This window comes from Passer domesticus, chromosome 9, assembly GCF_036417665.1.
Source record: "Passer domesticus isolate bPasDom1 chromosome 9, bPasDom1.hap1, whole genome shotgun sequence".
NCBI lineage: Eukaryota > Metazoa > Chordata > Aves > Passeriformes > Passeridae > Passer > Passer domesticus.
In genome coordinates, this window is record NC_087482.1 from 24,724,542 (window position 1) to 24,791,906 (window position 67,365).

At 56.5% G+C, this 67,365-nt stretch overlaps 3 protein-coding genes and 1 long non-coding RNA gene across 5 annotated transcripts in view; all 4 read left to right on the forward strand.

The window, feature by feature from the left end:
- The first annotated feature begins 20,543 nt into the window (after positions 1–20,543).
- Positions 20,544–23,323, forward strand: LOC135307273 (uncharacterized). Its single transcript, XR_010367978.1, has 6 exons — positions 20,544–20,602; positions 20,804–20,875; positions 20,963–21,061; positions 21,506–21,619; positions 22,248–22,413; positions 22,944–23,323. It is a non-coding gene; the product is annotated as an uncharacterized LOC135307273 (long non-coding RNA).
- Positions 23,324–30,128: 6,805 nt separating this feature from the next.
- On the forward strand, positions 30,129–39,398 carry LOC135307720 (fibrous sheath CABYR-binding protein-like). The gene is made up of 22 exons (XM_064432136.1): positions 30,129–30,239; positions 30,441–30,512; positions 30,600–30,701; positions 30,862–30,969; positions 31,626–31,697; positions 31,786–31,857; positions 31,945–32,046; positions 32,476–32,592; positions 32,912–32,983; positions 33,072–33,143; positions 33,231–33,332; positions 33,791–33,898; positions 34,554–34,625; positions 34,714–34,785; positions 34,873–34,974; positions 35,416–35,523; positions 36,622–36,678; positions 36,880–36,951; positions 37,051–37,137; positions 37,582–37,695; positions 38,324–38,489; positions 39,020–39,398. Exons 3-22 carry the CDS (start codon positions 30,617–30,619, stop codon positions 39,075–39,077), a joined length of 1,818 nt encoding a protein of 605 aa, XP_064288206.1. The 5' UTR covers positions 30,129–30,239; positions 30,441–30,512; positions 30,600–30,616; the 3' UTR covers positions 39,078–39,398.
- A 9,573-nt stretch (positions 39,399–48,971) lies between these two features.
- On the forward strand, positions 48,972–55,456 carry LOC135307721 (uncharacterized). The gene is made up of 14 exons (XM_064432137.1): positions 48,972–49,041; positions 49,130–49,201; positions 49,289–49,390; positions 49,849–49,956; positions 50,612–50,683; positions 50,772–50,843; positions 50,931–51,032; positions 51,474–51,581; positions 52,680–52,736; positions 52,938–53,009; positions 53,097–53,195; positions 53,640–53,753; positions 54,382–54,547; positions 55,078–55,456. Exons 3-14 carry the CDS (start codon positions 49,315–49,317, stop codon positions 55,133–55,135), a joined length of 1,104 nt encoding a protein of 367 aa, XP_064288207.1. The 5' UTR covers positions 48,972–49,041; positions 49,130–49,201; positions 49,289–49,314; the 3' UTR covers positions 55,136–55,456.
- Positions 55,457–66,838: 11,382 nt separating this feature from the next.
- Positions 66,839–67,365, forward strand: part of LOC135307718 (proteoglycan 4-like) — a 24,239-nt gene continuing 23,712 nt past the window's right edge. For both annotated transcript variants that reach the window (XM_064432131.1, XM_064432130.1), the window contains exons 1-2: positions 66,839–66,907; positions 66,995–67,096. In XM_064432131.1, coding sequence (XP_064288201.1) covers positions 67,057–67,096 — 40 coding nt within the window. In that variant the 5' untranslated portion in view covers positions 66,839–66,907; positions 66,995–67,056. The remainder of the gene's footprint in view (positions 66,908–66,994; positions 67,097–67,365) is intronic.

The window sequence follows — 67,365 nt, forward strand, 5'->3', positions numbered from 1 at the left end:
CAGCGGGAAGGGATCCATGGCAGCCTCGCTGCCCCGCTGCTGCTTTCACGCCCTGCAGGGCTGTTTCCCAGCCTGGCCTGGCTGCAGCTTCTGCCCAGCCTCTGTAGGAAGGCGTTTGGCATCAGCTGACAGGCAGCCCAAACTGTAACACACCCTGAGATCCCCCACTATATCCAGCCCTGCAGATTAGGAAAAGGGTGTCTGTTTGGAGCTGGAAGTGCTCTCATCATGCCACTGTAATCTGGCCATTTTCCTGCACCATAAATTTCACAAATATTACCTCTGATGCCACCGCCCAAGTGGGAAACAGCCCCATCTGATGCAGCTGTCTCCCTTCCTTTGTCAAGAGATGGACATAGTGCTTCAGTGGAAGGTGGCATTTCTTGAAGGAAGCACTCCATCTTCGGTGCAAGCCCCTGTTGCAGGAAGGAAGGCGATTCCAGACACGGGCACAGGCACAGCAGGTAATTGCTGTGCCGGGCTCAGGCCCGGCCGGGGCTGTGTGGCAGCAGCTCTTCCCCCAGGGCCTGCCCTTGCCCGGCCTGGCAGCAGCCAAAGCTGGAGGCGCCTCAGCTTCCAGGCCTCTGGAGCTGGTTCAGAGCCCCAGGGAAACGCGACTGGTGCAGCAACGTCCCTGGCGCTGCAGCTGCTGCGGAGCTGGCCCTGAGTGCCCAGAGGCCCAAGGCACAGGATCAGCCCCGAGCGGGAGCCCTGCCGCCAGCCCAGGGCCAGAGCCAGCCCTAGCACACAATGGAAACAGTTCTCATCTTGGTTTGCTTCCAGACTGGGATGCTGGGAAGGATTCTCCATTAGCCTGGCGCTCTGAAGTTGTGAAGCACTCTGAGCATTCTGCAGGTATGTTCTCACTGTCCCACCAAGGCGTAATGTTTGACTGACTGGTCAGGACCAGTTGACAGAAGCTTCTGTGGCTGTTTTGTTACAGATGTGTCTGCAGGGACGACCTCACCAACTCCTACCTTGGATGCTGCACAAAAGCCCAGCTCCCATCACAGGGGTGAGCAGTGTATCCCTGCTGACCCCACAAGCTGAGCTCTGCTTTTGTGGGATCCATTCCTGGGAAATGGAACTACTTTCTCTTAAGGTCCTACGACAGGAGAGACCAAAGGCATGGCAGGCAAGAAATTCCAGGACCCATTAGAAGTCATGTGGCAAATGCTGAAGGAATGTCTGCAGAGAAGGCAAGGTGGGTGCATTTCCCTCATGCTGCCCCTGGGTCTCAGCAGCCGGGGGCTTTGGCTGCACATCTAGACACGCCGTGCCCGGCACAGCGGGAAGGGATTCCTGGCAGCCTCGCTGCCCCGCTGCTGCTTTCACGCCCTGCAGGGCTGTTTCCCAACCTGGCCTGGCTGCAGCTTCTGCCCAGCCTCTGCAGGAAGGCATTTGGCATCAGCTGGCAGACAGCCCCAATTGCACCACAGTCCATGCCCACCCTCAGATCCCCTGCAATTTCCTGGTGTCCAGGCAGATCAGATGTTGGGGCTGTTTGGGGAAGGAAGCAGCCTTGGGTTGTCCCAAAATCCTGGGTGTTTTCTGATCCTTATCCATTCCTTTCACAAGTGATGCCTCCTGAAATTGTCCCCATCCCCATTGCCAGTCAGGAATGTTTCCATCTGATCCAGCTGTCTCTTTTTCATTCTCCAGAAATGAAAGGAGAGCCTGTGCAGAAGGAAGCACTTCCAGGAGGAAGCAGTGGTTCTGTGCCAGCCTCTGCTGCAGGAAGGGAGGCCATGCCAGGCACAGGCACAGGAGGTAATTGCTGTGCCTCTGGGCCTGAGCCCTGCTGAGGCTTGAGCTGCCCTCTCTGCTGCTTGGCAGTGCGGGCACAGCCTGGACTAGAGCGGCACAGCCCAGGGGAATTATCCCGAGCAGGCTCAGGGCACTCGGGTACTGAGCAGTCCTGCTGGGGTCCCTCCATGGGAGACATGTCCTGAAACCTGGCAGTGACTGCACGGGGTGCCCACGGTGGGGAAAGGACAGAGGGGGAGAGCAAGGCTCCAGTGTGTCCTGAGAGGGCCTGGCTGTTTGCCCTTGGGATCTGGGAGCTGTCGCCGCAGAAGGAGGGCAGGAGGGACAGAGGGAGGGATGGAGGGATAGCTGTGGCACTGCCTGCTCAAGGTTTCCCCTTGGGTTTAGGGAGGATTTCTTTTGTATGTGAAGAGAGAGCCACAGGGCCCTGTGCTGCTCCAGCCACCCCTCCCAAGGATGTTGCTGAGGGCAGGGAAAGAGTGTGGAGAGTGGCCAGCAGCCAGCCCAGAGCTCCCCAGGCCCCTGGGCAGCTTTGGCCATGTTTATTCACATCTGGCTCCCATGGCCTTACCCGGCCCCCTGGCACTGCACAGTTCCCTGTGGCAGAAGTGGATCCCAGCACACCCTGGAAAATGTTCTCATCTGTGCTCCGTTCTAGATGAGGTTGCTGGGAAGGCTTCTCCATCAGCTTGGATGAATAAAGTTTTGAAGCCCTTGGAGCCTCCTGCAGGTATGTTCTCAGCGTGCCACCAAGGAAGAATTGTAGACAAGCGGGCAGGAACCAGGTGACAGAAGCTTCTGTGGCTGTTGTGTTACAGATATGTCTCCAGGGAGGACTTCTCCAGCTCCTACCTTGGATGCTGCACCCAAGCCCAGCTCCTATGACAGGGGTGTGTAGTGTGTCCCTGCTGACCCCACAGGCTGAGCCCTGCTTTTGTGGGATCCATTCCTGGGAAATGGAACTACTTTCTCTTAAGGTCCTCCACCAGAAGAGACCAAAGGCATGGCAGACAAGAAATTCCAGAACCCATTTGAATTCATGTGGCAAATGCTGAAGGAAATGCTGCAGAGAAGACAAGGTGGGTGCATTTCCCGCATGCTTCCCCTGGGAGTCAGCAGCCGGGGGCTTTGGCAGCACATCTGGACACACCGTGCCCGGCACAGCAGGAAGGGATCCATGGCAGCCTCGCTACCCCGCTGCTGCTTTCACGCCCTGCAGGGCTGTTTCCCAGCCTGGCCTGGTTGCAGCTTCTGCCCAGCCTCTGTAGGAAGGCATTTGGCATCAGCTGACAGGCAGCCCAAACTGCACCATGGGCCTGAGATCTCCTGCCATTTCCCAGTCTCTGAGCAGATCAGGAGACACAGCTATTTGGAGGAGGAAGTGCTCTGGCCCAGACCCAAGACCGTGGACCTTTCCTGATCCTTATAAATTTTTTTGATAATTATTGCCTCCTGAGGATGTCACCTCCCCAATGGGAAACAACTCCACCTGATCCAGCTGTGCCTTTTCCTTTCTCCAGAAGTGGATTTTGAGCCTGTGCAGAGGGAAGCATTTCCCGGAGGAAGCAGTGGTTCTGTGCCAGCCTCTGCTGCAGGAAGAGAGGCCATGCCAGGCACAGGCACAGGAGGTAATTGCTGTGGCGCTGGGCCTGAGCCCTGCTGAGGCTTGAGCTGCCCTCTCTGCTGCTTGGCAGTGCGGGCACAGCCTGGACTAGAGCGGCACAGCCCAGGGGAATTATCCCGAGCAGGCTCAGGGCACTCGGGTACTGAGCAGTCCTGCTGGGGTCCCTCTGTGGGAGACATGTCCTGAAACCTGGCAGTGACTGCACGGGGTGCCCACGGTGGGGAAAGGACAGAGGGGGAGAGCAAGGCTCCAGTGTGTCCTGAGAGGGCCTGGCTGTTTGCCCTTGGGATCTGGGAGCTGTCGCCGCAGAAGGAGGGCAGGAGGGACAGAGGGAGGGAGGGATGGATACCTGTGTCACTGCCTGCTGCAGTTTTCCCCCGTGCTTTAGGGAGGATTTCCTCTGTGTGTGAGGGAGAGAGCCCCGGGGCCCTGGGCTACTCCAGCCACCCCTCCCAGGGATGTTGCTGAGGGCAGGGAAAGAGTGTGGAGAGTGACCAGGAGCCAGCCCAGAGCTCCCCAGGCCCCTGTGCAACTATGGGCATGTCAATTCGCATCTGGCTCCCACGGCCTTAGCCGACCCCCTGGCAGTGCCCAGTTCTCTGTGGCAGAAGGGGATCCCAGAATGCCACTGAGATCATTCTGATCTCTGCTCCCTTCTAGACTGGAATCATGACTTGGATTTTTTTGAAGCCCTGCTGGAAAATGGCTTGAAATTCCTGGAGGATGCTGGAGGCTATTCCTCCGTGTGCCTTTCTTGACAGAATAATCAGTGTCAATGTGACAAGAGCTCACTCATAAGCCATTTCCCTTAACATTATTTAAGGGCTGAAGGATTCTGAAAATCTTGCCCTGCTCCCTTCTGGAGCCCTGAGGGATCCCACAGGATCGCTGTCATTGGGAGGAAGGAGCATTTAGCTTTCAATCTTCCTCCCGTGTGCAATGCCAGTGTGTCCTTCCGTGTGCTCTGTGCAGTCACAGAGAAGAGAAGAGAAGAGAGGGAAGGGGCCGGGCCCAGGGCTGCGCCCCGGGGCTGAGCCTTGTGGGCAGCCTGAGGATCTCCTGCAGTGCCACAGGAGCTCTTCTGTCCTGCCTTTCTTTGCAGCTGAACCTGCCGGTGAAGGCCCCACATCCAAGACTGAGCCTCTGGGAGATGCTGAGGGTAGGTCAAGGCCTTTCCCCTGGGAGAGCTGCTAGCTCAGAGCCCAAAGCTGGGCCAGGGAGGCAGCGCTGCAGGTGCCAGCACAGAACCATGCACGTGTGTGCCCGCGCCCTGCACGATCCCCTCACCACTCCTGCGGCTCAGTGGTGCCCGTGCAGATCAGCAGAGATGGCAGAAGCTTCTGTGGCTGTTGAGTTACAGGTGTGTCTGCAGGGAGGACTTCTCCAGCTCCAGGGCTGGATGCTTGGCCCCAACCCAGCTCCCATGGCAGGGGTGAGTAGTGTGTCCCTGCTGACCCCACAGGCTGAGCCCTGCTTTTGTGGGATGCATTCCTGGGAAATGGAACTACTTTCTCTTAAGGTCCTCCAAAAGGAAAGACCCAAGATACTGCAGCCAAAATGTCTCATGAGTCAGATGAATTCCTGACACAAACACAGAAGGAAGCACCCGGAGGACAAGGTGGGTGCATTTCCCTCATGCTTCCCCTGGGACTCAGCAGCCAGGGGCTTTGGCTGCACATCTGGACACGCCGTGCCCGGCACAGTGGGAAGGGATCCATGGCAGCCTCGCTGCCCCGCTGCTGCTTTCACGCCCTGCAGGGCTGTTTCCCAACCAGGCCTGGCTGCAGCTTCTGCCCAGCCTCTGCAGGATGGAATTTGGCATTAGCTGATAGGGTGCCCCAACTGTACTGTGGGCCTGAGATCCCCTGCCATTTCCCAGTCTCTGAGAAGATCAGGAGGTGCAGCTGTTTTCTCAAGGGAGTGCACTGGCCCAGCCCCAATTACCTGGGATTTTTCCTGATCTTTACCTGAGACTTTGACAAGCATTGCCTCATGAAGATGACACATCCCCAGTGGGGAATATTTCCATTTGATCCAGTTGTCCCTTTTTTCCTTTTTCAAGTGATGGACCAAAAGGCTGTGCAGAAGGAGGAGCACCCAGGGAGAAGCAGTGGCTCATTGGCAGCCCCTGCAGCAGAAAGGAAGGCGATGCCAGACACGGGCACAGGCACAGCAGGTAATTGCTGTGCCAGGCTCAGCCCTGGCCGGGGCTGTGTGGCAGCAGCTCTTCCCCCAGGGCCTGCCCTTGCCCGGCCCGGCAGCAGCCAAAGCTGGAGGCGCCTCAGCTTCCAGGCCTCTGGAGCTGGTTCAGAGCCCCAGGGAAACGCGACTGGTGCAGCAACATCCCTGGCGCTGCAGCTGCTGTGGAGCTGGCCCTGAGTGCCCAGAGGCCCAAGGCACAGGAGCAGCCCCGAGCGGGAGCCCTGCCGCCAGCCCAGGGCCAGAGCCAGCCCTGGCTCCCGACTGGGCAGGGGCTGCGCTGGGTCCTGACAGGGCCTGAGCCTGTCCCCTGGGGCTGGGGGAGCTGTCACGGGGCAGGGAGGGCCAGGGCTGGCAGTGGCTGCTCAGGGATGGCTTTGGCCCGTGTCCCTGGCAGCAGCCACTGCCCAAGCAGCTGCGCTGCCCCCGGGCTCTCCTCCCGGCCTGCTGGGCTTTGTTGGCTGGCACAGCCTGTGCCAAGGGCCAGCAAGGTGCCTGCAGGCCCCAGCTCTGGGGGAAACAGAGAACGTCCTGCCCGTATCCACCGTGCTGCCAGCTCAGCAGTGCAGCACAGCACGGGCTCACGCTCCCCATCGCTCCCACAGATGCAGCCGGCACCACAAGACCTGTTCCCAATGCCCAGGATGGCCTTGGAAGGGATTTCTGTCAGGGAACAGGCTGCTGGCTAGGGTTACTGGCCGGCGTGCTTTGTTTGGAGCTTGTTTTCATGTTGTGCTGCTTTGGAATCGGGTATTCCTGGAACAGAAAACAGTGAGTGTTTTGTTGCTCTCCCCCTCCAACAGCTTCTTTTGAAAGTCTAACGTGGACAGGGAACATTCCTATTGAGACTGCAGTGGAGTTGTGGCCAGTCCATGATTGTCCAAATAACTCTGCTGAGGCTTCTGCTGCTGCCCAGTGCTTCCACTGGCCTCTCAATTGCTGGGCCTTGTCCTGGGGGCCCCGCTGGGGCTGCAGCCAGTGCTGGCTCCCACTGAGGCTGCCTGGCCAAGAGCAGCTCCAGGGGCACGGGGCAGAGGCAGAGGCAGGTGGGGAGGAGAAAGAGCAGGGCCGAGGTTGCCCTTGAAAGGCAGAGGCGCTCTGGGGCCTGCTCCTGGCCAGGGACCCTGCCCAGAGCCGTGCCCTGCTGGCCGGGGCCTTGAGGGGCAGCTGTCCAGCTGGGCCCAGCTGTGCCAGCAGCTCCAGCCGTGCTGGGGAGCCTTGCCAGCTCTGGGCCCTGCTGTGCACGAGGGTCCCTGTGTGCCACTGGCAGCTGGGGCCTCAGCCACCTCCTCTCTGCACAGGAGCACCTCGGGACAGGAGTTGGAAGACGGTGGCTGCACCTCACACCAGACAGCGTGAGCAGCTCCTCCAGCAGCAGGAACGGCCTGGACAGCCCTCTCAAGTCTTCTGTGAAGAGGACCCCAGAACAACCGTCTACGAGGAAGCCTCTTATTGCCCCGTAGATCCCACTGCCACCTGCTCTCCCCATGGGCCTCCCCAAGCTGCCTTCATCCCTTTTTTCTCTCCATCTGTCCCATCCCAGCCAACTCGAGTTCCTCTAGAGACCCCAGGACCAGCCCAGCACCTTCCAGCCCCTCCTGAGACCAACACATCCCTTCCTCTGCCCCTGAGCCCCCTGGCCTTGCCCTCTAAGCAGCACTGAAGGTGACACCCCACCCTCCCCCCCCCCCCCGCTTGCAGAGTAGGCAATGGCCCATTCCTCTGTTGAAATAAAGAGAAGGATCTGTGTTGTGGTTTGAAAGCAAAACCAGTGAGAGACTCCAAGTTAGAAATACAATTTATTAGGAAAAGGGAAAAAAAACCCAAAATACATGCAATAATACAAAAGAAAAACCACTGACAGGCTCAGAATACAGCCTGCTGACACCCTGCTAGTTAGGGTGGTGGTAGCAGTCCAGCTGAAATGGCCTTGTGGAAGTGGTGATCCTGTAGAAACAATCTGGTAGCTCTCATCCTCTGGAAAAGCAGTGGGTAAGGGCGGCGGTTCCTCTGGGAATCCAGTGGAAAGACTGCTTGTTGTGTCCCAAAACCCAGATTATATCCAGCTGGGGATGCTTAGCTCCTCCCCCATGGGCAGAGCATCTCACAGTGGGCTGATATCATTCTGCCTCATGCTGTGGGTCCTTGATTAGCCATGAAACAGAAATGGCTCTGGGAGGGAGTTATCTCTGAGTCATGTGGCAAGACATTGATGGGCCCATTAACAGGAGATGAGGAAGAAACAATGCCCCTCCTGGTTTCAGTAGCTCTTGAGGATGGCATTAGAATACATCAGTGTCCAGGTGGCAGCAGCAGCAAAGCCCACCCAGCACCAGCACTGACTGAGCTCCATGCCCAGGAGGAGCTGTGGATGCCCACGGTGTGGGCAGGCAGAAGCCAGGCCGGGGCTGCTGTTGAAATGGAGGTTTTGGGCCGCTCACAGGCTCAACACAGTTGGCTGTGATTGGTCACCAAGTGAAAACAATCCACATGGACCAATGGAAGATGCACCTGTTGCATTCCACAGCAGCAGACAGTTATTGTTTCCATTTCTTTCCTGAGGCCCTCAGCTCCTCATGAGGGGAAAAATCCCAGGAAAGGATTTTTAATAAAATATCATAGCTACAGATAACTGTTTTACTCATAACACCAGGAGAAGACCAGGGAATGCAGGTAGCCTAGACTAAGGAGCTCCTCTGTCTCCAAGCTGATCCAAACCAACAGACCTACTCAGATAAGCACCAGGGGACCACAGTGCATGCACAAAGGAGAAAAGTTCAAAAGTTCAGTCATGAGGAAGACCACAGCCTTCGACCTCAGAGACCACCAAAGACCCCAGTGTGACCACCACAGGAAACAACGCGTGCCCAGAAGGCCGTGGATCTAATCGCCATGTGAGGGGAGGACAGGCGGGGCCAGGGGTTGAATGTGCATGGCGAGATTGTGTAAGGTATTGCATATGGAACATGTTTGTGAACAAAGATGTGGCTCAGTCCAGGGCTCGGGGCACAAGTTTTCACGAGAGCCATCTCGCTTGTGCCAGGCCCTGACACGCATACCCACTTCACAACTACATCAGGTTGTGGAGTGCCGCTATAGGACATGAAATAAAACAACGCAGACACGCATCTCTCCAAGGTAAAAAAGAAGGCAGTTGAATTTCTGACTCCAACATTTACAGATTTCCAAAAGTGAGAGTGGATTGGAGGGTGAAAGTGCCACCTCTCCAATGACACTGGACAAACCAACAGTCCATCAAATTTCTCCTCTGCAGAAAAGAATGCAAAACAATAAGTTATTTACATAAAGTGTTTGGGAAAGTTTGCTACAAGAATGTAAACATCAGAAGGCTTAGAAGAACATTAAAAACCAGGGCGACAGTGGAGTCTATTTATTCTGCAGATGGCTTCACTGTGACCAGCGGTGGGGCCCCGAGGGGATGGGGCAGCCCATGCTGAGCGTCCCTGGGCTGAGGGACATTTCCTTCCGTGGGATCATCTGGGCCCACACCTCCTCCAGTGCCATGCCCAGGAAAAGAGGGAAGCCATCAAGAGTATCTCCAGGGACACAGCCTGACCAGCAATGTCAGCAGGCAAAACAAAGCTCCTCCCTAATTAACACACACTTGATAGGACCTAATTGATGGGCCATCACCAATGCAGGGTGCTGCACAGGGTCTGCTGCTCTCAGCCAGGGCCAGAAGGAAGGGAAGGGAAGGGAAGGGAAGGGAAGGGAAGGGAAGGGAAGGGAAGGGAAGGGAAGGGAAGGGAAGGGAAGGGAAGGGAAGGGAAGGGAAGGGAAGGGAAGGGAAGGGAAGGGAAGGGAAGGGAAGGGAAGGGAAGGGAAGGGAAGGGAAGGGAAGGGAAGGGAAGGGAAGGGAAGGGAAGGGAAGGGAAGGGAAGGGAAGGGAAGGGCTGTGTGGCCTTGGGGTTCAACAGGGCTGGTGAGCAGCCCCAGAGACACAACAACCCAGGTGCAACCAGGCTTGATTTCCAGGTCAAAACACTCGGCGTAGCTGGCCTGGACTTCCCTGTAAGGCACGTGGGGGCTTTGGAGTCCCCCTAAGGTGCACGAGGGGCTGGGGTCCCTTGCGGCACACCCAGGGATATTTTAGGTTTCCTCTGAGTCATGGAGGACACTGGGGTCCACTTCAAGTCATGCAAGGGATTTGGAATCCTGTGTGAGGCATGCAGAGGGTTTGGGATCTCTCCCAAGGTGTGCAGGGTGCTGGGATCTCTCCTGAGGCACATGTCGGGGTTCTGGGGTCTCATTTCACATGTAGAAAGGGCTGTGGACTCTCGTAAGCGTGCAGGTGCTTTGTGTCCCTCCTGCTGCACGCAGTGGGGCTGGAGTGTCTGCTGAGGCACGCAGGGGACGGGGAGCTCCGGCAGTCCCTCCCGGGCCCATGCGGCTCGGGGCTGCCGCGGCCCAGGGCCAGCCGCCGTGCCGGGATGGCGGTGGCGAGGCGCCAAGGCGGAGCTGCCCCGCCGGGTCACGCTGCATCGGCACGGCACGGGCGGTGCTGAGCACCGGGCAGGCGGCACCGCCAGCCCAGGGGCCACAGCCTTGGCCCTGCCTCTTTTGGGGCCGGGCACAGACAGCCCCGCGGGACGGGCACCGCTCAGCGCCCGAAAGGACGGAACAGGTGCCAGAGGAGCCCCAGGAGCCTGGACAGGGCCCTGGCGTTGCCTGCCCGGCTCCCCCGGGCCTGTGGCCATCCCGGGCAGCAGGGGCTCGCTCTGGGCCGTGCTCTCCCCAGCCAGTGGGGCTCCGGGCCAGCACCCGGCTCCTGCCACTGCCCTGAGAATGCTGAGGGGATTTCGGGGCAGAACTGAACTTGACAGGGACAGAATTCATAGGAGACTTGTTTTGGCCTTTTACAAGGTTAACTGAGAAACAACTTAAAATCCCCGGCTAAATCGTCTGCTTTAACGCGTGGGGATTCCTTCAAGACCCTTCCTAACTCCCGTGGTGCCGGGCCGGGCCGCGTCCCAGCGAGCTCCAACACCCAGCAGCTCGATGGATGCAGCACGGCTGGCACCAGGGAAACGAGTCAGTATCCCTACAGCTGCCCGCTCTGCCTGCACGGCTGTCACACAACAGCAATGTTCCAGAAGGAACAGGCATTTTTACATCCTCAGGACCGTGTGATCTTTGGTCCTGGTGGTGGATCAGAGAGAAAAGCCAAATGTGACAGACTAAACTTGACTGTAGGAGAGGGATGCCTCAGCAGAGGGTCTGGGGACCTGTGGTGCCAGCCAGTGGCCCGGCACTCGGACACAGCAGGAAGACCTGAGATTATCACACTTCACCTGGGAGGGTAGAAAAGCTCAGGGGTTCTTTGTTCAAGGTCCCCCAGAGGCACCAGCTGAAGCCGCCACAGCTCCACCTTGATAAAAGTGTTTAAAAAGATCCAGAGGTCTGACACTCTGCTGTGGAGGACATTCCACATGTTATATTTGCCCAATTATCCAATCAAAAAAACCGAAAGAACAAACCCAAACAAAATGAAATGTAACAGCAATTTTAATTATGTAGCTTAATATATATACAATTGAATACACTCAAAATATTGACAATATAATTTGCTTTAAATGATGAATAATTTGTTTCTGATAATAGCGTATAAGCAAAAATAACCTCGCGGGGTATGCGTGGGGTAGGGGTGCAGGGCTTTTGGACCCCCGTCACCTCACGTACTAGCGTGTCAAGCCCAAATTCCCCTTTTTATGCTGTATGTCATTACCATCTCCTCCCATTTTCGATTCGTCACACTTGTATCACTGCCCTCATCATCACCTTCCCCACGCATGCTCCACACTTCTTTAAGTAAGTTGTACCACTCTTTGGGGATCTTCTTTGAGGAAGGCCTCTCCTCTTCCTCCATGTCCTGTAGTTCATCTTTTGGATTACACATGCGCACCAAGCTGCTACAGTATAAGCCAATACTGTGTTCTAACATTAAAGCAGTGAATCTCATATAATCAACATTTGCCTGGTGTGCAACCAAATTCTCCTCTCTTCCAACGAAATTTAGTCATAGTTATCTCTTGCTTCCTCCTGTTCTGAACATCTGCAGGAGAAGGTTGGGGGTGGACCCCTCCTCTCCCTTTCTTGCTTGGCATGACTCCTTTAACTGGTTTTTTATTTCCAAATATTAATTATCAATATTGATTACTGTTTCAATTTTGTCAGCATGAATCATATCTATTTACCACACACAGTTCTCATCTTTTGGGCATTCAGAAGCTTTTGATTTTGCTTTGCACCCAAGGAAAATATACCCCCAAATGTGCACAAATAACTCCTTTAGCATGTCCTCCTTTTCAGCTGGTGTTTCCATTGGTCTCTGCTATCTTGTCCTCATCTTTCCACAATTCCTGTGCCTATTCAAGTCCAGCCTGGGACAGTGCACACATTTGCTTTAGTTCTGTAGTGATTTATGCCCAGCCATCCTGCCAACCACACCCATTTCAATGTTGCAACAACCTAACTCTGGGCTGCAGTATGTGAATCTCACTCTGCTGTGTGAGCTGGCAGAGCACCAGAGCAGGCACTGAAGAAGGGGCATTCGGTACATTAGTGAAGTGAGTGCTGGAACCTGGGCTAGCTCTTACAACTCCGGCACTACGGCAGGAGTCGGGAACTGCCTCGCTATGGGCATTTACCAGAGGCAGAACCTTTAGTGCCACTTGCTCTCCAGTGCCAGACACAAGTCACGACAGGGACGAGGCACAGGAGAAAGGAGGAGGCGTCCCGTCTTCAGGTTCCGCAAGGAACAGCTTAGTCCAGGTGAAGAGAACAGAATGAAAAGCCCCTAGCTGTACTGCCCAAGGGGTTTTGTACACATACAAGTCATGGCGTGGATGCAAACAATGAACCAATAGGGAATGCTCAGGAGAGGAGTGAGGGGATTACATCAAGTGTCTGGGGCCAATTGGGGTAGGAGGGTGGAGAGGATGGGTCACAAGGGCCAGTGGGGCTTCCAGGAGTAGGGGAATTCCAAAGGGGAGTTGCAGTCAGGGATTGCCCAAAGGTTGGGGAACCAAGGGGCTGGGTTGCCTTGAGAGGCAGGGAAAGAGCTGGAACAAGGGGTGGGGAAGGACACGAGGGACAGTTTGGAGGGAGGGTAAAACCCACAGGTGAACCAACTCAGGAAAAAAACGGGGGCACAACAGAGCCCTTAAACAAGACTTGAAATGGAATCAATAAAATAAATTTGAACTGCAACAATCAAGAGCATCTTGAGGGACGCAGCCTGACCAGCAATGTCAGCAGGCAAAAGAAAGGTTTTGCTGAGCAATGGCCCTTTGATGAAGCAAAACATTTACAATCAGGGCAGTCCATTCATGCAGACGGGCGCACACTCTGGGGGTACAGCTGAGGCCATGAGGTCACAGCAGGGCTCTGGGGTCACAGCTGGCTGAGCTCTCAGCAGGCCCTGAGGTCACAGAGGTGCCAGAGCCCCGTGGTTGCACAGCAGCACAAGGAGCCAGCAGTCAGTCCCTGAGCACAACTGTTGCGGCAGCAGCGGCGGTGGCAGCAGCGGTGCTGACGTTGGGACAGCGGTGTCGGGACAGCGGTGGCAGCAAGAGCTGCGGGACTGGCGGAGGACAAGGCACCATGGCCCTTGCTCTGCGCCTCCTACTCCTGCTGCTCCTGGCCGTGGCCCTGCCTGCCAGGGCTGCCCAGGCTGCTCCGCTGCAAGCGCGGCGAGCAGGTGAGCCGGCAGCCTGGCTGCCCTTTCCTGGGACAGCGCTCCCTGCTCCCTGGGAAGCGCTGGGGATGGTTTTGCCCAGGGCTTTAGGGAGGGTTTCCTCTGTGGGAGGGAGAGAGACCCCACGGGCCCTGGGCTGCTACTCCAGCCACCCCTCCAGAGATGTTGCAAAGGGCCTGCAAAGAGGTTGGAGAGTGACCAGGAGCCAGGCCAGAGCTCCCCAGGCCCCTGTGCATCTTTGGCCATCTCCATTCACTTCTGGCTCCCACAGCCTTACCCAACCCCTGCAGTGACCAGTTCCCTAAGTCAGAAGGGGATCCCAGCACACCATGGAAATGGTTCTGATCTCTGCTCCCTTCTAGACTGGAATCATGACATGGGTTTTCAGGAAGTCCTCATGAAGCATGGTTTGAAGTTCCTGGAGGATGCTGGAGGCAAGTTTTCACTCTGCCTTTCCTGAGTAAATAATCAGGATCAATTCAACAAAAGCTCACTTATTAACCAGTTCCCTTAACATAATCTTAAGGTTGAAAGAATCTGGAAACCTTGCCCTGCTCCCTTCTGGAGGCCTGAGGGCTCCCACAGAATCACTGTCAGTGGGAGGAAGGAGCATTTAGCTTTCAATCTTCCTCCTGTGTGCAATGCCAGTGTGTCCTTCTGTGTGCTCTGTGCAGTCACCGAGAAGAGCAGAGAGGGAAGGGGCCGGGCCCAGGGCTGTGCCCCGGGGCTGAGCCTTGTGGGCAGCCTGAGGATCTCCTGCAGTGCCACAGGAACTCTTCTGTCCTGCCTTTCTTTGCAGCTGAACCTGCCGGTGAAGGTCCCACATCCAGGACTGAGGCTCTGGGAGATGGTGAGGGTAGGTCAAGGCCTTTCCCCTGGGAGAGCTGCCAGCTCAGAGCCCAAAGCTGGGCCAGGGAGGCAGCGCTGCAGGTGCCAGCACAGAACCATGCACGTGTGTGCCCGTGCCCTGCACGATCCCCTCACCGCTCCTGCGGCTCAGTGGTGCCCGTGCAGATCAGCAGAGATGGCAGAAGCTTCTGTGGCTGTTGAGTTACAGGTGTGTCTGCAGGGAGGAGATTCATACGTCCTTTGGTGGTTATTGCCAACAAGACCAGCCCCCATGGCAGGGGTGAGTAGTGTGTCCCTGCTGACCCCACAAGTTGAGCCCTGCTTTTGTGGGATGCATTCCTGGGAAATGGAAATATTTTTCTCTAAGTTCCTCCAAAGAGGAAGATGCAAGACACAACAGAGAAGATATCCCTGGAACCATCCAAACAGACGAGGCAAGTGCTGAAGAAAATGCTGCAGGGAGGACAAGGTGGGTGCATTTGCTTCATGCTTCCCCTGGGATTCAGCAGCCGGGGGCTTTGGCTGCACATCTGAACGCATGGTTCCCGGCACAGCGGGATGGGATCCATGGCCCATTCCCAATGAGGAATGTTTCCATCTGATCCAGCTGTCTCTTTTTCATTCTCCAGAAATGAAAGGAGAGCCTGTGCAGATGGAAGCACTTCCAGGAGGAAGCAGTGGTTCCGTGCCAGCCTCTGCTGAAGGAAGGGAGGCCATGCCAGGCACAGGCACAGGAGGTAATTGCTGTGCCTCTGGGCCTGAGCCCTGCTGAGGCTTGAGCTGCCCTCTCTGCTGCTTGGCAGTGCGGGCACAGCCTGGACTAGAGCGGCACAGCCCAGGGGAATTATCCCGAGCAGGCTCAGGGCACTCGGGTACTGAGCAGTCCTGCTGGGGTCCCTCTGTGGGAGACATGTCCTGAAACCTGGCAGTGACTGCACGGGGTGCCCACGGTGGGGAAAGGACAGAGGGGGAGAGCAAGGCTCCAGTGTGTCCTGAGAGGGCCTGGCTGTTTGCCCTTGGGATCTGGGAGCTGTCGCCGCAGAAGGAGGGCAGGAGGGACAGAGGGAGGGAGGGATGGATACCTGTGTCACTGCCTGCTGCAGTTTTCCCCGGGGTTTTAGAGAGGATTTCCTCTGTGTCTGAGGGAGAGAACCCCGGGGCCCTGCACTGCTCCAGCCACCTCTCCCTGGGATGTTGCTGAGGGCAGGGAAAGAGTGTGGAGAGTGATCAGGAGACAGCCCAGAGCTCCCCAGGCCCCTGGGCAGCTTTGGCCATGTCTATTCACATCTGGCTCCCACGGCCTTAGCCGACCCCCTTGCAGTGCCCAGTTCTCTGTGGCAGAAGGGGATCCCAGCACACCCTGGAAAATGTTCTCATCTGTGCTCCATTCTAGATGAGGTGTCTGGGAGGGCTTCTCCATCAGCTTGGATGAATAAAGTTTTGAAGCCCTTGGAGCCTCCTGCAGGTATGTTCTCAGCGTGCCACCAAGGAAGAATTGTAGACAAGCGGGCAGGAACCAGGTGACAGAAGCTTCTGTGGCTGTTGTGTTACAGATGTGTCTACAGGGAAGACTTCTCCAGCTCCTACCTTGGATGTTGCACTCAAGCCCAGCTCCCATCACAGGAGTGAGTAGTGTGTCCCTGCTGACCCCACAGGCTGAGCCTTGCTTTTCTGGGATCCATTCCAGGGAAATGGAAATATTTTTCTCTAAGGTACTCCAACAGGGAAAATCCAAGATACAACAGATAAGATATCCCTGGAACCATCCAAACACATGAGGCGAGAGCTTAAGGAACCCCTGCAGACAAGAGAAGGTGGGTGCATTTCCCTCATGCTTCCCCTGGGACTCAGCAGCCGGGGGCTTTGGCTGCACATCTGGACACGCCGTGCCCGGCACAGCGGGAAGGGATCCATGGCAGCCTCGCTGCCCCGCTGCTGCTTTCACGCCCTGCAGGGCTGTTTCCCAGCCTGGCCTGGCTGCAGCTTCTGCCCAGCCTCTGTAGGAAGGCGTTTGGCATCAGCTGACAGGCAGCCCAAACTGTAACACACCCTGAGATCCCCCACTATATCCAGCCCTGCAGATTAGGAAAAGGGTGTCTGTTTGGAGCTGGAAGTGCTCTCATCATGCCACTGTAATCTGGCCATTTTCCTGCACCATAAATTTCACAAATATTACCTCTGATGCCACCGCCCAAGTGGGAAACAGCCCCATCTGATGCAGCTGTCTCCCTTCCTTTGTCAAGAGATGGACATAGTGCTTCAGTGGAAGGTGGCATTTCTTGAAGGAAGCACTCCATCTTCGGTGCCAGCCCCTGTTGCAGGAAGGAAGGCGATTCCAGACACGGGCACAGGCACAGCAGGTAATTGCTGTGCCGGGCTCAGGCCCGGCCGGGGCTGTGTGGCAGCAGCTCTTCCCCCAGGGCCTGCCCTTGCCCGGCCTGGCAGCAGCCAAAGCTGGAGGCGCCTCGGCTTCCAGGCCTCTGGAGCTGGTTCAGAGCCCCAGGGAAACGCGACTGGTGCAGCAACGTCCCTGGCGCTGCAGCTGCTGCGGAGCTGGCCCTGAGTGCCCAGAGGCCCAAGGCACAGGATCAGCCCCGAGCGGGAGCCCTGCCGCCAGCCCAGGGCCAGAGCCAGCCCTAGCACACAATGGAAACAGTTCTCATCTTGGTTTGCTTCCAGACTGGGATGCTGGGAAGGATTCTCCATTAGCCTGGCGCTCTGAAGTTGTGAAGCACTCTGAGCATTCTGCAGGTATGTTCTCACTGTCCCACCAAGGCGTAATGTTTGACTGACTGGTCAGGACCAGTTGACAGAAGCTTCTGTGGCTGTTTTGTTACAGATGTGTCTGCAGGGACGACCTCACCAACTCCTACCTTGGATGCTGCACAAAAGCCCAGCTCCCATCACAGGGGTGAGCAGTGTATCCCTGCTGACCCCACAAGCTGAGCTCTGCTTTTGTGGGATCCATTCCTGGGAAATGGAACTACTTTCTCTTAAGGTCCTACGACAGGAGAGACCAAAGGCATGGCAGGCAAGAAATTCCAGGACCCATTAGAAGTCATGTGGCAAATGCTGAAGGAATGTCTGCAGAGAAGGCAAGGTGGGTGCATTTCCCTCATGCTGCCCCTGGGTCTCAGCAGCCGGGGGCTTTGGCTGCACATCTAGACACGCCGTGCCCGGCACAGCGGGAAGGGATTCCTGGCAGCCTCGCTGCCCCGCTGCTGCTTTCACGCCCTGCAGGGCTGTTTCCCAACCTGGCCTGGCTGCAGCTTCTGCCCAGCCTCTGCAGGAAGGCATTTGGCATCAGCTGGCAGACAGCCCCAATTGCACCACAGTCCATGCCCACCCTCAGATCCCCTGCAATTTCCTGGTGTCCAGGCAGATCAGATGTTGGGGCTGTTTGGGGAAGGAAGCAGCCTTGGGTTGTCCCAAAATCCTGGGTGTTTTCTGATCCTTATCCATTCCTTTCACAAGTGATGCCTCCTGAAATTCTCCCCTTCCCCATTGCCAGTCAGGAATGTTTCCATCTGATCCAGCTGTCTCTTTTTCATTCTCCAGAAATGAAAGGAGAGCCTGTGCAGAAGGAAGCACTTCCAGGAGGAAGCAGTGGTTCTGTGCCAGCCTCTGCTGCAGGAAGGGAGGCCATGCCAGGCACAGGCACAGGAGGTAATTGCTGTGCCTCTGGGCCTGAGCCCTGCTGAGGCTTGAGCTGCCCTCTCTGCTGCTTGGCAGTGCGGGCACAGCCTGGACTAGAGCGGCACAGCCCAGGGGAATTATCCCGAGCAGGCTCAGGGCACTCGGGTACTGAGCAGTCCTGCTGGGGTCCCTCCATGGGAGACATGTCCTGAAACCTGGCAGTGACTGCACGGGGTGCCCACGGTGGGGAAAGGACAGAGGGGGAGAGCAAGGCTCCAGTGTGTCCTGAGAGGGCCTGGCTGTTTGCCCTTGGGATCTGGGAGCTGTCGCCGCAGAAGGAGGGCAGGAGGGACAGAGGGAGGGATGGAGGGATAGCTGTGGCACTGCCTGCTCAAGGTTTCCCCTTGGGTTTAGGGAGGATTTCTTTTGTATGTGAAGAGAGAGCCACAGGGCCCTGTGCTGCTCCAGCCACCCCTCCCAAGGATGTTGCTGAGGGCAGGGAAAGAGTGTGGAGAGTGGCCAGCAGCCAGCCCAGAGCTCCCCAGGCCCCTGTGCACCTTTGGCCATGTCTATTCACATCTGGCTCCCATGGCCTTACCCGGCCCCCTGGCACTGCACAGTTCCCTGTGGCAGAAGTGGATCCCAGCACACCCTGGAAAATGTTCTCATCTGTGCTCCGTTCTAGATGAGGTTGCTGGGAAGGTTTCTCCATCAGCTTGGATGAATAAAGTTTTGAAGCCCTTGGAGCCTCCTGCAGGTATGTTCTCAGCGTGCCACCAAGGAAGAATTGTAGACAAGCGGGCAGGAACCAGGTGACAGAAGCTTCTGTGGCTGTTGTGTTACAGATATGTCTCCAGGGAGGACTTCTCCAGCTCCTACCTTGGATGCTGCACCCAAGCCCAGCTCCTATGACAGGGGTGTGTAGTGTGTCCCTGCTGACCCCACAGGCTGAGCCCTGCTTTTGTGGGATCCATTCCTGGGAAATGGAACTACTTTCTCTTAAGGTCCTCCACCAGAAGAGACCAAAGGCATGGCAGACAAGAAATTCCAGAACCCATTTGAATTCATGTGGCAAATGCTGAAGGAAATGCTGCAGAGAAGACAAGGTGGGGGGATTTCCCGCATGCTTCCCCTGGGAGTCAGCAGCCGGGGGCTTTGGCAGCACATCTGGACACACCGTGCCCGGCACAGCAGGAAGGGATCCATGGCAGCCTCGCTACCCCACTGCTGCTTTCACGCCCTGCAGGGCTGTTTCCCAGCCTGGCCTGGTTGCAGCTTCTGCCCAGCCTCTGTAGGAAGGCATTTGGCATCAGCTGACAGGCAGCCCAAACTGCACCATGGGCCTGAGATCTCCTGCCATTTCCCAGTCTCTGAGCAGATCAGGAGACACAGCTATTTGGAGGAGGAAGTGCTCTGGCCCAGACCCAAGACCGTGGACCTTTCCTGATCCTTATAAATTTTTTTGATAATTATTGCCTCCTGAGGATGTCACCTCCCCAATGGGAAACAACTCCACCTGATCCAGCTGTGCCTTTTCCTTTCTCCAGAAGTGGATTTTGAGCCTGTGCAGAGGGAAGCATTTCCCGGAGGAAGCAGTGGTTCTGTGCTAGCCTCTGCTGCAGGAAGAGAGGCCATGCCAGGCACAGGCACAGGAGGTAATTGCTGTGGCGCTGGGCCTGAGCCCTGCTGAGGCTTGAGCTGCCCTCTCTGCTGCTTGGCAGTGCGGGCACAGCCTGGACTAGAGCGGCACAGCCCAGGGGAATTATCCCGAGCAGGCTCAGGGCACTCGGGTACTGAGCAGTCCTGCTGGGGTCCCTCTGTGGGAGACATGTCCTGAAACCTGGCAGTGACTGCACGGGGTGCCCACGGTGGGGAAAGGACAGAGGGGGAGAGCAAGGCTCCAGTGTGTCCTGAGAGGGCCTGGCTGTTTGCCCTTGGGATCTGGGAGCTGTCGCCGCAGAAGGAGGGCAGGAGGGACAGAGGGAGGGAGGGATGGATACCTGTGTCACTGCCTGCTGCAGTTTTCCCCCGTGCTTTAGGGAGGATTTCCTCTGTGTGTGAGGGAGAGAGCCCCGGGGCCCTGGGCTACTCCAGCCACCCCTCCCAGGGATGTTGCTGAGGGCAGGGAAAGAGTGTGGAGAGTGACCAGGAGCCAGCCCAGAGCTCCCCAGGCCCCTGTGCAACTATGGGCATGTCAATTCGCATCTGGCTCCCACGGCCTTAGCCGACCCCCTGGCAGTGCCCAGTTCTCTGTGGCAGAAGGGGATCCCAGAATGCCACTGAGATCATTCTGATCTCTGCTCCCTTCTAGACTGGAATCATGACTTGGATTTTTTTGAAGCCCTGCTGGAAAATGGCTTGAAATTCCTGGAGGATGCTGGAGGCTATTCCTCCGTGTGCCTTTCTTGACAGAATAATCAGTGTCAATGTGACAAGAGCTCACTCATAAGCCATTTCCCTTAACATTATTTAAGGGCTGAAGTATTCTGAAAATCTTGCCCTGCTCCCTTCTGGAGCCCTGAGGGATCCCACAGGATCGCTGTCATTGGGAGGAAGGAGCATTTAGCTTTCAATCTTCCTCCCGTGTGCAATGCCAGTGTGTCCTTCCGTGTGCTCTGTGCAGTCACAGAGAAGAGAAGAGAAGAGAGGGAAGGGGCCGGGCCCAGGGCTGCGCCCCGGGGCTGAGCCTTGTGGGCAGCCTGAGGATCTCCTGCAGTGCCACAGGAGCTCTTCTGTCCTGCCTTTCTTTGCAGCTGAACCTGCCGGTGAAGGCCCCACATCCAAGACTGAGCCTCTGGGAGATGCTGAGGGTAGGTCAAGGCCTTTCCCCTGGGAGAGCTGCTAGCTCAGAGCCCAAAGCTGGGCCAGGGAGGCAGCGCTGCAGGTGCCAGCACAGAACCATGCACGTGTGTGCCCGCGCCCTGCACGATCCCCTCACCACTCCTGCGGCTCAGTGGTGCCCGTGCAGATCAGCAGAGATGGCAGAAGCTTCTGTGGCTGTTGAGTTACAGGTGTGTCTGCAGGGAGGACTTCTCCAGCTCCAGGGCTGGATGCTTGGCCCCAACCCAGCTCCCATGGCAGGGGTGAGTAGTGTGTCCCTGCTGACCCCACAGGCTGAGCCCTGATTTTGTGGGATGCATTCCTGGGAAATGGAACTACTTTCTCTTAAGGTCCTCCAAAAGGAAAGACCCAAGATACTGCAGCCAAAATGTCTCATGAGTCAGATGAATTCCTGACACAAACACAGAAGGAAGCACCCGGAGGACAAGGTGGGTGCATTTCCCTCATGCTTCCCCTGGGACTCAGCAGCCAGGGGCTTTGGCTGCACATCTGGACACGCCGTGCCCGGCACAGTGGGAAGGGATCCATGGCAGCCTCGCTGCCCCGCTGCTGCTTTCACGCCCTGCAGGGCTGTTTCCCAACCAGGCCTGGCTGCAGCTTCTGCCCAGCCTCTGCAGGATGGAATTTGGCATTAGCTGATAGGGTGCCCCAACTGTACTGTGGGCCTGAGATCCCCTGCCATTTCCCAGTCTCTGAGAAGATCAGGAGGTGCAGCTGTTTTCTCAAGGGAGTGCACTGGCCCAGCCCCAATTACCTGGGATTTTTCCTGATCTTTACCTGTGACTTTGACAAGCATTGCCTCATGAAGATGACACATCCCCAGTGGGGAATATTTCCATTTGATCCAGTTGTCCCTTTTTTCCTTTTTCAAGTGATGGACCAAAAGGCTGTGCAGAAGGAGGAGCACCCAGGGAGAAGCAGTGGCTCATTGGCAGCCCCTGCAGCAGAAAGGAAGGCGATGCCAGACACGGGCACAGGCACAGCAGGTAATTGCTGTGCCAGGCTCAGCCCTGGCCGGGGCTGTGTGGCAGCAGCTCTTCCCCCAGGGCCTGCCCTTGCCCGGCCCGGCAGCAGCCAAAGCTGGAGGCGCCTCAGCTTCCAGGCCTCTGGAGCTGGTTCAGAGCCCCAGGGAAACGCGACTGGTGCAGCAACATCCCTGGCGCTGCAGCTGCTGCGGAGCTGGCCCTGAGTGCCCAGAGGCCCAAGGCACAGGAGCAGCCCCGAGCGGGAGCCCTGCCGCCAGCCCAGGGCCAGAGCCAGCCCTGGCTCCCGACTGGGCAGGGGCTGCGCTGGCTCCTGACAGGGCCTGAGCCTGTCCCCTGGGGCTGGGGGAGCTGTCACGGGGCAGGGAGGGCCAGGGCTGGCAGTGGCTGCTCAGGGATGGCTTTGGCCCGTGTCCCTGGCAGCAGCCACTGCCCAAGCAGCTGCGCTGCCCCCGGGCTCTCCTCCCGGCCTGCTGGGCTTTGTTGGCTGGCACAGCCTGTGCCAAGGGCCGGCAAGGTGCCTGCAGGCCCCAGCTCTGGGGGAAACAGAGAACGTCCTGCCCGTATTCACCATGCTGCCAGCTCAGCAGTGCAGCACAGCACGGGCTCACGCTCCCCATCGCTCCCACAGATGCAGCCGGCACCACAAGACCTGTTCCCAATGCCCAGGATGGCCTTGGAAGGGATTTCTGTCAGGGAACAGGCTGCTGGCTAGGGTTACTGGCCGGCGTGCTTTGTTTGGAGCTTGTTTTCATGTTGTGCTGCTTTGGAATCGGGTATTCCTGGAACAGAAAACAGTGAGTGTTTTGTTGCTCTCCCCCTCCAACAGCTTCTTTTGAAAGTCTAACGTGGACAGGGAACATTCCTATTGAGACTGCAGTGGAGTTGTGGCCAGTCCATGATTGTCCAAATAACTCTGCTGAGGCTTCTGCTGCTGCCCAGTGCTTCCATTGGCCTCTCAATTGCTGGGCCTTGTCCTGGGGGCCCGGCTGGGGCTGCAGCCAGAGCTGGCTCCCACTGAGGCTGCCTGGCCAAGAGCAGCTCCAGGGGCACGGGGCAGAGGCAGAGGCAGGTGGGGAGGAGAAAGAGCAGGGCCGAGGTTGCCCTTGAAAGGCAGAGGCGCTCTGGGGCCTGCTCCTGGCCAGGGACCCTGCCCAGAGCCGTGCCCTGCTGGCCGGGGCCTTGAGGGGCAGCTGTCCAGCTGGGCCCAGCTGTGCCAGCAGCTCCAGCCGTGCTGGGGAGCCTTGCCAGCTCTGGGCCCTGCTGTGCACGAGGGTCCCTGTGTGCCACTGGCAGCTGGGGCCTCAGCCACCTCCTCTCTGCACAGGAGCACCTCGGGACAGGAGTTGGAAGACGGTGGCTGCACCTCACACCAGACAGCGTGAGCAGCTCCTCCAGCAGCAGGAACGGCCTGGACAGCCCTCTCAAGTCTTCTGTGAAGAGGACCCCAGAACAACCGTCTACGAGGAAGCCTCTTATTGCCCCGTAGATCCCACTGCCACCTGCTCTCCCCATGGGCCTCCCCAAGCTGCCTTCATCCCTTTTTTCTCTCCATCTGTCCCATCCCAGCCAACTCGAGTTCCTCTAGAGACCCCAGGACCAGCCCAGCACCTTCCAGCCCCTCCTGAGACCAACACATCCCTTCCTCTGCCCCTGAGCCCCCTGGCCTTGCCCTCTAAGCAGCACTGAAGGTGACACCCCACCCTCCCCCCCCCCCGCTTGCAGAGTAGGCAATGGCCCATTCCTCTGTTGAAATAAAGAGAAGGATCTGTGTTGTGGTTTGAAAGCAAAACCAGTGAGAGACTCCAAGTTAGAAATACAATTTATTAGGAAAAGGGAAAAAAAACCCAAAATACATGCAATAATACAAAAGAAAAACCACTGACAGGCTCAGAATACAGCCTGCTGACACCCTGCTAGTTAGGGTGGTGGTAGCAGTCCAGCTGAAATGGCCTTGTGGAAGTGGTGATCCTGTAGAAACAATCTGGTAGCTCTCATCCTCTGGAAAAGCAGTGGGTAAGGGCGGCGGTTCCTCTGGGAATCCAGTGGAAAGACTGCTTGTTGTGTCCCAAAACCCAGATTATATCCAGCTGGGGATGCTTAGCTCCTCCCCCATGGGCAGAGCATCTCACAGTGGGCTGATATCATTCTGCCTCATGCTGTGGGTCCTTGATTAGCCATGAAACAGAAATGGCTCTGGGAGGGAGTTATCTCTGAGTCATGTGGCAAGACATTGATGGGCCCATTAACAGGAGATGAGGAAGAAACAATGCCCCTCCTGGTTTCAGTAGCTCTTGAGGATGGCATTAGAATACATCAGTGTCCAGGTGGCAGCAGCAGCAAAGCCTACCCAGCACCAGCACTGACTGAGCTCCATGCCCAGGAGGAGCTGTGGATGCCCACGGTGTGGGCAGGCAGAAGCCAGGCCGGGGCTGCTGTTGAAATGGAGGTTTTGGGCCGCTCACAGGCTCAACACAGTTGGCTGTGATTGGTCACCAAGTGAAAACAATCCACATGGACCAATGGAAGATGCACCTGTTGCATTCCACAGCAGCAGACAGTTATTGTTTCCATTTCTTTCCTGAGGCCCTCAGCTCCTCATGAGGGGAAAAATCCCAGGAAAGGATTTTTAATAAAATATCATAGCTACAGATAACTGTTTTACTCATAACACCAGGAGAAGACCAGGGAATGCAGGTAGCCTAGACTAAGGAGCTCCTCTGTCTCCAAGCTGATCCAAACCAACAGACCTACTCAGATAAGCACCAGGGGACCACAGTGCATGCACAAAGGAGAAAAGTTCAAAAGTTCAGTCATGAGGAAGACCACAGCCTTCGACCTCAGAGACCACCAAAGACCCCAGTGTGACCACCACAGGAAACAACGCGTGCCCAGAAGGCCGTGGATCTAATCGCCATGTGAGGGGAGGACAGGCGGGGCCAGGGGTTGAATGTGCATGGCGAGATTGTGTAAGGTATTGCATATGGAACATGTTTGTGAACAAAGATGTGGCTCAGTCCAGGGCTCGGGGCACAAGTTTTCACGAGAGCCATCTCGCTTGTGCCAGGCCCTGACACGCATACCCACTTCACAACTACATCAGGTTGTGGAGTGCCGCTATAGGACATGAAATAAAACAACGCAGACACGCATCTCTCCAAGGTAAAAAAGAAGGCAGTTGAATTTCTGACTCCAACATTTACAGATTTCCAAAAGTGAGAGTGGATTGGAGGGTGAAAGTGCCACCTCTCCAATGACACTGGACAAACCAACAGTCCATCAAATTTCTCCTCTGCAGAAAAGAATGCAAAACAATAAGTTATTTACATAAAGTGTTTGGGAAAGTTTGCTACAAGAATGTAAACATCAGAAGGCTTAGAAGAACATTAAAAACCAGGGCGACAGTGGAGTCTATTTATTCTGCAGATGGCTTCACTGTGACCAGCGGTGGGGCCCCGAGGGGATGGGGCAGCCCATGCTGAGCGTCCCTGGGCTGAGGGACATTTCCTTCCGTGGGATCATCTGGGCCCACACCTCCTCCAGTGCCATGCCCAGGAAAAGAGGGAAGCCATCAAGAGTATCTCCAGGGACACAGCCTGACCAGCAATGTCAGCAGGCAAAACAAAGCTCCTCCCTAATTAACACACACTTGATAGGACCTAATTGATGGGCCATCACCAATGCAGGGTGCTGCACAGGGTCTGCTGCTCTCAGCCAGGGCCAGAAGGAAGGGAAGGGAAGGGAAGGGAAGGGAAGGGAAGGGAAGGGAAGGGAAGGGAAGGGAAGGGAAGGGAAGGGAAGGGAAGGGAAGGGAAGGGAAGGGAAGGGAAGGGAAGGGAAGGGAAGGGAAGGGAAGGGAAGGGAAGGGAAGGGAAGGGAAGGGAAGGGAAGGGAAGGGAAGGGAAGGGAAGGGAAGGGAAGGGAAGGGAAGGGAAGGGAAGGGAAGGGAAGGGAAGGGCTGTGTGGCCTTGGGGTTCAACAGGGCTGGTGAGCAGCCCCAGAGACACAACAACCCAGGTGCAACCAGGCTTGATTTCCAGGTCAAAACACTCGGCGTAGCTGGCCTGGACTTCCCTGTAAGGCACGTGGGGGCTTTGGAGTCCCCCTAAGGTGCACGAGGGGCTGGGGTCCCTTGCGGCACACCCAGGGATATTTTAGGTTTCCTCTGAGTCATGGAGGACACTGGGGTCCACTTCAAGTCATGCAAGGGATTTGGAATCCTGTGTGAGGCATGCAGAGGGTTTGGGATCTCTCCCAAGGTGTGCAGGGTGCTGGGATCTCTCCTGAGGCACATGTCGGGGTTCTGGGGTCTCATTTCACATGTAGAAAGGGCTGTGGACTCTCGTAAGCGTGCAGGTGCTTTGTGTCCCTCCTGCTGCACGCAGTGGGGCTGGAGTGTCTGCTGAGGCACGCAGGGGACGGGGAGCTCCGGCAGTCCCTCCCGGGCCCATGCGGCTCGGGGCTGCCGCGGCCCAGGGCCAGCCGCCGTGCCGGGATGGCGGTGGCGAGGCGCCAAGGCGGAGCTGCCCCGCCGGGTCACGCTGCATCGGCACGGCACGGGCGGTGCTGAGCGCCGGGCAGGCGGCACCGCCAGCCCAGGGGCCACAGCCTTGGCCCTGCCTCTTTTGGGGCCGGGCACAGACAGCCCCGCGGGACGGGCACCGCTCAGCGCCCGAAAGGACGGAACAGGTGCCAGAGGAGCCCCAGGAGCCTGGACAGGGCCCTGGCGTTGCCTGCCCGGCTCCCCCGGGCCTGTGGCCATCCCGGGCAGCAGGGGCTCGCTCTGGGCCGTGCTCTCCCCAGCCAGTGGGGCTCCGGGCCAGCACCCGGCTCCTGCCACTGCCCTGAGAATGCTGAGGGGATTTCGGGGCAGAACTGAACTTGACAGGGACAGAATTCATAGGAGACTTGTTTTGGCCTTTTACAAGGTTAACTGAGAAACAACTTAAAATCCCCGGCTAAATCGTCTGCTTTAACGCGTGGGGATTCCTTCAAGACCCTTCCTAACTCCCGTGGTGCCGGGCCGGGCCGCGTCCCAGCGAGCTCCAACACCCAGCAGCTCGATGGATGCAGCACGGCTGGCACCAGGGAAACGAGTCAGTATCCCTACAGCTGCCCGCTCTGCCTGCACGGCTGTCACACAACAGCAATGTTCCAGAAGGAACAGGCATTTTTACATCCTCAGGACCGTGTGATCTTTGGTCCTGGTGGTGGATCAGAGAGAAAAGCCAAATGTGACAGACTAAACTTGACTGTAGGAGAGGGATGCCTCAGCAGAGGGTCTGGGGACCTGTGGTGCCAGCCAGTGGCCCGGCACTCGGACACAGCAGGAAGACCTGAGATTATCACACTTCACCTGGGAGGGTAGAAAAGCTCAGGGGTTCTTTGTTCAAGGTCCCCCAGAGGCACCAGCTGAAGCCGCCACAGCTCCACCTTGATAAAAGTGTTTAAAAAGATCCAGAGGTCTGACACTCTGCTGTGGAGGACATTCCACATGTTATATTTGCCCAATTATCCAATCAAAAAAACCGAAAGAACAAACCCAAACAAAATGAAATGTAACAGCAATTTTAATTATGTAGCTTAATATATATACAATTGAATACACTCAAAATATTGACAATATAATTTGCTTTAAATGATGAATAATTTGTTTCTGATAATAGCGTATAAGCAAAAATAACCTCGCGGGGTATGCGTGGGGTAGGGGTGCAGGGCTTTTGGACCCCCGTCACCTCACGTACTAGCGTGTCAAGCCCAAATTCCCCTTTTTATGCTGTATGTCATTACCATCTCCTCCCATTTTCGATTCGTCACACTTGTATCACTGCCCTCATCATCACCTTCCCCACGCATGCTCCACACTTCTTTAAGTAAGTTGTACCACTCTTTGGGGATCTTCTTTGAGGAAGGCCTCTCCTCTTCCTCCATGTCCTGTAGTTCATCTTTTGGATTACACATGCGCACCAAGCTGCTACAGTATAAGCCAATACTGTGTTCTAACATTAAAGCAGTCATATAATCTCATATAATCAACATTTGCCTGGTGTGCAACCAAATTCTCCTCTCTTCCAACGAAATTTAGTCATAGTTATCTCTTGCTTCCTCCTGTTCTGAACATCTGCAGGAGAAGGTTGGGGGTGGACCCCTCCTCTCCCTTTCTTGCTTGGCATGACTCCTTTAACTGTTTTTTTATTTCCAAATATTAATTATCAATATTGATTACTGTTTCAATTTTGTCAGCATGAATCATATCTATTTACCACACACAGTTCTCTCATCTTTTGGGCATTCAGAAGCTTTTGATTTTGCTTTGCACCCAAGGAAAATATACCCCCAAATGTGCACAAATAACTCCTTTAGCATGTCCTCCTTTTCAGCTGGTGTTTCCATTGGTCTCTGCTATCTTGTCCTCATCTTTCCACAATTCCTGTGCCTATTCAAGTCCAGCCTGGGACAGTGCACACATTTGCTTTAGTTCTGTAGTGATTTATGCCCAGCCATCCTGCCAACCACACCCATTTCAATGTTGCAACAACCTAACTCTGGGCTGCAGTATGTGAATCTCACTCTGCTGTGTGAGCTGGCAGAGCACCAGAGCAGGCACTGAAGAAGGGGCATTCGGTACATTAGTGAAGTGAGTGCTGGAACCTGGGCTAGCTCTTACAACTCCGGCACTACGGCAGGAGTCGGGAACTGCCTCGCTATGGGCATTTACCAGAGGCAGAACCTTTAGTGCCACTTGCTCTCCAGTGCCAGACACAAGTCACGACAGGGACGAGGCACAGGAGAAAGGAGGAGGCGTCCCGTCTTCAGGTTCCGCAAGGAACAGCTTAGTCCAGGTGAAGAGAACAGAATGAAAAGCCCCTAGCTGTACTGCCCAAGGGGTTTTGTACACATACAAGTCATGGCGTGGATGCAAACAATGAACCAATAGGGAATGCTCAGGAGAGGAGTGAGGGGATTACATCAAGTGTCTGGGGCCAATTGGGGTAGGAGGGTGGAGAGGATGGGTCACAAGGGCCAGTGGGGCTTCCAGGAGTAGGGGAATTCCAAAGGGGAGTTGCAGTCAGGGATTGCCCAAAGGTTGGGGAACCAAGGGGCTGGGTTGCCTTGAGAGGCAGGGAAAGAGCTGGAACAAGGGGTGGGGAAGGACACGAGGGACAGTTTGGAGGGAGGGTAAAACCCACAGGTGAACCAACTCAGGAAAAAAACGGGGGCACAACAGAGCCCTTAAACAAGACTTGAAATGGAATCAATAAAATAAATTTGAACTGCAACAATCAAGAGCATCTTGAGGGACGCAGCCTGACCAGCAATGTCAGCAGGCAAAAGAAAGGTTTTGCTGAGCAATGGCCCTTTGATGAAGCAAAACATTTACAATCAGGGCAGTCCATTCATGCAGACGGGCGCACACTCTGGGGGTACAGCTGAGGCCATGAGGTCACAGCAGGGCTCTGGGGTCACAGCTGGCTGAGCTCTCAGCAGGCCCTGAGGTCACAGAGGTGCCAGAGCCCCGTGGTTGCACAGCAGCACAAGGAGCCAGCAGTCAGTCCCTGAGCACAACTGTTGCGGCAGCAGCGGCGGTGGCAGCAGCGGTGCTGACGTTGGGACAGCGGTGTCGGGACAGCGGTGGCAGCAAGAGCTGCGGGACTGGCGGAGGACAAGGCACCATGGCCCTTGCTCTGCGCCTCCTACTCCTGCTGCTCCTGGCCGTGGCCCTGCCTGCCAGGGCTGCCCAGGCTGCTCCGCTGCAAGCGCGGCGAGCAGGTGAGCCGGCAGCCTGGCTGCCCTTTCCTGGGACAGCGCTCCCTGCTCCCTGGGAAGCGCTGGGGATGGTTTTGCCCAGGGCTTTAGGGAGGGTTTCCTCTGTGGGAGGGAGAGAGACCCCACGGGCCCTGGGCTGCTACTCCAGCCACCCTTCCAGAGATGTTGCAAAGGGCCTGCAAAGAGGTTGGAGAGTGACCAGGAGCCAGGCCAGAGCTCCCCAGGCCCCTGTGCAGCTTTGGCCATCTCCATTCGCTTCTGGCTCCCACAGCCTTACCCAACCCCTGCAGTGACCAGTTCCCTAAGTCAGAAGGGGATCCCAGCACACCATGGAAATGGTTCTGATCTCTGCTCCCTTCTAGACTGGAATCATGACATGGGTTTTCAGGAAGTCCTCATGAAGCATGGTTTGAAGTTCCTGGAGGATGCTGGAGGCAAGTTTTCACTCTGCCTTTCCTGAGTAAATAATCAGGATCAATTCAACAAAAGCTCACTTATTAACCAGTTCCCTTAACATAATCTTAAGGTTGAAAGAATCTGGAAACCTTGCCCTGCTCCCTTCTGGAGGCCTGAGGGCTCCCACAGAATCACTGCCAGTGGGAGGAAGGAGCATTTAGCTTTCAATCTTCCTCCTGTGTGCAATGCCAGTGTGTCCTTCTGTGTGCTCTGTGCAGTCACCGAGAAGAGCAGAGAGGGAAGGGGCCGGGCCCAGGGCTGTGCCCCGGGGCTGAGCCTTGTGGGCAGCCTGAGGATCTCCTGCAGTGCCACAGGAACTCTTCTGTCCTGCCTTTCTTTGCAGCTGAACCTGCCGGTGAAGGTCCCACATCCAGGACTGAGGCTCTGGGAGATGGTGAGGGTAGGTCAAGGCCTTTCCCCTGGGAGAGCTGCCAGCTCAGAGCCCAAAGCTGGGCCAGGGAGGCAGCGCTGCAGGTGCCAGCACAGAACCATGCACGTGTGTGCCCGTGCCCTGCACGATCCCCTCACCGCTCCTGCGGCTCAGTGGTGCCCGTGCAGATCAGCAGAGATGGCAGAAGCTTCTGTGGCTGTTGAGTTACAGGTGTGTCTGCAGGGAGGAGATTCATACGTCCTTTGGTGGTTATTGCCAACAAGACCAGCCCCCATGGCAGGGGTGAGTAGTGTGTCCCTGCTGACCCCACAAGTTGAGCCCTGCTTTTGTGGGATGCATTCCTGGGAAATGGAAATATTTTTCTCTAAGTTCCTCCAAAGAGGAAGATGCAAGACACAACAGAGAAGATATCCCTGGAACCATCCAAACAGACGAGGCAAGTGCTGAAGAAAATGCTGCAGGGAGGACAAGGTGGGTGCATTTGCTTCATGCTTCCCCTGGGATTCAGCAGCCGGGGGCTTTGGCTGCACATCTGAACGCATGGTTCCCGGCACAGCGGGATGGGATCCATGGCCCATTCCCAATGAGGAATGTTTCCATCTGATCCAGCTGTCTCTTTTTCATTCTCCAGAAATGAAAGGAGAGCCTGTGCAGATGGAAGCATTTCCCGGAGGAAGCAGTGGTTCCGTGCCAGCCTCTGCTGAAGGAAGGGAGGCCATGCCAGGCACAGGCACAGGAGGTAATTGCTGTGCCTCTGGGCCTGAGCCCTGCTGAGGCTTGAGCTGCCCTCTCTGCTGCTTGGCAGTGCGGGCACAGCCTGGACTAGAGCGGCACAGCCCAGGGGAATTATCCCGAGCAGGCTCAGGGCACTCGGGTACTGAGCAGTCCTGCTGGGGTCCCTCTGTGGGAGACATGTCCTGAAACCTGGCAGTGACTGCACGGGGTGCCCACGGTGGGGAAAGGACAGAGGGGGAGAGCAAGGCTCCAGTGTGTCCTGAGAGGGCCTGGCTGTTTGCCCTTGGGATCTGGGAGCTGTCGCCGCAGAAGGAGGGCAGGAGGGACAGAGGGAGGGAGGGATGGATACCTGTGTCACTGCCTGCTGCAGTTTTCCCCGGGGTTTTAGAGAGGATTTCCTCTGTGTCTGAGGGAGAGAACCCCGGGGCCCTGCACTGCTCCAGCCACCTCTCCCTGGGATGTTGCTGAGGGCAGGGAAAGAGTGTGGAGAGTGATCAGGAGACAGCCCAGAGCTCCCCAGGCCCCTGGGCAGCTTTGGCCATGTCTATTCACATCTGGCTCCCACGGCCTTAGCCGACCCCCTTGCAGTGCCCAGTTCTCTGTGGCAGAAGGGGATCCCAGCACACCCTGGAAAATGTTCTCATCTGTGCTCCATTCTAGATGAGGTGTCTGGGAGGGCTTCTCCATCAGCTTGGATGAATAAAGTTTTGAAGCCCTTGGAGCCTCCTGCAGGTATGTTCTCAGCGTGCCACCAAGGAAGAATTGTAGACAAGCGGGCAGGAACCAGGTGACAGAAGCTTCTGTGGCTGTTGTGTTACAGATGTGTCTACAGGGAAGACTTCTCCAGCTCCTACCTTGGATGTTGCACTCAAGCCCAGCTCCCATCACAGGAGTGAGTAGTGTGTCCCTGCTGACCCCACAGGCTGAGCCTTGCTTTTCTGGGATCCATTCCAGGGAAATGGAAATATTTTTCTCTAAGGTACTCCAACAGGGAAAATCCAAGATACAACAGATAAGATATCCCTGGAACCATCCAAACACATGAGGCGAGAGCTTAAGGAACCCCTGCAGACAAGAGAAGGTGGGTGCATTTCCCTCATGCTTCCCCTGGGACTCAGCAGCCGGGGGCTTTGGCTGCACATCTGGACACGCCGTGCCCGGCACAGCGGGAAGGGATCCATGGCAGCCTCGCTGCCCCGCTGCTGCTTTCACGCCCTGCAGGGCTGTTTCCCAGCCTGGCCTGGCTGCAGCTTCTGCCCAGCCTCTGTAGGAAGGCGTTTGGCATCAGCTGACAGGCAGCCCAAACTGTAACACACCCTGAGATCCCCCACTATATCCAGCCCTGCAGATTAGGAAAAGGGTGTCTGTTTGGAGCTGGAAGTGCTCTCATCATGCCACTGTAATCTGGCCATTTTCCTGCACCATAAATTTCACAAATATTACCTCTGATGCCACCGCCCAAGTGGGAAACAGCTCCATCTGATGCAGCTGTCTCCCTTCCTTTGTCAAGAGATGGACATAGTGCTTCAGTGGAAGGTGGCATTTCTTGAAGGAAGCACTCCATCTTCGGTGCGAGCCCCTGTTGCAGGAAGGAAGGCGATTCCAGACACGGGCACAGGCACAGCAGGTAATTGCTGTGCCGGGCTCAGGCCCGGCCGGGGCTGTGTGGCAGCAGCTCTTCCCCCAGGGCCTGCCCTTGCCCGGCCTGGCAGCAGCCAAAGCTGGAGGCGCCTCGGCTTCCAGGCCTCTGGAGCTGGTTCAGAGCCCCAGGGAAACGCGACTGGTGCAGCAACGTCCCTGGCGCTGCAGCTGCTGCGGAGCTGGCCCTGAGTGCCCAGAGGCCCAAGGCACAGGATCAGCCCCGAGCGGGAGCCCTGCCGCCAGCCCAGGGCCAGAGCCAGCCCTAGCACACAATGGAAACAGTTCTCATCTTGGTTTGCTTCCAGACTGGGATGCTGGGAAGGATTCTCCATTAGCCTGGCGCTCTGAAGTTGTGAAGCACTCTGAGCATTCTGCAGGTATGTTCTCACTGTCCCACCAAGGCGTAATGTTTGACTGACTGGTCAGGACCAGTTGACAGAAGCTTCTGTGGCTGTTTTGTTACAGATGTGTCTGCAGGGACGACCTCACCAACTCCTACCTTGGATGCTGCACAAAAGCCCAGCTCCCATCACAGGGGTGAGCAGTGTATCCCTGCTGACCCCACAAGCTGAGCTCTGCTTTTGTGGGATCCATTCCTGGGAAATGGAACTACTTTCTCTTAAGGTCCTACGACAGGAGAGACCAAAGGCATGGCAGGCAAGAAATTCCAGGACCCATTAGAAGTCATGTGGCAAATGCTGAAGGAATGTCTGCAGAGAAGGCAAGGTGGGTGCATTTCCCTCATGCTGCCCCTGGGTCTCAGCAGCCGGGGGCTTTGGCTGCACATCTAGACACGCCGTGCCCGGCACAGCGGGAAGGGATTCCTGGCAGCCTCGCTGCCCCGCTGCTGCTTTCACGCCCTGCAGGGCTGTTTCCCAACCTGGCCTGGCTGCAGCTTCTGCCCAGCCTCTGCAGGAAGGCATTTGGCATCAGCTGGCAGACAGCCCCAATTGCACCACAGTCCATGCCCACCCTCAGATCCCCTGCAATTTCCTGGTGTCCAGGCAGATCAGATGTTGGGGCTGTTTGGGGAAGGAAGCAGCCTTGGGTTGTCCCAAAATCCTGGGTGTTTTCTGATCCTTATCCATTCCTTTCACAAGTGATGCCTCCTGAAATTGTCCCCATCCCCATTGCCAGTCAGGAATGTTTCCATCTGATCCAGCTGTCTCTTTTTCATTCTCCAGAAATGAAAGGAGAGCCTGTGCAGAAGGAAGCACTTCCAGGAGGAAGCAGTGGTTCTGTGCCAGCCTCTGCTGCAGGAAGGGAGGCCATGCCAGGCACAGGCACAGGAGGTAATTGCTGTGCCTCTGGGCCTGAGCCCTGCTGAGGCTTGAGCTGCCCTCTCTGCTGCTTGGCAGTGCGGGCACAGCCTGGACTAGAGCGGCACAGCCCAGGGGAATTATCCCGAGCAGGCTCAGGGCACTCGGGTACTGAGCAGTCCTGCTGGGGTCCCTCCATGGGAGACATGTCCTGAAACCTGGCAGTGACTGCACGGGGTGCCCACGGTGGGGAAAGGACAGAGGGGGAGAGCAAGGCTCCAGTGTGTCCTGAGAGGGCCTGGCTGTTTGCCCTTGGGATCTGGGAGCTGTCGCCGCAGAAGGAGGGCAGGAGGGACAGAGGGAGGGATGGAGGGATAGCTGTGGCACTGCCTGCTCAAGGTTTCCCCTTGGGTTTAGGGAGGATTTCTTTTGTATGTGAAGAGAGAGCCACAGGGCCCTGTGCTGCTCCAGCCACCCCTCCCAAGGATGTTGCTGAGGGCAGGGAAAGAGTGTGGAGAGTGGCCAGCAGCCAGCCCAGAGCTCCCCAGGCCCCTGTGCACCTTTGGCCATGTCTATTCACATCTGGCTCCCATGGCCTTACCCGGCCCCCTGGCACTGCACAGTTCCCTGTGGCAGAAGTGGATCCCAGCACACCCTGGAAAATGTTCTCATCTGTGCTCCGTTCTAGATGAGGTTGCTGGGAAGGCTTCTCCATCAGCTTGGATGAATAAAGTTTTGAAGCCCTTGGAGCCTCCTGCAGGTATGTTCTCAGCGTGCCACCAAGGAAGAATTGTAGACAAGCGGGCAGGAACCAGGTGACAGAAGCTTCTGTGGCTGTTGTGTTACAGATATGTCTCCAGGGAGGACTTCTCCAGCTCCTACCTTGGATGCTGCACCCAAGCCCAGCTCCTATGACAGGGGTGTGTAGTGTGTCCCTGCTGACCCCACAGGCTGAGCCCTGCTTTTGTGGGATCCATTCCTGGGAAATGGAACTACTTTCTCTTAAGGTCCTCCACCAGAAGAGACCAAAGGCATGGCAGACAAGAAATTCCAGAACCCATTTGAATTCATGTGGCAAATGCTGAAGGAAATGCTGCAGAGAAGACAAGGTGGGGGGATTTCCCGCATGCTTCCCCTGGGAGTCAGCAGCCGGGGGCTTTGGCTGCACATCTGGACACGTCGTGCCCGGCACAGCAGGAAGGGATCCATGGCAGCCTCGCTACCCCACTGCTGCTTTCACGCCCTGCAGGGCTGTTTCCCAGCCTGGCCTGGTTGCAGCTTCTGCCCAGCCTCTGTAGGAAGGCATTTGGCATCAGCTGACAGGCAGCCCAAACTGCACCATGGGCCTGAGATCTCCTGCCATTTCCCAGTCTCTGAGCAGATCAGGAGACACAGCTATTTGGAGGAGGAAGTGCTCTGGCCCAGACCCAAGACCGTGGACCTTTCCTGATCCTTATAAATTTTTTTGATAATTATTGCCTCCTGAGGATGTCACCTCCCCAATGGGAAACAACTCCACCTGATCCAGCTGTGCCTTTTCCTTTCTCCAGAAGTGGATTTTGAGCCTGTGCAGAAGGAAGCATTTCCCGGAGGAAGCAGTGGTTCCGTGCCAGCCTCTGCTGAAGGAAGGGAGGCCTTGCCAGGCACAGGCACAGGAGGTAATTGCTGTGCCTCTGGGCCTGAGCCCTGCTGAGGCTTGAGCTGCCCTCTCTGCTGCTTGGCAGTGCGGGCACAGCCTGGACTAGAGCGGCACAGCCCAGGGGAATTATCCCGAGCAGGCTCAGGGCACTCGGGTACTGAGCAGTCCTGCTGGGGTCCCTCTGTGGGAGACATGTCCTGAAACCTGGCAGTGACTGCACGGGGTGCCCACGGTGGGGAAAGGACAGAGGGGGAGAGCAAGGCTCCAGTGTGTCCTGAGAGGGCCTGGCTGTTTGCCCTTGGGATCTGGGAGCTGTCGCCGCAGAAGGAGGGCAGGAGGGACAGAGGGAGGGAGGGATGGATACCTGTGTCACTGCCTGCTGCAGTTTTCCCCCGTGCTTTAGGGAGGATTTCCTCTGTGTGTGAGGGAGAGAGCCCCGGGGCCCTGGGCTACTCCAGCCACCCCTCCCAGGGATGTTGCTGAGGGCAGGGAAAGAGTGTGGAGAGTGACCAGGAGCCAGCCCAGAGCTCCCCAGGCCCCTGTGCAACTATGGGCATGTCAATTCGCATCTGGCTCCCACGGCCTTAGCCGACCCCCTGGCAGTGCCCAGTTCTCTGTGGCAGAAGGGGATCCCAGAATGCCACTGAGATCATTCTGATCTCTGCTCCCTTCTAGACTGGAATCATGACTTGGATTTTTTTGAAGCCCTGCTGGAAAATGGCTTGAAATTCCTGGAGGATGCTGGAGGCTATTCCTCCGTGTGCCTTTCTTGACAGAATAATCAGTGTCAATGTGACAAGAGCTCACTCATAAGCCATTTCCCTTAACATTATTTAAGGGCTGAAGGATTCTGAAAATCTTGCCCTGCTCCCTTCTGGAGCCCTGAGGGATCCCACAGGATCGCTGTCATTGGGAGGAAGGAGCATTTAGCTTTCAATCTTCCTCCCGTGTGCAATGCCAGTGTGTCCTTCCGTGTGCTCTGTGCAGTCACAGAGAAGAGAAGAGAAGAGAGGGAAGGGGCCGGGCCCAGGGCTGCGCCCCGGGGCTGAGCCTTGTGGGCAGCCTGAGGATCTCCTGCAGTGCCACAGGAGCTCTTCTGTCCTGCCTTTCTTTGCAGCTGAACCTGCCGGTGAAGGCCCCACATCCAAGACTGAGCCTCTGGGAGATGCTGAGGGTAGGTCAAGGCCTTTCCCCTGGGAGAGCTGCTAGCTCAGAGCCCAAAGCTGGGCCAGGGAGGCAGCGCTGCAGGTGCCAGCACAGAACCATGCACGTGTGTGCCCGCGCCCTGCACGATCCCCTCACCACTCCTGCGGCTCAGTGGTGCCCGTGCAGATCAGCAGAGATGGCAGAAGCTTCTGTGGCTGTTGAGTTACAGGTGTGTCTGCAGGGAGGACTTCTCCAGCTCCAGGGCTGGATGCTTGGCCCCAACCCAGCTCCCATGGCAGGGGTGAGTAGTGTGTCCCTGCTGACCCCACAGGCTGAGCCCTGATTTTGTGGGATGCATTCCTGGGAAATGGAACTACTTTCTCTTAAGGTCCTCCAAAAGGAAAGACCCAAGATACTGCAGCCAAAATGTCTCATGAGTCAGATGAATTCCTGACACAAACACAGAAGGAAGCACCCGGAGGACAAGGTGGGTGCATTTCCCTCATGCTTCCCCTGGGACTCAGCAGCCAGGGGCTTTGGCTGCACATCTGGACACGCCGTGCCCGGCACAGTGGGAAGGGATCCATGGCAGCCTCGCTGCCCCGCTGCTGCTTTCACGCCCTGCAGGGCTGTTTCCCAACCAGGCCTGGCTGCAGCTTCTGCCCAGCCTCTGCAGGATGGAATTTGGCATTAGCTGATAGGGTGCCCCAACTGTACTGTGGGCCTGAGATCCCCTGCCATTTCCCAGTCTCTGAGAAGATCAGGAGGTGCAGCTGTTTTCTCAAGGGAGTGCACTGGCCCAGCCCCAATTACCTGGGATTTTTCCTGATCTTTACCTGTGACTTTGACAAGCATTGCCTCATGAAGATGACACATCCCCAGTGGGGAATATTTCCATTTGATCCAGTTGTCCCTTTTTTCCTTTTTCAAGTGATGGACCAAAAGGCTGTGCAGAAGGAGGAGCACCCAGGGAGAAGCAGTGGCTCATTGGCAGCCCCTGCAGCAGAAAGGAAGGCGATGCCAGACACGGGCACAGGCACAGCAGGTAATTGCTGTGCCGGGTTCAGGCCCGGCCGGGGCTGTGTGGCAGCAGCTCTTCCCCCAGGGCCTGCCCTTGCCCGGCCTGGCAGCAGCCAAAGCTGGAGGCGCCTCGGCTTCCAGGCCTCTGGAGCTGGTTCAGAGCCCCAGGGAAACGCGACTGGTGCAGCAACGTCCCTGGCGCTGCAGCTGCTGCGGAGCTGGCCCTGAGTGCCCAGAGGCCCAAGGCACAGGAGCAGCCCCGAGCGGGAGCCCTGCCGCCAGCCCAGGGCCAGAGCCAGCCCTGGCTCCCGACTGGGCAGGGGCTGCGCTGGGTCCTGACAGGGCCTGAGCCTGTCCCCTGGGGCTGGGGGAGCTGTCACGGGGCAGGGAGGGCCAGGGCTGGCAGTGGCTGCTCAGGGATGGCTTTGGCCCGTGTCCCTGGCAGCAGCCACTGCCCAAGCAGCTGCGCTGCCCCCGGGCTCTCCTCCCGGCCTGCTGGGCTTTGTTGGCTGGCACAGCCTGTGCCAAGGGCCGGCAAGGTGCCTGCAGGCCCCAGCTCTGGGGGAAACAGAGAACGTCCTGCCCGTATTCACCATGCTGCCAGCTCAGCAGTGCAGCACAGCACGGGCTCACGCTCCCCATCGCTCCCACAGATGCAGCCGGCACCACAAGACCTGTTCCCAATGCCCAGGATGGCCTTGGAAGGGATTTCTGTCAGGGAACAGGCTGCTGGCTAGGGTTACTGGCCGGCGTGCTTTGTTTGGAGCTTGTTTTCATGTTGTGCTGCTTTGGAATCGGGTATTCCTGGAACAGAAAACAGTGAGTGTTTTGTTGCTCTCCCCCTCCAACAGCTTCTTTTGAAAGTCTAACGTGGACAGGGAACATTCCTATTGAGACTGCAGTGGAGTTGTGGCCAGTCCATGATTGTCCAAATAACTCTGCTGAGGCTTCTGCTGCTGCCCAGTGCTTCCACTGGCCTCTCAATTGCTGGGCCTTGTCCTGGGGGCCCCGCTGGGGCTGCAGCCAGTGCTGGCTCCCACTGAGGCTGCCTGGCCAAGAGCAGCTCCAGGGGCACGGGGCAGAGGCAGAGGCAGGTGGGGAGGAGAAAGAGCAGGGCCGAGGTTGCCCTTGAAAGGCAGAGGCGCTCTGGGGCCTGCTCCTGGCCAGGGACCCTGCCCAGAGCCGTGCCCTGCTGGCCGGGGCCTTGAGGGGCAGCTGTCCAGCTGGGCCCAGCTGTGCCAGCAGCTCCAGCCGTGCTGGGGAGCCTTGCCAGCTCTGGGCCCTGCTGTGCACGAGGGTCCCTGTGTGCCACTGGCAGCTGGGGCCTCAGCCACCTCCTCTCTGCACAGGAGCACCTCGGGACAGGAGTTGGAAGACGGTGGCTGCACCTCACACCAGACAGCGTGAGCAGCTCCTCCAGCAGCAGGAACGGCCTGGACAGCCCTCTCAAGTCTTCTGTGAAGAGGACCCCAGAACAACCGTCTACGAGGAAGCCTCTTATTGCCCCGTAGATCCCACTGCCACCTGCTCTCCCCATGGGCCTCCCCAAGCTGCCTTCATCCCTTTTTTCTCTCCATCTGTCCCATCCCAGCCAACTCGAGTTCCTCTAGAGACCCCAGGACCAGCCCAGCACCTTCCAGCCCCTCCTGAGACCAACACATCCCTTCCTCTGCCCCTGAGCCCCCTGGCCTTGCCCTCTAAGCAGCACTGAAGGTGACACCCCACCCTCCCCCCCCCCCCCGCTTGCAGAGTAGGCAATGGCCCATTCCTCTGTTGAAATAAAGAGAAGGATCTGTGTTGTGGTTTGAAAGCAAAACCAGTGAGAGACTCCAAGTTAGAAATACAATTTATTAGGAAAAGGGAAAAAAAACCCAAAATACATGCAATAATACAAAAGAAAAACCACTGACAGGCTCAGAATACAGCCTGCTGACACCCTGCTAGTTAGGGTGGTGGTAGCAGTCCAGCTGAAATGGCCTTGTGGAAGTGGTGATCCTGTAGAAACAATCTGGTAGCTCTCATCCTCTGGAAAAGCAGTGGGTAAGGGCGGCGGTTCCTCTGGGAATCCAGTGGAAAGACTGCTTGTTGTGTCCCAAAACCCAGATTATATCCAGCTGGGGATGCTTAGCTCCTCCCCCATGGGCAGAGCATCTCACAGTGGGCTGATATCATTCTGCCTCATGCTGTGGGTCCTTGATTAGCCATGAAACAGAAATGGCTCTGGGAGGGAGTTATCTCTGAGTCATGTGGCAAGACATTGATGGGCCCATTAACAGGAGATGAGGAAGAAACAATGCCCCTCCTGGTTTCAGTAGCTCTTGAGGATGGCATTAGAATACATCAGTGTCCAGGTGGCAGCAGCAGCAAAGCCCACCCAGCACCAGCACTGACTGAGCTCCATGCCCAGGAGGAGCTGTGGATGCCCACGGTGTGGGCAGGCAGAAGCCAGGCCGGGGCTGCTGTTGAAATGGAGGTTTTGGGCCGCTCACAGGCTCAACACAGTTGGCTGTGATTGGTCACCAAGTGAAAACAATCCACATGGACCAATGGAAGATGCACCTGTTGCATTCCACAGCAGCAGACAGTTATTGTTTCCATTTCTTTCCTGAGGCCCTCAGCTCCTCATGAGGGGAAAAATCCCAGGAAAGGATTTTTAATAAAATATCATAGCTACAGATAACTGTTTTACTCATAACACCAGGAGAAGACCAGGGAATGCAGGTAGCCTAGACTAAGGAGCTCCTCTGTCTCCAAGCTGATCCAAACCAACAGACCTACTCAGATAAGCACCAGGGGACCACAGTGCATGCACAAAGGAGAAAAGTTCAAAAGTTCAGTCATGAGGAAGACCACAGCCTTCGACCTCAGAGACCACCAAAGACCCCAGTGTGACCACCACAGGAAACAACGCGTGCCCAGAAGGCCGTGGATCTAATCGCCATGTGAGGGGAGGACAGGCGGGGCCAGGGGTTGAATGTGCATGGCGAGATTGTGTAAGGTATTGCATATGGAACATGTTTGTGAACAAAGATGTGGCTCAGTCCAGGGCTCGGGGCACAAGTTTTCACGAGAGCCATCTCGCTTGTGCCAGGCCCTGACACGCATACCCACTTCACAACTACATCAGGTTGTGGAGTGCCGCTATAGGACATGAAATAAAACAACGCAGACACGCATCTCTCCAAGGTAAAAAAGAAGGCAGTTGAATTTCTGACTCCAACATTTACAGATTTCCAAAAGTGAGAGTGGATTGGAGGGTGAAAGTGCCACCTCTCCAATGACACTGGACAAACCAACAGTCCATCAAATTTCTCCTCTGCAGAAAAGAATGCAAAACAATAAGTTATTTACATAAAGTGTTTGGGAAAGTTTGCTACAAGAATGTAAACATCAGAAGGCTTAGAAGAACATTAAAAACCAGGGCGACAGTGGAGTCTATTTATTCTGCAGATGGCTTCACTGTGACCAGCGGTGGGGCCCCGAGGGGATGGGGCAGCCCATGCTGAGCGTCCCTGGGCTGAGGGACATTTCCTTCCGTGGGATCATCTGGGCCCACACCTCCTCCAGTGCCATGCCCAGGAAAAGAGGGAAGCCATCAAGAGTATCTCCAGGGACACAGCCTGACCAGCAATGTCAGCAGGCAAAACAAAGCTCCTCCCTAATTAACACACACTTGATAGGACCTAATTGATGGGCCATCACCAATGCAGGGTGCTGCACAGGGTCTGCTGCTCTCAGCCAGGGCCAGAAGGAAGGGAAGGGAAGGGAAGGGAAGGGAAGGGAAGGGAAGGGAAGGGAAGGGAAGGGAAGGGAAGGGAAGGGAAGGGAAGGGAAGGGAAGGGAAGGGAAGGGAAGGGAAGGGAAGGGAAGGGAAGGGAAGGGAAGGGAAGGGAAGGGAAGGGAAGGGAAGGGAAGGGAAGGGAAGGGAAGGGAAGGGAAGGGAAGGGAAGGGAAGGGAAGGGCTGTGTGGCCTTGGGGTTCAACAGGGCTGGTGAGCAGCCCCAGAGACACAACAACCCAGGTGCAACCAGGCTTGATTTCCAGGTCAAAACACTCGGCGTAGCTGGCCTGGACTTCCCTGTAAGGCACGTGGGGGCTTTGGAGTCCCCCTAAGGTGCACGAGGGGCTGGGGTCCCTTGCGGCACACCCAGGGATATTTTAGGTTTCCTCTGAGTCATGGAGGACACTGGGGTCCACTTCAAGTCATGCAAGGGATTTGGAATCCTGTGTGAGGCATGCAGAGGGTTTGGGATCTCTCCCAAGGTGTGCAGGGTGCTGGGATCTCTCCTGAGGCACATGTCGGGGTTCTGGGGTCTCATTTCACATGTAGAAAGGGCTGTGGACTCTCGTAAGCGTGCAGGTGCTTTGTGTCCCTCCTGCTGCACGCAGTGGGGCTGGAGTGTCTGCTGAGGCACGCAGGGGACGGGGAGCTCCGGCAGTCCCTCCCGGGCCCATGCGGCTCGGGGCTGCCGCGGCCCAGGGCCAGCCGCCGTGCCGGGATGGCGGTGGCGAGGCGCCAAGGCGGAGCTGCCCCGCCGGGTCATGCTGCATCGGCACGGCACGGGCGGTGCTGAGCGCCGGGCAGGCGGCACCGCCAGCCCAGGGGCCACAGCCTTGGCCCTGCCTCTTTTGGGGCCGGGCACAGACAGCCCCGCGGGACGGGCACCGCTCAGCGCCCGAAAGGACGGAACAGGTGCCAGAGGAGCCCCAGGAGCCTGGACAGGGCCCTGGCGTTGCCTGCCCGGCTCCCCCGGGCCTGTGGCCATCCCGGGCAGCAGGGGCTCGCTCTGGGCCGTGCTCTCCCCAGCCAGTGGGGCTCCGGGCCAGCACCCGGCTCCTGCCACTGCCCTGAGAATGCTGAGGGGATTTCGGGGCAGAACTGAACTTGACAGGGACAGAATTCATAGGAGACTTGTTTTGGCCTTTTACAAGGTTAACTGAGAAACAACTTAAAATCCCCGGCTAAATCGTCTGCTTTAACGCGTGGGGATTCCTTCAAGACCCTTCCTAACTCCCGTGGTGCCGGGCCGGGCCGCGTCCCAGCGAGCTCCAACACCCAGCAGCTCGATGGATGCAGCACGGCTGGCACCAGGGAAACGAGTCAGTATCCCTACAGCTGCCCGCTCTGCCTGCACGGCTGTCACACAACAGCAATGTTCCAGAAGGAACAGGCATTTTTACATCCTCAGGACCGTGTGATCTTTGGTCCTGGTGGTGGATCAGAGAGAAAAGCCAAATGTGACAGACTAAACTTGACTGTAGGAGAGGGATGCCTCAGCAGAGGGTCTGGGGACCTGTGGTGCCAGCCAGTGGCCCGGCACTCGGACACAGCAGGAAGACCTGAGATTATCACACTTCACCTGGGAGGGTAGAAAAGCTCAGGGGTTCTTTGTTCAAGGTCCCCCAGAGGCACCAGCTGAAGCCGCCACAGCTCCACCTTGATAAAAGTGTTTAAAAAGATCCAGAGGTCTGACACTCTGCTGTGGAGGACATTCCACATGTTATATTTGCCCAATTATCCAATCAAAAAAACCGAAAGAACAAACCCAAACAAAATGAAATGTAACAGCAATTTTAATTATGTAGCTTAATATATATACAATTGAATACACTCAAAATATTGACAATATAATTTGCTTTAAATGATGAATAATTTGTTTCTGATAATAGCGTATAAGCAAAAATAACCTCGCGGGGTATGCGTGGGGTAGGGGTGCAGGGCTTTTGGACCCCCGTCACCTCACGTACTAGCGTGTCAAGCCCAAATTCCCCTTTTTATGCTGTATGTCATTACCATCTCCTCCCATTTTCGATTCGTCACACTTGTATCACTGCCCTCATCATCACCTTCCCCACGCATGCTCCACACTTCTTTAAGTAAGTTGTACCACTCTTTGGGGATCTTCTTTGAGGAAGGCCTCTCCTCTTCCTCCATGTCCTGTAGTTCATCTTTTGGATTACACATGCGCACCAAGCTGCTACAGTATAAGCCAATACTGTGTTCTAACATTAAAGCAGTCATATAATCTCATATAATCAACATTTGCCTGGTGTGCAACCAAATTCTCCTCTCTTCCAACGAAATTTAGTCATAGTTATCTCTTGCTTCCTCCTGTTCTGAACATCTGCAGGAGAAGGTTGGGGGTGGACCCCTCCTCTCCCTTTCTTGCTTGGCATGACTCCTTTAACTGGTTTTTTATTTCCAAATATTAATTATCAATATTGATTACTGTTTCAATTTTGTCAGCATGAATCATATCTATTTACCACACACAGTTCTCTCATCTTTTGGGCATTCAGAAGCTTTTGATTTTGCTTTGCACCCAAGGAAAATATACCCCCAAATGTGCACAAATAACTCCTTTAGCATGTCCTCCTTTTCAGCTGGTGTTTCCATTGGTCTCTGCTATCTTGTCCTCATCTTTCCACAATTCCTGTGCCTATTCAAGTCCAGCCTGGGACAGTGCACACATTTGCTTTAGTTCTGTAGTGATTTATGCCCAGCCATCCTGCCAACCACACCCATTTCAATGTTGCAACAACCTAACTCTGGGCTGCAGTATGTGAATCACACTCTGCTGTGTGAGCTGGCAGAGCACCAGAGCAGGCACTGAAGAAGGGGCATTCGGTACATTAGTGAAGTGAGTGCTGGAACCTGGGCTAGCTCTTACAACTCCGGCACTACGGCAGGAGTCGGGAACTGCCTCGCTATGGGCATTTACCAGAGGCAGAACCTTTAGTGCCACTTGCTCTCCAGTGCCAGACACAAGTCACGACAGGGACGAGGCACAGGAGAAAGGAGGAGGCGTCCCGTCTTCAGGTTCCGCAAGGAACAGCTTAGTCCAGGTGAAGAGAACAGAATGAAAAGCCCCTAGCTGTACTGCCCAAGGGGTTTTGTACACATACAAGTCATGGCGTGGATGCAAACAATGAACCAATAGGGAATGCTCAGGAGAGGAGTGAGGGGATTACATCAAGTGTCTGGGGCCAATTGGGGTAGGAGGGTGGAGAGGATGGGTCACAAGGGCCAGTGGGGCTTCCAGGAGTAGGGGAATTCCAAAGGGGAGTTGCAGTCAGGGAGTGCCCAAAGGTTGGGGAACCAAGGGGCTGGGTTGCCTTGAGAGGCAGGGAAAGAGCTGGAACAAGGGGTGGGGAAGGACACGAGGGACAGTTTGGAGGGAGGGTAAAACCCACAGGTGAACCAACTCAGGAAAAAAACGGGGGCACAACAGAGCCCTTAAACAAGACTTGAAATGGAATCAATAAAATAAATTTGAACTGCAACAATCAAGAGCATCTTGAGGGATGCAGCCTGACCAGCAATGTCAGCAGGCAAAAGAAAGGTTTTGCTGAGCAATGGCCCTTTGATGAAGCAAAACATTTACAATCAGGGCAGTCCATTCATGCAGACGGGCGCACACTCTGGGGGTACAGCTGAGGCCATGAGGTCACAGCAGGGCTCTGGGGTCACAGCTGGCTGAGCTCTCAGCAGGCCCTGAGGTCACAGAGGTGCCAGAGCCCCGTGGTTGCACAGCAGCACAAGGAGCCAGCAGTCAGTCCCTGAGCACAACTGTTGCGGCAGCAGCGGCGGTGGCAGCAGCGGTGCTGACGTTGGGACAGCGGTGTCGGGACAGCGGTGGCAGCAAGAGCTGCGGGACTGGCGGAGGACAAGGCACCATGGCCCTTGCTCTGCGCCTCCTACTCCTGCTGCTCCTGGCCGTGGCCCTGCCTGCCAGGGCTGCCCAGGCTGCTCCGCTGCAAGCGCGGCGAGCAGGTGAGCCGGCAGCCTGGCTGCCCTTTCCTGGGACAGCGCTCCCTGCTCCCTGGGAAGCGCTGGGGATGGTTTTGCCCAGGGCTTTAGGGAGGGTTTCCTCTGTGGGAGGGAGAGAGACCCCACGGGCCCTGGGCTGCTACTCCAGCCACCCCTCCAGAGATGTTGCAAAGGGCCTGCAAAGAGGTTGGAGAGTGACCAGGAGCCAGGCCAGAGCTCCCCAGGCCCCTGTGCAGCTTTGGCCATCTCCATTCGCTTCTGGCTCCCACAGCCTTACCCAACCCCTGCAGTGACCAGTTCCCTAAGTCAGAAGGGGATCCCAGCACACCATGGAAATGGTTCTGATCTCTGCTCCCTTCTAGACTGGAATCATGACATGGGTTTTCAGGAAGTCCTCATGAAGCATGGTTTGAAGTTCCTGGAGGATGCTGGAGGCAAGTTTTCACTCTGCCTTTCCTGAGTAAATAATCAGGATCAATTCAACAAAAGCTCACTTATTAACCAGTTCCCTTAACATAATCTTAAGGTTGAAAGAATCTGGAAACCTTGCCCTGCTCCCTTCTGGAGGCCTGAGGGCTCCCACAGAATCACTGTCAGTGGGAGGAAGGAGCATTTAGCTTTCAATCTTCCTCCCGTGTGCAATGCCAGTGTGTCCTTCTGTGTGCTCTGTGCAGTCACCGAGAAGAGCAGAGAGGGAAGGGGCCGGGCCCAGGGCTGTGCCCCGGGGCTGAGCCTTGTGGGCAGCCTGAGGATCTCCTGCAGTGCCACAGGAACTCTTCTGTCCTGCCTTTCTTTGCAGCTGAACCTGCCGGTGAAGGTCCCACATCCAGGACTGAGGCTCTGGGAGATGGTGAGGGTAGGTCAAGGCCTTTCCCCTGGGAGAGCTGCCAGCTCAGAGCCCAAAGCTGGGCCAGGGAGGCAGCGCTGCAGGTGCCAGCACAGAACCATGCACGTGTGTGCCCGTGCCCTGCACGATCCCCTCACCGCTCCTGCGGCTCAGTGGTGCCCGTGCAGATCAGCAGAGATGGCAGAAGCTTCTGTGGCTGTTGAGTTACAGGTGTGTCTGCAGGGAGGAGATTCATACGTCCTTTGGTGGTTATTGCCAACAAGACCAGCCCCCATGGCAGGGGTGAGTAGTGTGTCCCTGCTGACCCCACAAGTTGAGCCCTGCTTTTGTGGGATGCATTCCTGGGAAATGGAAATATTTTTCTCTAAGTTCCTCCAAAGAGGAAGATGCAAGACACAACAGAGAAGATATCCCTGGAACCATCCAAACAGACGAGGCAAGTGCTGAAGAAAATGCTGCAGGGAGGACAAGGTGGGTGCATTTGCTTCATGCTTCCCCTGGGATTCAGCAGCCGGGGGCTTTGGCTGCACATCTGAACGCATGGTTCCCGGCACAGCGGGATGGGATCCATGGCCCATTCCCAATGAGGAATGTTTCCATCTGATCCAGCTGTCTCTTTTTCATTCTCCAGAAATGAAAGGAGAGCCTGTGCAGATGGAAGCATTTCCCGGAGGAAGCAGTGGTTCCGTGCCAGCCTCTGCTGAAGGAAGGGAGGCCATGCCAGGCACAGGCACAGGAGGTAATTGCTGTGCCTCTGGGCCTGAGCCCTGCTGAGGCTTGAGCTGCCCTCTCTGCTGCTTGGCAGTGCGGGCACAGCCTGGACTAGAGCGGCACAGCCCAGGGGAATTATCCCGAGCAGGCTCAGGGCACTTGGGTACTGAGCAGTCCTGCTGGGGTCCCTCTGTGGGAGACATGTCCTGAAACCTGGCAGTGACTGCACGGGGTGCCCACGGTGGGGAAAGGACAGAGGGGGAGAGCAAGGCTCCAGTGTGTCCTGAGAGGGCCTGGCTGTTTGCCCTTGGGATCTGGGAGCTGTCGCCGCAGAAGGAGGGCAGGAGGGACAGAGGGAGGGAGGGATGGATACCTGTGTCACTGCCTGCTGCAGTTTTCCCCGGGGTTTTAGAGAGGATTTCCTCTGTGTCTGAGGGAGAGAACCCCGGGGCCCTGCACTGCTCCAGCCACCTCTCCCTGGGATGTTGCTGAGGGCAGGGAAAGAGTGTGGAGAGTGATCAGGAGACAGCCCAGAGCTCCCCAGGCCCCTGGGCAGCTTTGGCCATGTCTATTCACATCTGGCTCCCACGGCCTTAGCCGACCCCCTTGCAGTGCCCAGTTCTCTGTGGCAGAAGGGGATCCCAGCACACCCTGGAAAATGTTCTCATCTGTGCTCCATTCTAGATGAGGTGTCTGGGAGGGCTTCTCCATCAGCTTGGATGAATAAAGTTTTGAAGCCCTTGGAGCCTCCTGCAGGTATGTTCTCAGCGTGCCACCAAGGAAGAATTGTAGACAAGCGGGCAGGAACCAGGTGACAGAAGCTTCTGTGGCTGTTGTGTTACAGATGTGTCTACAGGGAAGACTTCTCCAGCTCCTACCTTGGATGTTGCACTCAAGCCCAGCTCCCATCACAGGAGTGAGTAGTGTGTCCCTGCTGACCCCACAGGCTGAGCCTTGCTTTTCTGGGATCCATTCCAGGGAAATGGAAATATTTTTCTCTAAGGTACTCCAACAGGGAAAATCCAAGATACAACAGATAAGATATCCCTGGAACCATCCAAACACATGAGGCGAGAGCTTAAGGAACCCCTGCAGACAAGAGAAGGTGGGTGCATTTCCCTCATGCTTCCCCTGGGACTCAGCAGCCGGGGGCTTTGGCTGCACATCTGGACACGCCGTGCCCGGCACAGCGGGAAGGGATCCATGGCAGCCTCGCTGCCCCGCTGCTGCTTTCACGCCCTGCAGGGCTGTTTCCCAGCCTGGCCTGGCTGCAGCTTCTGCCCAGCCTCTGTAGGAAGGCGTTTGGCATCAGCTGACAGGCAGCCCAAACTGTAACACACCCTGAGATCCCCCACTATATCCAGCCCTGCAGATTAGGAAAAGGGTGTCTGTTTGGAGCTGGAAGTGCTCTCATCATGCCACTGTAATCTGGCCATTTTCCTGCACCATAAATTTCACAAATATTACCTCTGATGCCACCGCCCAAGTGGGAAACAGCCCCATCTGATGCAGCTGTCTCCCTTCCTTTGTCAAGAGATGGACATAGTGCTTCAGTGGAAGGTGGCATTTCTTGAAGGAAGCACTCCATCTTCGGTGCGAGCCCCTGTTGCAGGAAGGAAGGCGATGGCAGACACGGGCACAGGCACAGCAGGTAATTGCTGTGCCGGGCTCAGGCCCGGCCGGGGCTGTGTGGCAGCAGCTCTTCCCCCAGGGCCTGCCCTTGCCCGGCCTGGCAGCAGCCAAAGCTGGAGGCGCCTCGGCTTCCAGGCCTCTGGAGCTGGTTCAGAGCCCCAGGGAAACGCGACTGGTGCAGCAACGTCCCTGGCGCTGCAGCTGCTGCGGAGCTGGCCCTGAGTGCCCAGAGGCCCAAGGCACAGGAGCAGCCCCGAGCGGGAGCCCTGCCGCCAGCCCAGGGCCAGAGCCAGCCCTAGCACACAATGGAAACAATTCTCATCTTGGTTTGCTTCCAGACTGGGATGCTGGGAAGGATTCTCCATTAGCCTGGCGCTCTGAAGTTGTGAAGCACTCTGAGCATTCTGCAGGTATGTTCTCACTGTCCCACCAAGGCGTAATGTTTGACTGACTGGTCAGGACCAGGTGACAGAAGCTTCTGTGGCTGTTTTGTTACAGATGTGTCTGCAGGGACGACCTCACCAACTCCTACCTTGGATGCTGCACAAAAGCCCAGCTCCCATCACAGGGGTGAGCAGTGTATCCCTGCTGACCCCACAAGCTGAGCTCTGCTTTTGTGGGATCCATTCCTGGGAAATGGAACTACTTTCTCTTAAGGTCCTACGACAGGAGAGACCAAAGGCATGGCAGGCAAGAAATTCCAGGACCCATTAGAAGTCATGTGGCAAATGCTGAAGGAATGTCTGCAGAGAAGGCAAGGTGGGTGCATTTCCCTCATGCTGCCCCTGGGTCTCAGCAGCCGGGGGCTTTGGCTGCACATCTGGACACGCCGTGCCCGGCACAGCGGGAAGGGATTCCTGGCAGCCTCGCTGCCCCGCTGCTGCTTTCACGCCCTGCAGGGCTGTTTCCCAACCTGGCCTGGCTGCAGCTTCTGCCCAGCCTCTGCAGGAAGGCATTTGGCATCAGCTGGCAGACAGCCCCAATTGCACCACAGTCCATGCCCACCCTCAGATCCCCTGCAATTTCCTGGTGTCCAGGCAGATCAGATGTTGGGGCTGTTTGGGGAAGGAAGCAGCCTTGGGTTGTCCCAAAATCCTGGGTGTTTTCTGATCCTTATCCATTCCTTTCACAAGTGATGCCTCCTGAAATTGTCCCCATCCCCATTGCCAGTCAGGAATGTTTCCATCTGATCCAGCTGTCTCTTTTTCATTCTCCAGAAATGAAAGGAGAGCCTGTGCAGAAGGAAGCACTTCCAGGAGGAAGCAGTGGTTCTGTGCCAGCCTCTGCTGCAGGAAGGGAGGCCATGCCAGGCACAGGCACAGGAGGTAATTGCTGTGCCTCTGGGCCTGAGCCCTGCTGAGGCTTGAGCTGCCCTCTCTGCTGCTTGGCAGTGCGGGCACAGCCTGGACTAGAGCGGCACAGCCCAGGGGAATTATCCCGAGCAGGCTCAGGGCACTCGGGTACTGAGCAGTCCTGCTGGGGTCACTCCATGGGAGACATGTCCTGAAACCTGGCAGTGACTGCACGGGGTGCCCACGGTGGGGAAAGGACAGAGGGGGAGAGCAAGGCTCCAGTGTGTCCTGAGAGGGCCTGGCTGTTTGCCCTTGGGATCTGGGAGCTGTCGCCGCAGAAGGAGGGCAGGAGGGACAGAGGGAGGGATGGAGGGATAGCTGTGGCACTGCCTGCTCAAGTTTTCCCCTGGGCTTTAGGGAGGATTTCTTTTGTATGTGAAGAGAGAGCCACAGGGCCCTGTGCTGCTCCAGCCACCCCTCCCAAGGATGTTGCTGAGGGCAGGGAAAGAGTGTGGAGAGTGGCCAGCAGCCAGCCCAGAGCTCCCCAGGCCCCTGTGCACCTTTGGCCATGTCTATTCACATCTGGCTCCCATGGCCTCACCCGGCCCCCTGGCACTGCACAGTTCCCTGTGGCAGAAGTGGTTCCCAGCACACCCTGGAAAATGTTCTCATCTGTGCTCCGTTCTAGATGAGGTTGCTGGGAAGGCTTCTCCATCAGCTTGGATGAAGAAAGTTTTGAAGCCCTTGGAGCCTCCTGCAGGTATGTTCTCAGCGTGCCGCCAAGGAAGAATTGTAGACAAGCGGGCAGGAACCAGGTGACAGAAGCTTCTGTGGCTGTTGTGTTACAGATATGTCTCCAGGGAGGACTTCTCCAGCTCCTACCTTGGATGCTGCACCCAAGCCCAGCTCCTATGGCAGGGGTGAGTAGTGTGTCCCTGCTGACCCCACAGGCTGAGCCCTGCTTTTGTGGGATCCATTCCTGGGAAATGGAACTACTTTCTCTTAAGGTCCTCCACCAGAAGAGACCAAAGGCATGGCAGACAAGAAATTCCAGAACCCATTTGAATTCATGTGGCAAATGCTGAAGGAAATGCTGCAGAGAAGACAAGGTGGGGGGATTTCCCGCATGCTTCCCCTGGGAGTCAGCAGCCGGGGGCTTTGGCAGCACATCTGGACACACCGTGCCCGGCACAGCAGGAAGGGATCCATGGCAGCCTCGCTACCCCGCTGCTGCTTTCACGCCCTGCAGGGCTGTTTCCCAGCCTGGCCTGGTTGCAGCTTCTGCCCAGCCTCTGTAGGAAGGCATTTGGCATCAGCTGACAGGCAGCCCAAACTGCACCATGGGCCTGAGATCTCCTGCCATTTCCCAGTCTCTGAGCAGATCAGGAGACACAGCTATTTGGAGGAGGAAGTGCTCTGGCCCAGACCCAAGACCGTGGACCTTTCCTGATCCTTATAAATTTTTTTGATAATTATTGCCTCCTGAGGATGTCACCTCCCCAATGGGAAACAACTCCACCTGATCCAGCTGTGCCTTTTCCTTTCTCCAGAAGTGGATTTTGAGCCTGTGCAGAAGGAAGCATTTCCCGGAGGAAGCAGTGGTTCCGTGCCAGCCTCTGCTGCAGGAAGAGAGGCCATGCCAGGCACAGGCACAGGAGGTAATTGCTGTGGCGCTGGGCCTGAGCCCTGCTGAGGCTTGAGCTGCCCTCTCTGCTGCTTGGCAGTGCGGGCACAGCCTGGACTAGAGCGGCACAGCCCAGGGGAATTATCCCGAGCAGGCTCAGGGCACTCAGGTACTGAGCAGTCCTGCTGGGGTCCCTCTGTGGGAGACATGTCCTGAAACCTGGCAGTGACTGCACGGGGTGCCCACGGTGGGGAAAGGACAGAGGGGGAGAACAAGGCTCCAGTGTGTCCTGAGAGGGCCTGGCTGTTTGCCCTTGGGATCTGGGAGCTGTCGCCGCAGAAGGAGGGCAGGAGGGACAGAGGGAGGGAGGGATGGATACCTGTGTCACTGCCTGCTGCAGTTTTCCCCCGTGCTTTAGGGAGGATTTCCTCTGTGTGTGAGGGAGAGAGCCCCGGGGCCCTGGGCTACTCCAGCCACCCCTCCCAGGGATGTTGCTGAGGGCAGGGAAAGAGTGTGGAGAGTGACCAGGAGCCAGCCCAGAGCTCCCCAGGCCCCTGTGCAACTATGGGCATGTCAATTCGCATCTGGCTCCCACGGCCTTAGCCGACCCCCTGGCAGTGCCCAGTTCTCTGTGGCAGAAGGGGATCCCAGAATGCCACTGAGATCATTCTGATCTCTGCTCCCTTCTAGACTGGAATCATGACTTGGATTTTTTTGAAGCCCTGCTGGAAAATGGCTTGAAATTCCTGGAGGATGCTGGAGGCTATTCCTCCGTGTGCCTTTCTTGACAGAATAATCAGTGTCAATGTGACAAGAGCTCACTCATAAGCCATTTCCCTTAACATTATTTAAGGGCTGAAGTATTCTGAAAATCTTGCCCTGCTCCCTTCTGGAGCCCTGAGGGATCCCACAGGATCGCTGTCATTGGGAGGAAGGAGCATTTAGCTTTCAATCTTCCTCCCGTGTGCAATGCCAGTGTGTCCTTCCGTGTGCTCTGTGCAGTCACAGAGAAGAGAAGAGAAGAGAGGGAAGGGGCCGGGCCCAGGGCTGCGCCCCGGGGCTGAGCCTTGTGGGCAGCCTGAGGATCTCCTGCAGTGCCACAGGAGCTCTTCTGTCCTGCCTTTCTTTGCAGCTGAACCTGCCGGTGAAGGCCCCACATCCAAGACTGAGCCTCTGGGAGATGCTGAGGGTAGGTCAAGGCCTTTCCCCTGGGAGAGCTGCTAGCTCAGAGCCCAAAGCTGGGCCAGGGAGGCAGCGCTGCAGGTGCCAGCACAGAACCATGCACGTGTGTGCCCGCGCCCTGCACGATCCCCTCACCACTCCTGCGGCTCAGTGGTGCCCGTGCAGATCAGCAGAGATGGCAGAAGCTTCTGTGGCTGTTGAGTTACAGGTGTGTCTGCAGGGAGGACTTCTCCAGCTCCAGGGCTGGATGCTTGGCCCCAACCCAGCTCCCATGGCAGGGGTGAGTAGTGTGTCCCTGCTGACCCCACAGGCTGAGCCCTGATTTTGTGGGATGCATTCCTGGGAAATGGAACTACTTTCTCTTAAGGTCCTCCAAAAGGAAAGACCCAAGATACTGCAGCCAAAATGTCTCATGAGTCAGATGAATTCCTGACACAAACACAGAAGGAAGCACCCGGAGGACAAGGTGGGTGCATTTCCCTCATGCTTCCCCTGGGACTCAGCAGCCAGGGGCTTTGGCTGCACATCTGGACACGCCGTGCCCGGCACAGTGGGAAGGGATCCATGGCAGCCTCGCTGCCCCGCTGCTGCTTTCACGCCCTGCAGGGCTGTTTCCCAACCAGGCCTGGCTGCAGCTTCTGCCCAGCCTCTGCAGGATGGAATTTGGCATTAGCTGATAGGGTGCCCCAACTGTACTGTGGGCCTGAGATCCCCTGCCATTTCCCAGTCTCTGAGAAGATCAGGAGGTGCAGCTGTTTTCTCAAGGGAGTGCACTGGCCCAGCCCCAATTACCTGGGATTTTTCCTGATCTTTACCTGTGACTTTGACAAGCATTGCCTCATGAAGATGACACATCCCCAGTGGGGAATATTTCCATTTGATCCAGTTGTCCCTTTTTTCCTTTTTCAAGTGATGGACCAAAAGGCTGTGCAGAAGGAGGAGCACCCAGGGAGAAGCAGTGGCTCATTGGCAGCCCCTGCAGCAGAAAGGAAGGCGATGCCAGACACGGGCACAGGCACAGCAGGTAATTGCTGTGCCAGGCTCAGCCCTGGCCGGGGCTGTGTGGCAGCAGCTCTTCCCCCAGGGCCTGCCCTTGCCCGGCCCGGCAGCAGCCAAAGCTGGAGGCGCCTCAGCTTCCAGGCCTCTGGAGCTGGTTCAGAGCCCCAGGGAAACGCGACTGGTGCAGCAACATCCCTGGCGCTGCAGCTGCTGCGGAGCTGGCCCTGAGTGCCCAGAGGCCCAAGGCACAGGAGCAGCCCCGAGCGGGAGCCCTGCCGCCAGCCCAGGGCCAGAGCCAGCCCTGGCTCCCGACTGGGCAGGGGCTGCGCTGGGTCCTGACAGGGCCTGAGCCTGTCCCCTGGGGCTGGGGGAGCTGTCACGGGGCAGGGAGGGCCAGGGGTGGCAGTGGCTGCTCAGGGATGGCTTTGGCCCGTGTCCCTGGCAGCAGCCACTGCCCAAGCAGCTGCGCTGCCCCCGGGCTCTCCTCCCGGCCTGCTGGGCTTTGTTGGCTGGCACAGCCTGTGCCAAGGGCCGGCAAGGTGCCTGCAGGCCCCAGCTCTGGGGGAAACAGAGAACGTCCTGCCCGTATTCACCATGCTGCCAGCTCAGCAGTGCAGCACAGCACGGGCTCACGCTCCCCATCGCTCCCACAGATGCAGCCGGCACCACAAGACCTGTTCCCAATGCCCAGGATGGCCTTGGAAGGGATTTCTGTCAGGGAACAGGCTGCTGGCTAGGGTTACTGGCCGGCGTGCTTTGTTTGGAGCTTGTTTTCATGTTGTGCTGCTTTGGAATCGGGTATTCCTGGAACAGAAAACAGTGAGTGTTTTGTTGCTCTCCCCCTCCAACAGCTTCTTTTGAAAGTCTAACGTGGACAGGGAACATTCCTATTGAGACTGCAGTGGAGTTGTGGCCAGTCCATGATTGTCCAAATAACTCTGCTGAGGCTTCTGCTGCTGCCCAGTGCTTCCACTGGCCTCTCAATTGCTGGGCCTTGTCCTGGGGGCCCCGCTGGGGCTGCAGCCAGTGCTGGCTCCCACTGAGGCTGCCTGGCCAAGAGCAGCTCCAGGGGCACGGGGCAGAGGCAGAGGCAGGTGGGGAGGAGAAAGAGCAGGGCCGAGGTTGCCCTTGAAAGGCAGAGGCGCTCTGGGGCCTGCTCCTGGCCAGGGACCCTGCCCAGAGCCGTGCCCTGCTGGCCGGGGCCTTGAGGGGCAGCTGTCCAGCTGGGCCCAGCTGTGCCAGCAGCTCCAGCCGTGCTGGGGAGCCTTGCCAGCTCTGGGCCCTGCTGTGCACGAGGGTCCCTGTGTGCCACTGGCAGCTGGGGCCTCAGCCACCTCCTCTCTGCACAGGAGCACCTCGGGACAGGAGTTGGAAGACGGTGGCTGCACCTCACACCAGACAGCGTGAGCAGCTCCTCCAGCAGCAGGAACGGCCTGGACAGCCCTCTCAAGTCTTCTGTGAAGAGGACCCCAGAACAACCGTCTACGAGGAAGCCTCTTATTGCCCCGTAGATCCCACTGCCACCTGCTCTCCCCATGGGCCTCCCCAAGCTGCCTTCATCCCTTTTTTCTCTCCATCTGTCCCATCCCAGCCAACTCGAGTTCCTCTAGAGACCCCAGGACCAGCCCAGCACCTTCCAGCCCCTCCTGAGACCAACACATCCCTTCCTCTGCCCCTGAGCCCCCTGGCCTTGCCCTCTAAGCAGCACTGAAGGTGACACCCCACCCTCCCCCCCCCCCCCGCTTGCAGAGTAGGCAATGGCCCATTCCTCTGTTGAAATAAAGAGAAGGATCTGTGTTGTGGTTTGAAAGCAAAACCAGTGAGAGACTCCAAGTTAGAAATACAATTTATTAGGAAAAGGGAAAAAAAACCCAAAATACATGCAATAATACAAAAGAAAAACCACTGACAGGCTCAGAATACAGCCTGCTGACACCCTGCTAGTTAGGGTGGTGGTAGCAGTCCAGCTGAAATGGCCTTGTGGAAGTGGTGATCCTGTAGAAACAATCTGGTAGCTCTCATCCTCTGGAAAAGCAGTGGGTAAGGGCGGCGGTTCCTCTGGGAATCCAGTGGAAAGACTGCTTGTTGTGTCCCAAAACCCAGATTATATCCAGCTGGGGATGCTTAGCTCCTCCCCCATGGGCAGAGCATCTCACAGTGGGCTGATATCATTCTGCCTCATGCTGTGGGTCCTTGATTAGCCATGAAACAGAAATGGCTCTGGGAGGGAGTTATCTCTGAGTCATGTGGCAAGACATTGATGGGCCCATTAACAGGAGATGAGGAAGAAACAATGCCCCTCCTGGTTTCAGTAGCTCTTGAGGATGGCATTAGAATACATCAGTGTCCAGGTGGCAGCAGCAGCAAAGCCCACCCAGCACCAGCACTGACTGAGCTCCATGCCCAGGAGGAGCTGTGGATGCCCACGGTGTGGGCAGGCAGAAGCCAGGCCGGGGCTGCTGTTGAAATGGAGGTTTTGGGCCGCTCACAGGCTCAACACAGTTGGCTGTGATTGGTCACCAAGTGAAAACAATCCACATGGACCAATGGAAGATGCACCTGTTGCATTCCACAGCAGCAGACAGTTATTGTTTCCATTTCTTTCCTGAGGCCCTCAGCTCCTCATGAGGGGAAAAATCCCAGGAAAGGATTTTTAATAAAATATCATAGCTACAGATAACTGTTTTACTCATAACACCAGGAGAAGACCAGGGAATGCAGGTAGCCTAGACTAAGGAGCTCCTCTGTCTCCAAGCTGATCCAAACCAACAGACCTACTCAGATAAGCACCAGGGGACCACAGTGCATGCACAAAGGAGAAAAGTTCAAAAGTTCAGTCATGAGGAAGACCACAGCCTTCGACCTCAGAGACCACCAAAGACCCCAGTGTGACCACCACAGGAAACAACGCGTGCCCAGAAGGCCGTGGATCTAATCGCCATGTGAGGGGAGGACAGGCGGGGCCAGGGGTTGAATGTGCATGGCGAGATTGTGTAAGGTATTGCATATGGAACATGTTTGTGAACAAAGATGTGGCTCAGTCCAGGGCTCGGGGCACAAGTTTTCACGAGAGCCATCTCGCTTGTGCCAGGCCCTGACACGCATACCCACTTCACAACTACATCAGGTTGTGGAGTGCCGCTATAGGACATGAAATAAAACAACGCAGACACGCATCTCTCCAAGGTAAAAAAGAAGGCAGTTGAATTTCTGACTCCAACATTTACAGATTTCCAAAAGTGAGAGTGGATTGGAGGGTGAAAGTGCCACCTCTCCAATGACACTGGACAAACCAACAGTCCATCAAATTTCTCCTCTGCAGAAAAGAATGCAAAACAATAAGTTATTTACATAAAGTGTTTGGGAAAGTTTGCTACAAGAATGTAAACATCAGAAGGCTTAGAAGAACATTAAAAACCAGGGCGACAGTGGAGTCTATTTATTCTGCAGATGGCTTCACTGTGACCAGCGGTGGGGCCCCGAGGGGATGGGGCAGCCCATGCTGAGCGTCCCTGGGCTGAGGGACATTTCCTTCCGTGGGATCATCTGGGCCCACACCTCCTCCAGTGCCATGCCCAGGAAAAGAGGGAAGCCATCAAGAGTATCTCCAGGGACACAGCCTGACCAGCAATGTCAGCAGGCAAAACAAAGCTCCTCCCTAATTAACACACACTTGATAGGACCTAATTGATGGGCCATCACCAATGCAGGGTGCTGCACAGGGTCTGCTGCTCTCAGCCAGGGCCAGAAGGAAGGGAAGGGAAGGGAAGGGAAGGGAAGGGAAGGGAAGGGAAGGGAAGGGAAGGGAAGGGAAGGGAAGGGAAGGGAAGGGAAGGGAAGGGAAGGGAAGGGAAGGGAAGGGAAGGGAAGGGAAGGGAAGGGAAGGGAAGGGAAGGGAAGGGAAGGGAAGGGAAGGGAAGGGAAGGGAAGGGAAGGGAAGGGAAGGGAAGGGAAGGGAAGGGAAGGGCTGTGTGGCCTTGGGGTTCAACAGGGCTGGTGAGCAGCCCCAGAGACACAACAACCCAGGTGCAACCAGGCTTGATTTCCAGGTCAAAACACTCGGCGTAGCTGGCCTGGACTTCCCTGTAAGGCACGTGGGGGCTTTGGAGTCCCCCTAAGGTGCACGAGGGGCTGGGGTCCCTTGCGGCACACCCAGGGATATTTTAGGTTTCCTCTGAGTCATGGAGGACACTGGGGTCCACTTCAAGTCATGCAAGGGATTTGGAATCCTGTGTGAGGCATGCAGAGGGTTTGGGATCTCTCCCAAGGTGTGCAGGGTGCTGGGATCTCTCCTGAGGCACATGTCGGGGTTCTGGGGTCTCATTTCACATGTAGAAAGGGCTGTGGACTCTCGTAAGCGTGCAGGTGCTTTGTGTCCCTCCTGCTGCACGCAGTGGGGCTGGAGTGTCTGCTGAGGCACGCAGGGGACGGGGAGCTCCGGCAGTCCCTCCCGGGCCCATGCGGCTCGGGGCTGCCGCGGCCCAGGGCCAGCCGCCGTGCCGGGATGGCGGTGGCGAGGCGCCAAGGCGGAGCTGCCCCGCCGGGTCACGCTGCATCGGCACGGCACGGGCGGTGCTGAGCGCCGGGCAGGCGGCACCGCCAGCCCAGGGGCCACAGCCTTGGCCCTGCCTCTTTTGGGGCCGGGCACAGACAGCCCCGCGGGACGGGCACCGCTCAGCGCCCGAAAGGACGGAACAGGTGCCAGAGGAGCCCCAGGAGCCTGGACAGGGCCCTGGCGTTGCCCGTCCGGCTCCCCCGGGCCTGTGGCCATCCCGGGCAGCAGGGGCTCGCTCTGGGCCGTGCTCTCCCCAGCCAGTGGGGCTCCGGGCCAGCACCCGGCTCCTGCCACTGCCCTGAGAATGCTGAGGGGATTTCGGGGCAGAACTGAACTTGACAGGGACAGAATTCATAGGAGACTTGTTTTGGCCTTTTACAAGGTTAACTGAGAAACAACTTAAAATCCCCGGCTAAATCGTCTGCTTTAACGCGTGGGGATTCCTTCAAGACCCTTCCTAACTCCCGTGGTGCCGGGCCGGGCCGCGTCCCAGCGAGCTCCAACACCCAGCAGCTCGATGGATGCAGCACGGCTGGCACCAGGGAAACGAGTCAGTATCCCTACAGCTGCCCGCTCTGCCTGCACGGCTGTCACACAACAGCAATGTTCCAGAAGGAACAGGCATTTTTACATCCTCAGGACCGTGTGATCTTTGGTCCTGGTGGTGGATCAGAGAGAAAAGCCAAATGTGACAGACTAAACTTGACTGTAGGAGAGGGATGCCTCAGCAGAGGGTCTGGGGACCTGTGGTGCCAGCCAGTGGCCCGGCACTCGGACACAGCAGGAAGACCTGAGATTATCACACTTCACCTGGGAGGGTAGAAAAGCTCAGGGGTTCTTTGTTCAAGGTCCCCCAGAGGCACCAGCTGAAGCCGCCACAGCTCCACCTTGATAAAAGTGTTTAAAAAGATCCAGAGGTCTGACACTCTGCTGTGGAGGACATTCCACATGTTATATTTGCCCAATTATCCAATCAAAAAAACCGAAAGAACAAACCCAAACAAAATGAAATGTAACAGCAATTTTAATTATGTAGCTTAATATATATACAATTGAATACACTCAAAATATTGACAATATAATTTGCTTTAAATGATGAATAATTTGTTTCTGATAATAGCGTATAAGCAAAAATAACCTCGCGGGGTATGCGTGGGGTAGGGGTGCAGGGCTTTTGGACCCCCGTCACCTCACGTACTAGCGTGTCAAGCCCAAATTCCCCTTTTTATGCTGTATGTCATTACCATCTCCTCCCATTTTCGATTCGTCACACTTGTATCACTGCCCTCATCATCACCTTCCCCACGCATGCTCCACACTTCTTTAAGTAAGTTGTACCACTCTTTGGGGATCTTCTTTGAGGAAGGCCTCTCCTCTTCCTCCATGTCCTGTAGTTCATCTTTTGGATTACACATGCGCACCAAGCTGCTACAGTATAAGCCAATACTGTGTTCTAACATTAAAGCAGTCATATAATCTCATATAATCAACATTTGCCTGGTGTGCAACCAAATTCTCCTCTCTTCCAACGAAATTTAGTCATAGTTATCTCTTGCTTCCTCCTGTTCTGAACATCTGCAGGAGAAGGTTGGGGGTGGACCCCTCCTCTCCCTTTCTTGCTTGGCATGACTCCTTTAACTGTTTTTTTATTTCCAAATATTAATTATCAATATTGATTACTGTTTCAATTTTGTCAGCATGAATCATATCTATTTACCACACACAGTTCTCTCATCTTTTGGGCATTCAGAAGCTTTTGATTTTGCTTTGCACCCAAGGAAAATATACCCCCAAATGTGCACAAATAACTCCTTTAGCATGTCCTCCTTTTCAGCTGGTGTTTCCATTGGTCTCTGCTATCTTGTCCTCATCTTTCCACAATTCCTGTGCCTATTCAAGTCCAGCCTGGGACAGTGCACACATTTGCTTTAGTTCTGTAGTGATTTATGCCCAGCCATCCTGCCAACCACACCCATTTCAATGTTGCAACAACCTAACTCTGGGCTGCAGTATGTGAATCTCACTCTGCTGTGTGAGCTGGCAGAGCACCAGAGCAGGCACTGAAGAAGGGGCATTCGGTACATTAGTGAAGTGAGTGCTGGAACCTGGGCTAGCTCTTACAACTCCGGCACTACGGCAGGAGTCGGGAACTGCCTCGCTATGGGCATTTACCAGAGGCAGAACCTTTAGTGCCACTTGCTCTCCAGTGCCAGACACAAGTCACGACAGGGACGAGGCACAGGAGAAAGGAGGAGGCGTCCCGTCTTCAGGTTCCGCAAGGAACAGCTTAGTCCAGGTGAAGAGAACAGAATGAAAAGCCCCTAGCTGTACTGCCCAAGGGGTTTTGTACACATACAAGTCATGGCGTGGATGCAAACAATGAACCAATAGGGAATGCTCAGGAGAGGAGTGAGGGGATTACATCAAGTGTCTGGGGCCAATTGGGGTAGGAGGGTGGAGAGGATGGGTCACAAGGGCCAGTGGGGCTTCCAGGAGTAGGGGAATTCCAAAGGGGAGTTGCAGTCAGGGATTGCCCAAAGGTTGGGGAACCAAGGGGCTGGGTTGCCTTGAGAGGCAGGGAAAGAGCTGGAACAAGGGGTGGGGAAGGACACGAGGGACAGTTTGGAGGGAGGGTAAAACCCACAGGTGAACCAACTCAGGAAAAAAACGGGGGCACAACAGAGCCCTTAAACAAGACTTGAAATGGAATCAATAAAATAAATTTGAACTGCAACAATCAAGAGCATCTTGAGGGACGCAGCCTGACCAGCAATGTCAGCAGGCAAAAGAAAGGTTTTGCTGAGCAATGGCCCTTTGATGAAGCAAAACATTTACAATCAGGGCAGTCCATTCATGCAGACGGGCGCACACTCTGGGGGTACAGCTGAGGCCATGAGGTCACAGCAGGGCTCTGGGGTCACAGCTGGCTGAGCTCTCAGCAGGCCCTGAGGTCACAGAGGTGCCAGAGCCCCGTGGTTGCACAGCAGCACAAGGAGCCAGCAGTCAGTCCCTGAGCACAACTGTTGCGGCAGCAGCGGCGGTGGCAGCAGCGGTGCTGACGTTGGGACAGCGGTGTCGGGACAGCGGTGGCAGCAAGAGCTGCGGGACTGGCGGAGGACAAGGCACCATGGCCCTTGCTCTGCGCCTCCTACTCCTGCTGCTCCTGGCCGTGGCCCTGCCTGCCAGGGCTGCCCAGGCTGCTCCGCTGCAAGCGCGGCGAGCAGGTGAGCCGGCAGCCTGGCTGCCCTTTCCTGGGACAGCGCTCCCTGCTCCCTGGGAAGCGCTGGGGATGGTTTTGCCCAGGGCTTTAGGGAGGGTTTCCTCTGTGGGAGGGAGAGAGACCCCACGGGCCCTGGGCTGCTACTCCAGCCACCCCTCCAGAGATGTTGCAAAGGGCCTGCAAAGAGGTTGGAGAGTGACCAGGAGCCAGGCCAGAGCTCCCCAGGCCCCTGTGCAGCTTTGGCCATCTCCATTCGCTTCTGGCTCCCACAGCCTTACCCAACCCCTGCAGTGACCAGTTCCCTAAGTCAGAAGGGGATCCCAGCACACCATGGAAATGGTTCTGATCTCTGCTCCCTTCTAGACTGGAATCATGACATGGGTTTTCAGGAAGTCCTCATGAAGCATGGTTTGAAGTTCCTGGAGGATGCTGGAGGCAAGTTTTCACTCTGCCTTTCCTGAGTAAATAATCAGGATCAATTCAACAAAAGCTCACTTATTAACCAGTTCCCTTAACATAATCTTAAGGTTGAAAGAATCTGGAAACCTTGCCCTGCTCCCTTCTGGAGGCCTGAGGGCTCCCACAGAATCACTGTCAGTGGGAGGAAGGAGCATTTAGCTTTCAATCTTCCTCCCGTGTGCAATGCCAGTGTGTCCTTCTGTGTGCTCTGTGCAGTCACCGAGAAGAGCAGAGAGGGAAGGGGCCGGGCCCAGGGCTGTGCCCCGGGGCTGAGCCTTGTGGGCAGCCTGAGGATCTCCTGCAGTGCCACAGGAACTCTTCTGTCCTGCCTTTCTTTGCAGCTGAACCTGCCGGTGAAGGTCCCACATCCAGGACTGAGGCTCTGGGAGATGGTGAGGGTAGGTCAAGGCCTTTCCCCTGGGAGAGCTGCCAGCTCAGAGCCCAAAGCTGGGCCAGGGAGGCAGCGCTGCAGGTGCCAGCACAGAACCATGCACGTGTGTGCCCGTGCCCTGCACGATCCCCTCACCGCTCCTGCGGCTCAGTGGTGCCCGTGCAGATCAGCAGAGATGGCAGAAGCTTCTGTGGCTGTTGAGTTACAGGTGTGTCTGCAGGGAGGAGATTCATACGTCCTTTGGTGGTTATTGCCAACAAGACCAGCCCCCATGGCAGGGGTGAGTAGTGTGTCCCTGCTGACCCCACAAGTTGAGCCCTGCTTTTGTGGGATGCATTCCTGGGAAATGGAAATATTTTTCTCTAAGTTCCTCCAAAGAGGAAGATGCAAGACACAACAGAGAAGATATCCCTGGAACCATCCAAACAGACGAGGCAAGTGCTGAAGAAAATGCTGCAGGGAGGACAAGGTGGGTGCATTTGCTTCATGCTTCCCCTGGGATTCAGCAGCCGGGGGCTTTGGCTGCACATCTGAACGCATGGTTCCCGGCACAGCGGGATGGGATCCATGGCCCATTCCCAATGAGGAATGTTTCCATCTGATCCAGCTGTCTCTTTTTCATTCTCCAGAAATGAAAGGAGAGCCTGTGCAGATGGAAGCATTTCCCGGAGGAAGCAGTGGTTCCGTGCCAGCCTCTGCTGAAGGAAGGGAGGCCATGCCAGGCACAGGCACAGGAGGTAATTGCTGTGCCTCTGGGCCTGAGCCCTGCTGAGGCTTGAGCTGCCCTCTCTGCTGCTTGGCAGTGCGGGCACAGCCTGGACTAGAGCGGCACAGCCCAGGGGAATTATCCCGAGCAGGCTCAGGGCACTTGGGTACTGAGCAGTCCTGCTGGGGTCCCTCTGTGGGAGACATGTCCTGAAACCTGGCAGTGACTGCACGGGGTGCCCACGGTGGGGAAAGGACAGAGGGGGAGAGCAAGGCTCCAGTGTGTCCTGAGAGGGCCTGGCTGTTTGCCCTTGGGATCTGGGAGCTGTCGCCGCAGAAGGAGGGCAGGAGGGACAGAGGGAGGGAGGGATGGATACCTGTGTCACTGCCTGCTGCAGTTTTCCCCGGGGTTTTAGAGAGGATTTCCTCTGTGTCTGAGGGAGAGAACCCCGGGGCCCTGCACTGCTCCAGCCACCTCTCCCTGGGATGTTGCTGAGGGCAGGGAAAGAGTGTGGAGAGTGATCAGGAGACAGCCCAGAGCTCCCCAGGCCCCTGGGCAGCTTTGGCCATGTCTATTCACATCTGGCTCCCACGGCCTTAGCCGACCCCCTTGCAGTGCCCAGTTCTCTGTGGCAGAAGGGGATCCCAGCACACCCTGGAAAATGTTCTCATCTGTGCTCCATTCTAGATGAGGTGTCTGGGAGGGCTTCTCCATCAGCTTGGATGAATAAAGTTTTGAAGCCCTTGGAGCCTCCTGCAGGTATGTTCTCAGCGTGCCACCAAGGAAGAATTGTAGACAAGCGGGCAGGAACCAGGTGACAGAAGCTTCTGTGGCTGTTGTGTTACAGATGTGTCTACAGGGAAGACTTCTCCAGCTCCTACCTTGGATGTTGCACTCAAGCCCAGCTCCCATCACAGGAGTGAGTAGTGTGTCCCTGCTGACCCCACAGGCTGAGCCTTGCTTTTCTGGGATCCATTCCAGGGAAATGGAAATATTTTTCTCTAAGGTACTCCAACAGGGAAAATCCAAGATACAACAGATAAGATATCCCTGGAACCATCCAAACACATGAGGCGAGAGCTTAAGGAACCCCTGCAGACAAGAGAAGGTGGGTGCATTTCCCTCATGCTTCCCCTGGGACTCAGCAGCCGGGGGCTTTGGCTGCACATCTGGACACGCCGTGCCCGGCACAGCGGGAAGGGATCCATGGCAGCCTCGCTGCCCCGCTGCTGCTTTCACGCCCTGCAGGGCTGTTTCCCAGCCTGGCCTGGCTGCAGCTTCTGCCCAGCCTCTGTAGGAAGGCGTTTGGCATCAGCTGACAGGCAGCCCAAACTGTAACACACCCTGAGATCCCCCACTATATCCAGCCCTGCAGATTAGGAAAAGGGTGTCTGTTTGGAGCTGGAAGTGCTCTCATCATGCCACTGTAATCTGGCCATTTTCCTGCACCATAAATTTCACAAATATTACCTCTGATGCCACCGCCCAAGTGGGAAACAGCCCCATCTGATGCAGCTGTCTCCCTTCCTTTGTCAAGAGATGGACATAGTGCTTCAGTGGAAGGTGGCATTTCTTGAAGGAAGCACTCCATCTTCGGTGCGAGCCCCTGTTGCAGGAAGGAAGGCGATTCCAGACACGGGCACAGGCACAGCAGGTAATTGCTGTGCCGGGCTCAGGCCCGGCCGGGGCTGTGTGGCAGCAGCTCTTCCCCCAGGGCCTGCCCTTGCCCGGCCTGGCAGCAGCCAAAGCTGGAGGCGCCTCGGCTTCCAGGCCTCTGGAGCTGGTTCAGAGCCCCAGGGAAACGCGACTGGTGCAGCAACGTCCCTGGCGCTGCAGCTGCTGCGGAGCTGGCCCTGAGTGCCCAGAGGCCCAAGGCACAGGAGCAGCCCCGAGCGGGAGCCCTGCCGCCAGCCCAGGGCCAGAGCCAGCCCTAGCACACAATGGAAACAGTTCTCATCTTGGTTTGCTTCCAGACTGGGATGCTGGGAAGGATTCTCCATTAGCCTGGCGCTCTGAAGTTGTGAAGCACTCTGAGCATTCTGCAGGTATGTTCTCACTGTCCCACCAAGGCGTAATGTTTGACTGACTGGTCAGGACCAGGTGACAGAAGCTTCTGTGGCTGTTTTGTTACAGATGTGTCTGCAGGGACGACCTCACCAACTCCTACCTTGGATGCTGCACAAAAGCCCAGCTCCCATCACAGGGGTGAGCAGTGTATCCCTGCTGACCCCACAAGCTGAGCTCTGCTTTTGTGGGATCCATTCCTGGGAAATGGAACTACTTTCTCTTAAGGTCCTACGACAGGAGAGACCAAAGGCATGGCAGGCAAGAAATTCCAGGACCCATTAGAAGTCATGTGGCAAATGCTGAAGGAATGTCTGCAGAGAAGGCAAGGTGGGTGCATTTCCCTCATGCTGCCCCTGGGTCTCAGCAGCCGGGGGCTTTGGCTGCACATCTGGACACGCCGTGCCCGGCACAGCTGGAAGGGATCCATGGCAGCCTTGCTGCCCCGCTGCTGCTTTCACGCCCTGCAGGGCTGTTTCCCAACCTGGCCTGGCTGCAGCTTCTGCCCAGCCTCTGCAGGAAGGCATTTGGCATCAGCTGGCAGACAGCCCCAATTGCACCACAGTCCATGCCCACCCTCAGATCCCCTGCAATTTCCTGGTGTCCAGGCAGATCAGATGTTGGGGCTGTTTGGGGAAGGAAGCAGCCTTGGGTTGTCCCAAAATCCTGGGTGTTTTCTGATCCTTATCCATTCCTTTCACAAGTGATGCCTCCTGAAATTGTCCCCATCCCCATTCCCAGTCAGGAATGTTTCCATCTGATCCAGCTGTCTCTTTTTCATTCTCCAGAAATGAAAGGAGAGCCTGTGCAGATGGAAGCATTTCCCGGAGGAAGCAGTGGTTCCGTGCCAGCCTCTGCTGAAGGAAGGGAGGCCATGCCAGGCACAGGCACAGGAGGTAATTGCTGTGCCTCTGGGCCTGAGCCCTGCTGAGGCTTGAGCTGCCCTCTCTGCTGCTTGGCAGTGCGGGCACAGCCTGGACTAGAGCGGCACAGCCCAGGGGAATTATCCCGAGCAGGCTCAGGGCACTTGGGTACTGAGCAGTCCTGCTGGGGTCCCTCTGTGGGAGACATGTCCTGAAACCTGGCAGTGACTGCACGGGGTGCCCACGGTGGGGAAAGGACAGAGGGGGAGAGCAAGGCTCCAGTGTGTCCTGAGAGGGCCTGGCTGTTTGCCCTTGGGATCTGGGAGCTGTCGCCGCAGAAGGAGGGCAGGAGGGACAGAGGGAGGGAGGGATGGATACCTGTGTCACTGCCTGCTGCAGTTTTCCCCGGGGTTTTAGAGAGGATTTCCTCTGTGTCTGAGGGAGAGAACCCCGGGGCCCTGCACTGCTCCAGCCACCTCTCCCTGGGATGTTGCTGAGGGCAGGGAAAGAGTGTGGAGAGTGATCAGGAGACAGCCCAGAGCTCCCCAGGCCCCTGGGCAGCTTTGGCCATGTCTATTCACATCTGGCTCCCACGGCCTTAGCCGACCCCCTTGCAGTGCCCAGTTCTCTGTGGCAGAAGGGGATCCCAGCACACCCTGGAAAATGTTCTCATCTGTGCTCCATTCTAGATGAGGTGTCTGGGAGGGCTTCTCCATCAGCTTGTATGAATAAAGTTTTGAAGCCCTTGGAGCCTCCTGCAGGTATGTTCTCAGCGTGCCACCAAGGAAGAATTGTAGACAAGCGGGCAGGAACCAGGTGACAGAAGCTTCTGTGGCTGTTGTGTTACAGATGTGTCTACAGGGAAGACTTCTCCAGCTCCTACCTTGGATGTTGCACTCAAGCCCAGCTCCCATCACAGGAGTGAGTAGTGTGTCCCTGCTGACCCCACAGGCTGAGCCTTGCTTTTCTGGGATCCATTCCAGGGAAATGGAAATATTTTTCTCTAAGGTACTCCAACAGGGAAAATCCAAGATACAACAGATAAGATATCCCTGGAACCATCCAAACACATGAGGCGAGAGCTTAAGGAACCCCTGCAGACAAGAGAAGGTGGGTGCATTTCCCTCATGCTTCCCCTGGGACTCAGCAGCCGGGGGCTTTGGCTGCACATCTGGACACGCCGTGCCCGGCACAGCGGGAAGGGATCCATGGCAGCCTCGCTGCCCCGCTGCTGCTTTCACGCCCTGCAGGGCTGTTTCCCAGCCTGGCCTGGCTGCAGCTTCTGCCCAGCCTCTGTAGGAAGGCGTTTGGCATCAGCTGACAGGCAGCCCAAACTGTAACACACCCTGAGATCCCCCACTATATCCAGCCCTGCAGAT

Excerpts from the sequence above, each read along its gene's own strand:
- LOC135307720 (XM_064432136.1), top strand. The coding sequence starts at position 30,617 with ATGCAAGACACAACAGAGAAGATATCCCTGGAACCATCCAAACAGACG. Across the intron at positions 32,593-32,911 it reads CACGGGCACAGGCACAGCAG|ACTGGGATGCTGGGAAGGAT; the intron begins GTAATTGCTGTG and ends GTTTGCTTCCAG. Across the intron at positions 33,333-33,790 it reads ATGTCTGCAGAGAAGGCAAG|AAATGAAAGGAGAGCCTGTG; the intron begins GTGGGTGCATTT and ends TTCATTCTCCAG.
- LOC135307721 (XM_064432137.1), top strand. The coding sequence starts at position 49,315 with ATGGCAGGCAAGAAATTCCAGGACCCATTAGAAGTCATGTGGCAAATG. Across the intron at positions 50,844-50,930 it reads GCCCAGCTCCTATGGCAGGG|GTCCTCCACCAGAAGAGACC; the intron begins GTGAGTAGTGTG and ends CTTTCTCTTAAG. Across the intron at positions 53,754-54,381 it reads CACGGGCACAGGCACAGCAG|ATGCAGCCGGCACCACAAGA; the intron begins GTAATTGCTGTG and ends TCGCTCCCACAG.